The sequence below is a fragment of the Geotrypetes seraphini genome, chromosome 10, assembly GCF_902459505.1.
Source record: "Geotrypetes seraphini chromosome 10, aGeoSer1.1, whole genome shotgun sequence".
NCBI classification, from domain to species: Eukaryota; Metazoa; Chordata; class Amphibia; order Gymnophiona; family Dermophiidae; genus Geotrypetes; species Geotrypetes seraphini.
The window spans coordinates 136,159,355-136,231,443 of NC_047093.1; the positions used below are offsets into that span (position 1 = coordinate 136,159,355).

Consider the following 72,089-nt stretch of genomic DNA (forward strand, 5'->3'; position numbering starts at 1 on the left):
TTCAAAAAAAAAAGTGGGTGTTCAGCCTGGATTTGAATACCATCAGAGATGGAGCCAGACGTACGGCCATTTTCAAACATTTCTATCAACTCGCCGACGACTGTACGAGAGAGAACTTTGTCCCCATATTGAGTGCACATGCGGCGATGAATTTCTGCTCCCGGTGCACCTTCTGCCCACAAAAAAGCGATCGTTGTTCCTCGTTGGTGCATATTGTAAGTCTATTGGCCATCTTCACCACTGCCTGCATGGTGAGCCGGCTTGCCTGACTGGTCACGTGACTGCCCCATTTGCTGCCCCCCCCCCAAAAAAAAATGAAAATGCAGAAAATTGTGTTTGAAATTTAAACATATTTTTGAAAGAGCTTAACTTTGCTATTGGTGCAACATTTCATTGCTGGCAAGAATTGTTTTATCTCTGACTGTGATGATCACATCCTCAGAAACACATAAAGGAAGTTTGAGAGCAGAACCATAGGCGGAAGTGAGGCTTGAAACGCACACACAGACGCTATTGGATTGGCAAGATGAGGCGTGGCATGCACTGAGAAGGCTATTGGAGCACCAGGGAGAGGCGTGAATTACACTGAGTGGCTTCTATTGGAGCACGAGGACGAGGCTTGAAATCCACTGCGCGGTTTCTGTTGGAGGCTTAAGATCCCCGATTGGTGAACAACGCGTTGCCGACAAATCCGATTCGGGTTGGGTTTATGACGGTCAACCTGCTCTCAGGGCTCGACCGAAGTGACGCGAGGTTGCGCATGACGGGGTGACGCCGCGGAGCTCCGCCCCCCCCCCTTTACGGCCTCGGACGGCGGTGACGTCCCCGACGAGTCGGAAGCAGGAAGCGAAGAAAAGAGACAAGGAAGCAAAACAAAAGGAAGAAAGAGCGAGAGAAGGAGAAGAGAGAGAGAGAGAGAGAGGGGGGTAAGGCCTCGGGACTTAGGAGTGGAGGACGCGGAGGGACTGGAGATTTATGGGCGAGGAGGGGGAGTGGAAGAAGGTGGAGGGGAGGAAAGGGGAAGGAGGGGGATGGGGAAGGGGAAGGGAAGAAGGTGGAGGAAAGGGAAAGGAGGGGGAATGGGGAAGAGAAGAAGGTGGAGGGGAGGAAAGGGGGATGGGGAAGGGAAGAAGGTGGAGGAGAAGAAAGGGGAAGGAGGAGAAATGGGGAAGGGAAGAAGGTAGAGGGGAGGAAAGGGGAAGGAGGAGGAATGGGGAAGGGAAGAAGGTAGAGGGGAGGAAAGGGGAAGGAGGAGGAATGGGGAAGGGAAGAAGGTAGATGGGAGGAAAGGGGAAGGAGGGGATGGGGAAGGAAAGAAGGTGAAGGGGAGGAAAGGGGAAGGAGGGGGAATGGGGAAGGGAAGAAGGTGGAGGGGAGGAAAGGGGAAGGAGGGGGAACGGGGACGGGAAGAAGGTGGAGGGGAGGAAACAAGAAGGAGGGGGGGAAGGAGGGATGAAGGAGCGGGAACAAGGGTTAAGAGGGGTGGGGGAAGGGAGAAGAATGAGATCCAGGTTATGGTTACCAGATGTCTGGATTTACCCTGAGTTTTGACAAGCAGATCGCGTTGGGAGGGGCATCCGTGCATGCAATGCGGTGACATCATTGCATTGCATCTGCACATGTGCGGATGCCCTCCCGACCAAGACAAGCAGGCTGAGGGGCTGGGGCGTGGTGTGGGCACAACAGGGCAGGGATGGGTGAAACTGGGCTGGTCTATGGGTCCGGATTTTACATACGTAAATTCTGGTAACCCTAACTCAGGTGGAATTTAGTTTATGGCCCAGAAGCATCAAAGAAGAGACAAATTAATTTAATAATGCATTTTTTATGAGAATAACTAATGGGCAGACTGGATGGACTATTCAGGTCTTTATCTGCCGTCATTTATTATGTTACTATGTCTGAGGCTGTATTTATATATGTGTGTGTGTGCGTCCACCATCCTTGGGTAAGTAAATTTTTTTGAAGTATATATACTTTGTTTTATGTTTTCATTGATTTACCCCCCCCCCCCTCTTTTATAAAGCCGTACTTGCGTTTTTAGCACTGGTCGCCACAGTAACTGCTCAGACACTCAGAGGAATTTCAATAATTATCGGAGCTGTTACTGCGGCAGCCGGTGCTAAAAATGTTAGCACGGCTTTGTAAAGGCGGGGGTTAATTTCTTGTTAACCTGTTCCGAACTTCAATTGAGGGATAAAGTGGGATAGAAATACATATTATCATGATTATTGGTATCTCACAAAGGTGATGGTGCTTAAATGGAAAGGCATGAACGAAAGCAAAATAAATAATAATTGTAATATTAGACTGAGCTGCTCCTCTTTCCTCCTAAATCCTCTGCTCCTTCTCCTCTTCATTTCTCCATCTTGGTAAATAATACTGTCATTTTTCCAGTCTCCTTTGCTCGCAACCTTGGAGTGAATATCACCAAAATTCGCCCTTTACTCTCTGAGCACACTACCCAAACCCTTGCCCAAGCTCTTGTAACCTCATGCTTAGATTACTGTATCCCTCTCCCCCTTGCAATCTGTGCAAAACTCTACTGTGTGACTCATCTTCTACCAACTTCGTTACGCTCATGTCACCCCTCTCCTTAATTCACTTCATTGTCTCCCTATCTGCCATTGCATACAAGATCTTATTGCTGACTTACAAGTGTGTTCATTTTGCTGCCCCTCAATATCTGTCCTTGCTTCTCTCTCCTTATACACTTCTCAGAGAACCCCGTTCCTTAGATAAGTCACTCTTAGCTTTACCCTTCTCCTCCACTGCCAATTACAGACTTTGTTCCTTTCATCTAGCTGCTCCCTATGCAAGTTTCAAGTTTTATTCATTATTTGATGAATCGCCTATCAAAATTACTAAGCGATTTACATTTGCAGAAAATACATTATAAAAATGTTAACAATAATATAATAAAAATCAAAAATCATTTAAAAAAACAAAACTGGACAAATTTGGACAGGAAACATTAGGATGGAGGGGGAAGAACTACAATTTATAATAGGAAAGGAGGGACCGTTAAGGGAAAAAACACAAAAGGGCTGGGAAAACAAAATACATATTAGGAAATAGTATATATATATAGCTGACTGAGATGAAAAGGAGTTGTGAAGAGCAGTTGGCATTTCAATTAAATATTGAAAGCGTCTTTAAAAAGAAAACTCTTGAGTTGGCTTTTGAATTTATCAAGGTTTTTCTCCTCCCTTAAATAAAGTGGGAGAGAATTCCATGTTTGTGGTGCTGTGACAGAGAAGATATACTGTCTTCTGGTATTTATGATTTTGAGAGAGGGAATGACCAATAAAAGTTGTTGATTGGATCGTAAAGTTTTTTGAGAGGTGTATGGGATTAAAACTTTATATAAATGAAGGATGGAGTTTTGGATAATAACGATTTAACCCTAATGCCTGGAATAAATTACCCAAGTTTGTCTGTCAAGCCCCTTCCCTTGTTTAAAAGCAGACTGAAAACTCACCTTTTTGACATAGCCTTCAATCCTTAACCCTACTCCTCTGCCCACCAACCCAGCCAGCAGATTAACCGTTCCCCTTAAATGTATCCATGACATCCTGTTTGTCTGTCTTGGCTGTTTAGATTGTAAGCTCTTTCGAGCAAGGACTGTTTTCTCCTTCTAGTTATTCTTACCAGTGTGCATCACTTTGCATTCGTCCACATTAAATTTCATCTACCACTTTAATTCTTCTTTGTGGCTCTCTGCAGCGCTATGTGCATCTGGTAGCACTATAGAAATAATTAATAGCAGTAGTAATGGTCATTCCTCTTAGTCTTTGGATTGCTGGCTATGTTGACCAACTTTGTTTTGTTTTTGTTTCAGAAGTGGGGAAGGAAATCTTTGGTTGCCTTGAAGTGAGCAGGTAGGTCTTAAATCTAAACATTTAATTTTAAGAAAATATCGACCTTTCTATTCAGTAAAACGCATAAGGTAAATTACAAAACAAGTGTATTTACACCTCTGGATGACAGCAGAGGCAAGAAGTCACAATGCTAGTAGAATGGAAAATGTTTAAAGCCTTCCCCCCACTCAAAGGCACACAACGCAAGAAAATGTTTGACAACCTTCTGGCAACACAAGCAGCAAAAATCAACCATTCCATCTCCAATCTGATGACAATATCAGACAACTTCAAAACATTCAGAAAAGAAATCAAAACCCTGCTTTTCAAAAAATTCATCCAAATATCTTAACCCCTCCTCTTTTACCTCCAGAAGATTCACCGACCTTCAGATAACCTTCCCCCAAATGACCCACCTTAACCCCTTCCAATTAAACAAATACCATCAATAGATTGTAACCTACCCTCTCTAACTGCATTCCATATGTATTTTTCATACAGTTCTTCACTGTCAGTTTAATTTCCATCCTATAAGTTCACATAGAATTTTTCTTTTTTCAACCCTCTTTATTTTCTCTTCTTTATTAATTTCCAGGTACTTTAGTTAGATTGTGAGCCTTCGGGACAATAAGGGAATTTTTTTAAGTACCTTCTTACTTCTCATTTATAATCTTAATGTATATTTTCTTCAAACCGCTTAGAACCTAACGGATGTAGCGGTATATAAGAAATAAATTACATTACATTACATTTAAGAACTGTATTTGTCTGGCAAATAAGCCTTGAACACTTATGATTTCAAAGTGTTCAAGGCTCGTGCAGATGAGGACGTCGCTTGCGGATATGGGGAAAGGAGAGGGACAAAACTCGTGGGAACGGGATGGAGACAGATAACATTACATTACATTACATTAGGGATTTCTATTCCGCCATTACCTTGCGGTTCAAGGCAGATTACAAAAGGTTAATTAAAAAAGTAGAGTTACAATGATTAGCTAGAGAGGTAAGTTGTAGATCTTATAAACATTTAACGTGTTGTTGTGGGTGAGGTGGTTTGTAAAAGAATTAATAGGTGGTCACAGTGGAGGTTCTTTTGTTATTATTAGTGCGGTAATGGGTAGATCTAATGTCAGTTTTAGAGTTACTAGGAGGTCGTGATGTTATTGCTGCTTCAGGAATTTCTTGAAAAGTATGGTTTTTATTTCTTTTCTGAACGTCTTATAGTCTGGGGTGGTCATCAGAAGGTTGGAGATCTGGTTGTCCAGCCTTGCGGCTCGAGTGGCTAGGAGGCCGTCGTGTAGTTTTGTTCTTTTGACTTCCTTGATTGGGGGGGGTATGAATGGGGAGTGCGTTTTTCTGTGTCTGGTAGTGGGTGCTTGGATGAGGCGATTGTTCAAGTATGATGGGCTGTCTCCGTGTAGGGTTTTAAATAATATGCAGGGGATGGGGACAAATTTTGCCCCTGTATCATTCTCTACTGGCAAACTCATTTGGTGGTTGATTTTAGAAGATGTGCTCCTGTATCACAAACCGGGGTTCTTTGCAGTACCAAAAAACAACAGCTGAGGCTAGAATATTGTTGGTGTGCAATTTTATTCATCAAATCACAAAGTCTTGTGCGATGGCTCAACCAACTTTCAGGCACTGGGCTGAATAAAAACTTTAAAAAAAAACGTTGAAAAGGACAGTGAACATATTGTAACATATGTTAAATTTCTATAATAACCTATTAAGCCACATGAAAAGACACATAAAGCAAATAACATAACCAGAGTAAAAGTGTAAACTTGGCAGAAGGGCTTCGGGGTAAAATAACATTATTCGCCGATGACGCCAAACTAAGTAATGTAGTGGGCAAATGCACAATAGATGATGTTTCAATGCCCGACAACATGATGCACGACCTACTCCCACTGGAGCGCTGGTCTAGGTCCTGGCAACTCAGCTTCAATGCCAAAAAATGCAAAGTTATGCACCTGGGCAGCCAAAATCCATGCAAGACTTACACCCTAAATGGCGAGATCCTTACAAGAACTGAAGCAGAACGTGACCTAGGGGTGATCGTCAGTGAGGACATGAAGGCTGCCAATCAAGTGGAGCAAGCTTCATCCAAAGCAAGACAAGTCATGGGTTGCATACGCAGAGGCTTCGTCAGCCGAAAGCCGGAAGTCATTATGCCGCTGTATAGATCCATGGTGAGGCCCCACCTGGAATACTGTGTGCAATTCTGGAGGCCGCATTATCGCAAGGATGTGCCGAGACTGGAGTCGGTTCAGAGAATGGCCACTCGGATGGTCTCGGGACTCAAGGATCTCCCATACGAGGAACGGTTAAACAAATTGCAGCTATACTCACTCGAGGAGCGCAGAGAGAGGGGGGACATGATCGAGACGTTCAAGTATCTCTCGGGCCGCATAGAGACGGAGGAAGATATCTTCCTCTTCAAGGGTCCCACGACAACAAGAGGGCATCCGTGGAAAATTAGGGGAGGGAAACTACGAGCTGACACCAGGAAATTCTTTTCACAGAAAGGGTGGTTGATCGCTGGAATAGTCTTCCACTACATGTGATCGAGGCCAGCAGCGTGCCTGATTTTAAGGCCAGATGGGATCGTCACGTGGGATCTATTCACAGGGCAAAAGAAGAGGAGGGATCTATTCACAGGGCAATGGTAGGGGAGGGACATTAGGGTGGGCAGACTGGATGGGCCTTGGCCCTTATCTGCCGTCTATTTCTATGTTTCTATGTTTCTATATGCCATTAAAAAGTTCAAGAATTTGTGTGTAAATGTGCCACTGATTACAGTTATTATAACCAAACATATAGATACACTTAAAAGGATACATGACAACTAGAGGTTTGTAATTATGCTTAATAATGAATGGTACAATGGTCTAACACAGTATGTTAATGACCATAAAAGGAAATATAGCAAAGTTAAACAAGGTTGGAATATTCAAAAGTAAATGGTTTTTCTAAAATACCTCAGCCCCACCACTCCACCGCTATGTTAGCTTCAAAACAGCGGGAGATTTACGTGGCAACTCATCATAGGTATTAAATTTATCTAAATGCTGTGATAGTTTTACTAAATCATTATCATTTTTATAAACTGATATATTTTTATTGGTGTGTATACTTAGCTTTTAACCACACAGCTGGACCTGGGAGCCAGACCCGACATGTTTCGCACAAACAGTGCTGTTTCAAGGGTCTCCCGAGGCCGCCGTTGTCATCCGACTGTGAAAAGCTTTTCACAGAAGTTGCACTTGCGAGTCGGATGACAACGGCGGCCTCGGGAGACCCTTGAAACAGCACTGTTTGTGCGAAACATGTCGGGTCTGGCTCCCAGGTCCAGCTGTGTGGTTAAAAGCTAAGTATACACACCAATAAAAATATATCAGTTTATAAAAATGATAATGATTTAGTAAAACTATCACAGCATTTAGATAAATTTAATGCCTATGATGAGTTGCCACGTAAATCTCCCGCTGTTTTGAAGCTAACATAGCTATCATTTAAGAAGGGTTGGTGTTAGAACTAACAACTAACACACTGGTATTGCACTAAAGCATAAAAAGAAATATATCATTCAAAATAACGATATGTAACACAAATACTGAAAACAAAGGTTAAGAAACAGCAAAAACACGCATGGTATATTATAAGAATGCTCTAAGATCCAATTCAGCATTAAGTCCATTTGGTAAAACAGTATTGAAATTATATATAAAACGTTGTGTGTGTGTATGTATACACACAAGACTTTGTGATTTGAAGAATAAAATTGTACACCAACAATATTCTGGACCTCGGCGATTGTTTGTTGGTTCTTGACTTGTTTGCAGAGGTTCTTCTTCTGGGTTTGTCTTGCCATTCCTTGCAGTACTCCAGACTTAATCCAAACTGGTGCAAGGTTTTTGGGGGTTTTTTTTTGGTTTGATTACCTCTAAGGAAAGTCATCTTAAAAGAACCTGGCTATGTGTATGCTCCCTATTCCTCCTCCCCCCCATCCAATTAATTTTGAGTCCTTCATATAGTTTAATTTAATTTGAGCTACAGATGTTGGATCAGTGCTTTCCAATATTTTTGTGGCTCTGACTCAATAAAATTGTGTGACTCCCACCCCACCTAAGTTGTAATCCTGAAGGCAGATTTTGTGATCTCATTTGGTGGTTCTGATTACAGTTTGGGAAGCTGTATGTTAGAGCATCTTGTAAATAACTACCCACCCCCCACCTTCAAGGTTTTCCCATGTTTTCAGCACTCCAACGGTTAGTATCTTTATTTCTCTTTACTTCCTCTAGAGCAGTGTTCCTTAACTCTTGTCCAGGAGTTCCTCCCCCCCCCCGTGCCAGTCAGGTTTTCAGGATATCCACAATGAATATGCATGAAAGAAATTTGCATATAATGGAGGCAATGTATGCAGATCAAATTTACACAAAATTCAAAAAATGGAAGAACTAGAGTACATTCAAAATTACACACCATAAAATAACCCAGTCTTTTGTACGGTGTACAGTACCTACCTTATGTACTCGAATATAAGTCAATCTGATTATAAGCCGAGACCCCCATTTCCCCCCCCAAAAGGAGGAAAAATGGTTGACTCGAATATAAGACAGGTGCTTAATATTCAAGTGCCGTGCCATGCCCTGCTAGGCTCTGCACCCAATGCCCTCTCCCTCATGTCCTCCCCTGGCAGGCTCTATATTCAGCCCCCCTCCCTGCCAAGTTCTGCACCCAGCCCCCTTCCATCCCTGTCCTGCCAGGCTCTGAACTCAGCCCCCTTCCCTACCAGGTTCTAAACCCAGCCCCCTTTCCTCCCTGCCCTACCAGGCTATGCAGCCAGCCCCCCTCTCTGCCAGGCTCTGAACCCAGCCCCCTCACTCCTTGCCAGGCTCTGCACCCTGTTCCCTCTCCCTGCCAGGCTCTGCACCCTGTCCCACCTTCCTGCCCTGTATCCTCTTCTCCCTCTGGTGGTCTAGTGGTAGGCCAGGACAGGAGGGATCCCTCCCGTCCTGGCCGACACTAACAATTTTTTTACCCTCCTCCCCCCGTGTACCTTTTTTACATCCCTGATGGTCCAGTGGTGTATGAGCAGGAGCGAGCTTTCTGCGTTCCTGCCCCGCACTGAGCCCCTCCTTCCGATCTCGCGGCCAGTGACGCACCTGGCAAGCAGGAGCAAGCTTTTTGAGCTTCTGCCAGGCCCTGTACCGCTCCCTGATTGGCTGCCAGGCCGGGCGGGAGCTCGAAAAACTCGCTCCTGCATGCTGGGTGTGCTGCTGGCTGCGAGATTGGAAGGAGTTGCTCAGTGCGGGGCAGGAGCATGGAAAGCTCGCTCCTGCCCATACACTGCTGGACCACCAGGGATGTGGAAAAAGGTACATTGGTGGTGGTGGTGGGGGAAAATGTTAGTGTCGGCCGGGACAGGAGATGGTAGGGATCCCTCCTGTCCTGGCCTACCAGGTCATACAGCAGGCCGGCAGAGACCTGCAGCAAGTCCGGGAGGGGGGTCAGGTGGTCACTGGGTGATGATCCGAATGTAGGACAAAACCCCCCTTTTTTGGGCCATTTTTTTGGCACAAAAATCTCTTCCTATATTCAAGTATATACTATATTTGTTCCCTCTTCGTTAACTATGAAAGAAGGAAAAAGGCCTCAGAAGCTGCAGAGAACAGTGCAGCACTGGAGCTGTGAAGGGAAAAGCTGTACTTGCTTACTAGCTCTGATATAATTTTCAGTGTTGGCGTGAATAGTTTGGGCCAAATAATTAAAAGCCTTCAAATCAGTTTGCTATTGCAACTTTGAAAGGCGGCTTCCTTATTGTTCCACCAGACCATTACAGACACTTGGGTTATACTCTTCTGCCAGCAGGTGGAGACTGAGAACTAATAACTGTGATGTCATAATTTAAGAACTCTGTACAATCCTTTGGTTAGTCAAGATTTCTCAGTCTCAAGCAGGTGGTAAGTCAGAGCTCCCTGTGCAGCCTGGAGTGCTCTGGTAAGATCAAGCCTTATTTTGTTGTTTGTTTGATCGTTAAAATAATAACTAAATTGGTATGCTAAGTGGCTCAGATGGATCCTTGCCCAGAACGGATCTGCTGTGGCCTGGGGTGTTACATCTGGCCCCTCCCCCCCACCACACAGATTATTGAGTTCAAGTTTGATGTTTTTGCCTTGGCCACTGCTATATGTGAGCAGAAAGCTTTGAGCACTCAGGACAAAAAAAAAATTCTCCATAACAAACAGTTTTTAGCTCATATATTTATACATATGTGTATTTCTGCATTTACATTCTGTGGTACCTGTTTTGGGCTATTTTGTTCTGCCAAAGAGAGAAAACACTTCACCTTTATTGATTGAGTTTCATTGCTCTCTATATTATCAAGAGTGAAGTTTAAAATTGTGTTATTGACTTTTAGGGCTCCTTTTACGAAGCTGCGTTAGCGGTTTAACGTGCTAATTTGCCGGCTGTGCTAGCTGCTACCGCCTCCTCTTGAGCAGGCGGTAGTTTTTCGGCTAGCGCAGTGTAGGAATGATGCTGCATACACAAGGCTCAGAGTGGGATGAGGCGACCTAAATGGATGGTCTCTCCCCCTTTTATTGAGAATCATAGTTCCATTAATTACTTAGCTAATGCTCTACAAGGTTATAATGTCATAAAGCATTTACAGTGAGGATTAGACCAAAGCAATACATTGTTTACATATTTCATGTGATTCTCAAAGTTACTATCACAAGTGACATCTGAATACATATACAGTGGTACCTCGGTTTACAAGTGCACCGGTTTGCGAGTGTTTTGGCAAGACGAGCAAAACATTCGCAAACTTGGTGCCTCGTAAACTGAGCTTGCCTCGCTGTATGAGCGCCCCCCCCCCGCGAACCGGCACCTTCCCCCCGTGATCCGGCACCCCCCCGCTGCCATCAGGCACACCCCCCGCCGCCATCGGGCACCCCCCCGCCACGACCTGAGATCCCCAACCCACCCGAACCCTCTTCTTACTTCCAGTGTAGCTTCCGCATCGGCACCGGCACCAGCATGTCCTGTGCGTTTGTGCTGGTGCCCGAAAATCTGCTCCCTGTGCCGGGCCATGAGTATGCGCGCATGCTCAAGGCCCGGCACAGAAAGATTTTCGGGCACCGGCACCAACACACAGGACATGCCGGTGCCGATGCCGATGCGGAGGCTACACTGGAAGTAAGAGGGTTCGGGTGGGTTGGGGGATCTCAGGTCGCGGTGGGGAGGGGGTGCCCGATGGCAGCGGGGGGGTGCCGGATCGCGGGGGGGGGGAGAGTGCCGGTTCGCGGGGGGGCCTTCGGGGGGAGCAATGCCGGTTCTCGTGGGGGGGGGAGCAGCGCTGCTGGCCTCGGGGGGGAAGGTGGGGGGGGAACATATCAAAGCAAGTTTCCCTTATTTCCTATGGGGAAACTTGCTTTGATATACGAGCATTTTGGATTACGAGCATGCTCCTGGAACGGATTATGCTCGTAATCCAAGGTACCACTGTAATGGTTAATAATAAAGTGATTCCCAATGTGTACATTTCTGATATGTCTCAAATCTTACTATAGCATGTGACAGTCCAAAGGTTATAATGCATACTCCTTAAGCTTTCTTGATTAGCCTTAAGTCAATGCCTGCTCAGACAAAGTCTGATTGTTGCCCTTATAAGGGATGCTTAAACAAGATAAGGAAATAAGGGTAAATGTGTGTCAGGTTAATATGTGACAGGAAAGGAGGAGAAATGCATCAGCATTCTGTCACAAGGTGCAAACCTTGTCCTTGCTTAGAATGTATAGTGGCAGGAGGGAGAGGGAATGAGAAACAGGGCCTCAGATCCAAACACAGGTCTAGATCCGCACACAGGGCCTAGGTCAGTGTGCCGACCTGGCCTGTGTTCAGAACTGCCTGTGTGCTGACCCTGCCTGTGTTCTGATGCCCTGGATCAGAACTTATCAGATCTCCATCCCTACAGCGCGGGGGTTAGCGCACGCTAAAAAGGTGCGTGTGATAAAGCCGCTAATGCAGCTTCATAAAAGGAGCCCTTAATGTTTTGAAAAATTATAACCTCCAATATCTAAAGCCAAGATTGATTAGGCATCTTCCAAAACGTATTTAAAGGTCAAGTCAGGATTGTCTGTTGGAGGTTTCAACTATAAATGAGGTCAAAGGTGAGAAATATAGTTTGAGAATGTTCTCAGTTATGGTGCCTGAGGTATGGGGTCCAGTTTACCTAAGGAAATGAGACAGGAAAGAAAGGGTTAAACAGTTTAAAAAATAATGAAAACCTGGCTTCTACCAGCCCTTTACCAGTATGTTAGGCTGTAAATTTCTCAGAGGGCATATAGTTGGTTTTAAGAGTTTCATATTTTATTTTTGTGTTATGTAAAAATCATATGTAAACTGCTTTTATTAGACTTTATTATTTGTAAAGTAGAATATAAAAATTTTAATAAAGATCCGTGGGAAAGTTATACAAGCAAAATCTTTTTGTTTAAGTTGGGTTGTCTTTGCTATAAAGTTGTGAATGGCGCTGCTCCTTTCTATTTGACTGATAGATTTCTTAGAGCATATTACAAATATAGTAGAAGATCTCATACCCTGTTTATTTTTCCATCGGTTCAAGGTTGTAAAAGTAAGAAATTCTTGGATCATACATTAGCATTTCAGGCAGCTTCCTACGATAAAGAATTTCGACCACTATTATGTAGAGCTTGTTCCTACAAACATTTTAGAACTCAATTGAAAACCTACCTTTTCTCAAAGCATTTGGCCAAATAGTTCTAGGTGTCTTCTATGTTATCTTATTAATTTTTTGTTAACCGTGTTGAACTTCTGGTTATGCAGTTTATAAGCATGATGTTATGTTATGTAAAGTTGTTGTTTGATTGTTTGTTTTTTTTAATTTGGGTAACTTATGTTCAAAGACTTTAACTCCACCGTTTCCCTTTAGATTTCCCCAATCAGAATGGAGTTCCTATTTGGTCGCCGGAAGACCCCTGAGGAGATGCTGAGACAAAACCAGCGTGCTTTGAGTCGGGCCATGAGGGATCTGGATCGAGAGAGGCAGAAAACTTGAACAGCAGGAGAAGAAAATCATTGCGGATATCAAGAAAAATGGCAAAGCAGGGGCAAAATGGTGAGAGAGATGGGGAAGGCAGCAGATGCATAGACATGGGGAAGTATAGGTTGAATGTCAGAGATGGGATGAGGGGAAAAGTGAGAGTGTGACTGATGAAATTAAATAAATGAGATCAGAGGTTTCTTGAATGGTGGGAAGAGGCAAATGGCTAGAGGCAAGAAGAGAGCAAATTGGAGGCATGTAGGATTGAGGGTGGGGGAGGGGGGAGGGAGTTTGAGAACGAGGGAGAGATACTAGACTGCAGCCAGGGAGGAGAGGGGGAAACATGCTGGACCAGGGAGGGATGCCAGGCTTCAAGAGAGGTAGGGGGTCCAGGGCTCTTGAATGTGTATGAAGAGAGGTGCTCACCATGTGAGGTCAGTGAAGTGCATGTATCTTGGTATCTCTGTGAAGGAGGGGAGGAGGAAGAAGAAAGGGGACAAAGTAAAGAACAAATGGAGAGTAGCAGGGTAGGGGGAAGATAATAAGGGAGCAGAGTATTGGTTAAAAAAAATGAAGAGAGTAACAGTGGATGGTAAGAGGTGAGGTTACTGGGAGGAGTAGATATAGATTGGAGAGTGCATGGCAAGCAGCGGGTGCAAGCTGGAAATATGGAAAAATGCTTGTTGGTGATAGAGCATCAACAAATGGCGAAGGAGGTGTACGAAGAAGGCAAACCAGTGAGTGGGTATGAGAGGGATGCATGACAGATGAAAAGAGGGTTAGGAAGAGGGATTTTCAGGGAAGGAGGGCTCTTGGTCTGGGCGCAGACAAAGACTGCGATTCTGCTTCCCTTTCCCAGGATGCTGTGAAGATCATGGCCAAGGATCTGGTGCGCACCCGGCGTTATGTGAAGAAATTTATCATGATGAGGGCCAACATCCAGGCCGTTTCTCTAAAGATTCAGACGCTGAAGTCCAACAACTCAATGGCTCAGGCGATGAAGGGGGTCACCAAAGCCATGGCAACTATGAACAGACAAGTACGAAAGGGCAAGCTCTTTCCCTTTGCGGGATTTAACACATGCCACCCTGCCTAACCCTCCTCCTGTCCCAAATACACAGTGCTCACCCTGCTACAATTTTGCATGGTTTATGGTTTATTTAGTTATATTCCCCTTTAACAAGGTGGGTTACAATACCACATTCAAAATAAGCATTGCAAATAGCCATAAGGCAGACATGTTTAAGTTTCATCAACATGTCATACAATTTACCCAGTGAAAATGCTCAACATCCATGCTTCATTTCGCAAAAAAGATGCATGTTTAAAACTTTCTCCTACCTCCACACCCACCCATCCGGTCATTCTTCCTCTTTGCCCAGCCAATCATATTCACCTGCCATCCATCCCATTACCTTTACTAACCACTTTATATTCCAGCTGCTCACACATCTACCCATTTTTCCTTTCCTCTCCCCTGTGAAACACAAACATCCTAGTTACCAGCATTTTTATTGTCCATTGGTAATGGCGTCCTTCCTACCTGCTGGAGTAACCCCCCTTGGAAGTCAGGTTTCCACAAAGATATCCACAATGAATCTGCATAAACTTGATTTGCATACTCCACCTCCATTCTATGTAAATTTATTTCATGCATATTTACTGTAGATTTCCTGAAAACCTGACTGTCAAGGGGGGGGTGTACTCTGGGACCAAGTTGAGAAACACTGATCTACAGCAATGAATGCCAAAGTTCAAGTTCCAAGTTTATTAAAAATTTGATATTCCAGGAAGTCCTGGGAATCTTGAAACACCGCGAAAACGGTTTTTCGTGGGGGAGACTGGAGAGGGCAGCGGGAGAGGCAGGAGAGAGCAGCCGGAGCGCCGGCGAGTGAAGGAAATCGCTCGCTGTATGCTCTGATCGCGTGTCAAAGCAGCTCCTGATTGGTAAGGCCCGACTTTAGTGCAGGAAGAGGCGGTCGGAGCATACAGCGAGTGATTTCCTTCACTCGCCGGTGCTCCAGCTGCTCTCCAGCTGTCCTCTCCTGGTTGGCGGTTTGCGGTCGGAAAATACCGCGAACGACCAGGACCGCAAACCGCCGACTGCGAATGACCAGGGGAACACTGTAACCGCTTATCGGTGTACATAATTACAAAGCTAAAATTAAAAGGTAATCACAATAACGAAGACAAACTAACACAAAAGTAGGAACTACCCCATAGTGTTTTCGGGCTCACAGATGAATACTCACCATAACTCTGAAACGCATGGAGAGATTTCAACCAAACTTGGTACACATATGACTTACTATCTGGGGAAAAATATTGTGCAGGTGGGACGGGGTAAAATACTGTGGGGATGGGAAGGGGGTGATATGTTAAAATTATCAAAAGCGACAGATATTAATGTCCAGCCCATAGTTTTCGTCTCGCAGAGATGAATACCGACACTCCCGATGCCGTTTAAGTCTAAGTTCAGCCCCATAGAGAGGGACATTCCTTTGGGACATGTGGAGGGTAGGGGGTTGGGACATGGGGGTGGGGCATATGGGACATGTGGGGGGGGTAACGTGGGGGGTGGGACATGTAGGGGGTTGGACATTTTGGGATAAATAAATATCCGGGCAACGCCGGGTAATCAGCTAGTTCACTATAAATATGCATGAGCTAGATTTGCATCTCAAGGAGGCAGTGCATGCAAATCCATCTCGTACATATTCATTGTGGATATCCTGAAAACCTGACCTGGCTCTGGCTCTCGAGGACTGGAATTGCCTACCCCTGTTCTAGGATGATAAATTTCAAAAAATCCTTGTAAAACAACTGGGGAGACATGATACAAAATCTGATATGTAATTGAAAGAATCTTAAAGTGAACACTTTGCTGCACAGGTAACCAATGTGATGGAATTGGTAGTAAATTTTGATTGCTTGAGCATAGTGTATATGGAATGAGATATCTATTAATGAATCCCGGGGATTGTGCCATTCTAGTTTTAAAAGTTAGAAGTAAAATTTTGTATATCAGTCGATGAGATATGGGTAACCAATGTGCTTTGATTAGAAGGGGGGGTTACACGACCAAATTTTTTTTGCTTTGAATAAAAGTTTTACGGCAGTATTCTGAATTATTTGTAATCTGAAGTAGAAATCCAAGATTCAAGTTTCAAAAACTTTATTGTGGGGTAATCGCAGGCATTCATCTGCTCAAAAAGCCGCAGTGTAATCTGTTGCAAAAACAGTGCAGCTAATTACACGTCGACAATCTAACAAACACATGCAAATATACACCAACTTCGTATCATACTGGAGTAAACATTATTCTCTCTTGAAAAGCCTCTGTGGTCATCGTATGATAAAGTTGTTGAAACCTGAATCTTGGCTTCTCGATCCGCTTTATCTTTGGCTTCCTACCTACTGTCCTGTTATATTATCTCACTTAACTTTCCAGCTTGTTGTCTATCTGTATACCTAAGCTTCCTATTATCTGCCCATTCTCAGACTTGCTTCTTTTGTGTACTCATATCCATTCTCGAATCCCATCCTTCCCCTGAACCTTCTAATTTGACACACTTCCCTGATCCTCGAGCCCAGCGTTTCCCCCTTGCCAGTCAGATTTTCAGGATATCCACAATGAATATGCATTAAAGAGATTTGCATACAATAAAGGCCGATATGCATGTGGATATTTTGAAAACCAGATTAGCAACCGGGGGTGGGGGTGGGGGGTGGGGTGTACCCCTAGGACTGAATTGGGAAACATTGCTCTGGCCTCCACTCATTCAGTTTCTATATTGTTCTCCCAGAGGAGTTCAGAATGGTTTACATGAATTTATTCCTGTCTGTCCCGGTGGGCATTTCACAATCTTATCTAATGTACCTGGGTGACTTGCCCAGAGTCACAATGAGCAGCGTAGGCTTGAACCCAAAGCCTCAGGGTGCTGAGGCTGTAGCTTTAACCAGTGCACCACACTCTCTCCCCTTCATGAGTGCAAAGCTGCATTTGGTGGGGATTTAAATGTCTTCCAGTGATGAAATGTAGGGGGCAGCAGCGAGCAGCAGTTGACAGAGCTAAAGTTGAAGCAGCTGCCAGTTTCCCACTTGTCGTTAAGGAAGGGCTGATGACACCCAACTGTGCTTCTCTTCTAGCTCAAGCTGCCTCAGATCCAGAAGATTATGATGGAGTTTGAAAAACAGTCAGAGATCATGGACATGAAGGAGGAAATGATGAATGATGCCATTGACGATGCCATGGGAGATGAAGACGATGAAGAGGAAAGGTATTGATTTGCTTTGAATTTAGCACGTGGTCTGAGGCATCCAGAAGAAAGGAGATCCGCAAGATCTGAGAGTCTAATCTAATCTAATCCTTAGGTTTGTATACCGCATCATCTCCACGTTCGTAGAGCTCGACGCGGTTTACAGTTGGAGAAATAGGAAGGAACTACAACAGAGGGTTAGAGGACTTGGGATGCCAAGATATAAGAGTTTCCTTGATTCCTAAGTTGGAGGGAGACTTACATTTTTTGAGAAAACCCAGGTTTTCAGATGTTTGAGGAAAACTTGGAGAGAGCTCAAGTTCCGAAGAGGGGAGGTAAGGTTGTTCCAGAGCTCAGTGATTTTGAAGTGGAGGGAGGTCCCTAGCTTTCCTATGTGGGAAATGCCTTTTAGCGAGGGGAAGGATAGTTTTAATTTGTGGGAGGATCTGGTGGTATTAGGGTTTGAGGAATTCCAAGAAAGAGGAATAAAGGGAGGGAGGATACCATATAGGATTTTGAAAGTTAAAACAGGCGCATTTATAGTGGACCCTGGCAATTATCGGAAGCCAGTGGAGCTTGGCCAGGAGCGGGGAGACATGGTCAAATTTACTTTTAGCGAAGATGAGCTTGGCCGCGGCATTCTGAATCCGTTGGAGTCTGTGGAGGTTTTTCTAGTTAGGCTTAAGTAGATAGAGTTGCAATAGTCCAATCTGGAGAGGATGATGGATTGGACAAGGAGGGTAAAATGTTTTTGATGGAAGCAGGATCTAACTTTCCTCAGCATGTGAAGGCTGAAAAAGCATTTTTTACCAAGGATTGGAGGTGGTCATTGAAGGACAATGTGGAATCAATGATGATGCCCAAGACCTTGCTCGAAAACTCAAGCTGCAGAGAGAAGCCAGAGGGTAGTGGGATGGAGGTGGGTAGATGATCTAGAGTCCTCAGAGCAGGAGCCTTAATGATTTTACATTCAGGTCCTCAAGCATTTTTCCCTATCTGTCCTGGCGGGCTCACACTCTATCTAATATACCTGGGGCAATGGGGGGATTAAGTGACTTACCCAGGGTCCCAAGGAGCTGCGTGGGATTTGAACCCACAACCTCAGGGCGCTGAGGCTGTAGCTCTAACCACTGCGCCACGCACTCCCCACTAATATTGAATGCTCCACCTCCTAATTAGTGTGCAACCTCCTGAAAATTCCAGAAGGTTCTCCCAGCTGACCCCTGATTTAGAATCCAACTGACTGTTGTAGAACAGGGCAAAGGGCACGGACAGGTGATGCAGCTTGCAGTTGTGGGTGATCCTGTGAGCTCACCACTCTCCCTTCCTCTCTCTGCAGTGACGCCATTGTTTCTCAAGTGCTGGATGAGCTGGGGCTCACGCTGACCGACGAACTCTGCAGTAAGTGTTAATCCTTGCATGATCCTTGTTCTCCATTGGGGAAAAAAGAGTGCCTGTCCCTTGCAGGCACCGTTGAATAGAAGCCAGAACTTAACACCAGAACCCCCTCCATGTTCTTAACCACACCCCGATTTGTGGAGGGGGCTTGCCTTCCCACAAATCCCTGATATATATTTTTTTCCCCAACAAAGAAAGCATGAAGAACTGATATTTTCCCAAGTGGGAAGCAATCCAAATTAAACACAACTGTAATTTTTTCAAAGCTTTATGAGGTACTAAGGATGAGGAACAGTTCAATGGATGCTAAAAAAAAAAAAATCCCAAAGTAGCAAGGCGATTGTACTCTGTTGTAATCGATGTGCAGTGGAATACTACTTTTCCGAAATTGAAATAATTGATCGACCAGTCTTAGAGAATCTGGAAGTCCATTCCAAATTCTCACCAATTTCTCTTCCTAACTATCTGACAGATCATCCAGTAGAAAAGAAATGTAATAGTCTTGTAGGGAAACTGTACATTGGACCTTGAAGCAAATAAATTCCTTTATCTACTAATTGCCCTTCTTTGCCATGTCTCTCTTTCTTCCAGATCTGCCTTCCACCGGCGGTTCATTAAGCGTTGCAACGGGGAAGCAGGCAGAGGCATCGGCTGCCCTCGCCGACGCAGATGCCGATCTGGAGGCGCGGCTGAATAACCTCCGCAGAGACTAGAAGGGAGCATCTCTCTTGCCTCTTCCCCACTAAACCCCCCTGCCTTGGACTCTAGATTTCCATATGTTCAAGTTAATGAGGAGACGATCGGATTGGTGGGGAAGGGAAGGTGAAGACCTGCCAGAAGGCTGATCCCAAAATTAAAGCTGCAGATAAACCTGCCGCACGCCCACACTGGCCACCTGACACAGAGCCATTTGTCATTGTCACTTCCTCAGCGGCTACCTTTTGCTTGTCCGGCGATTGAGCTGTCTCTGCCATAATTAGACAAGTTGAGTTGGGGGTGGGGGGTTGCTCTCCTTGTCCTACAGCGTTCCTTGCTGCAGGTTTTACAGGATACAATGACTCCAGGTTCAGGCGGCTGTCACTGGCTGTCTTCGTTTCCTACATCCACAGGTTTCAGAGAGAGAGAGAGAGAGAGTGTGTGTGTGTGTGTGTGATATTATTTTTTTTTTTTGGTTTTTTTAAATTTTGCACAGAACAAACTCTTTGACACTATTAAAACATTATGGTTGCTGCCCCATGAGAAGATCCCTCTCTTTGGATAACCTCAGCTAGGCACCTGAAGCAGCAGCACTGCCTCCCTCCAACCTAAAAATATTAAACCAAGAGTTCTGAAATTGAACGTTCATCTTTGAGCCCCCTTTTCTTTCTGTCACTGAAAGAAGGGGGGCACCACGGTAGCTCTCGTTTGTTTTCTGCCCTCCCATCTCTCCTGTTCGCTTCACACCTGGCTTCTCCAAGCTGTTCAGGTAATGATTGTTCCTTTGGTTGAGACCCCAGAGGTTGTCCTGATGGGCCGGAGACCGCTGACCATTTACCATGATTGCCACTGCTGAACTCTGGGTGAATGCAAGTATCCTGTCTGCTAATATCTTCTGGGTATGACCTTAGCAAGTAGATCATCTGCTAATATCTTCTAGGTATGACCTTAGCAAGTAGATCATATCCCTGAGTACCCTCTGCCTGTGCAGGATTGACCATCTTAAGGTAACCGATTGCATCCTCCATGTTCACCTCAGGTTTTAAGACTGTCTAAATCCTCAGTAACCATGCGAGGAGGGTGTGTACCAGTAGGAGGCATTTAAAGACAGGAACGGAGAGTGGTGAGTCCTGGAATGGAGAGAAGTAGGGTAACACTCTTAGTTTATCCAGGTTTTAGACTGTTTCACTGACTGGTATTCTAGATCATTTATCAACAGACTCGCACACAGAGGGTTTCTAGCTGAATTTCATCTGGGCAGTCACGCCTTTTTATCCCTTGGTCCCCTGATAAAACCAGAGATTATAAATCTATAGGTGCAGCAAGGTTTGCCGCTCAAGAACAATTGGAGCACGCTGGTATCCTTATGCAACAAGCAGAGTGGAATTGTCCAAAAGAGACTGATCTATCGAAGCTCCATAGTACCGGAGCAGCCTGGGTGTTGCTTTTCTGGTGAGGTGGGGGTTATTTATTCTGCGGGACATTGGAGAAACCTGCTGGTTGTGTTTCTAGAGATGCATTACTGTTTCTACACTGCACCTGCTTTTTTGGGGGGTGGGGGGGTTGAGTGAGAGGAGGGAAGGGTTGCTATTGAAGTTTTACAGTATTGCAGAGGCCTGCTGTGTGTGTTCTTGGATAACTGAAGCAGTACAGCAGTGGCAGGACCTAGGACCTCACTGCTTTAATTCAGTGATGGTTGTGCAATAGAGGCTACAATCTTGACAAAGCCTGGTGGTAGCTTTGGGGGGGGGGTAATTAATAATGCACTGCACGTTTTCTGTACAGGTATCCTTACAGTAAAGCTTTATGTACAGCATATGAGGAAACGATCCTGTGCGTCTGATAGAAGAAGACTAAACAAAGAGAGAACTTTGAGCTGTTTCTATATCTGTAATTTAAAACTGTAATTCCTTTATCTGCTTTAATAAACCATGTAGATTTGTATTGATCTCTTATTCTGTCCCCTCTCCCTCATTCTCTAACCTGGTACCTTAAGATACACAAGAAGAAAAAGGGGTGGCTGACCACACAAAATTTAGAACCAAACAGGTTTCCAAGTTGTTTTTTTTTTATATATTTGATATATTGCATGAGTAATAACATCTATGCGGTTTACATGTTAAAATGAAGTAGGAAATAGAAATGCATTATCTGTAATAATAGATAAAGAATTTGAAGTAAGAATTGAGCTTAATTTCAGACTGGCCCCAACAAGGCCTGATCCGGCCAAAGTTATTAGTCGATCAACCGAAGGCATCCGTGAATTGGAATGTTTTTAGATAATTTTTAAATCGGTCAAGGTTAGATTCTGTTCGGCTATAATTTGGAAGGGCATTCCACCGTTGCGGACTGCTGACCAAAAAGATTCGATCTCGAATAGACATGTATGTGATACACTAAGTTTGGTGGTACCGTAAATTCTGTTGAAGAGAACAAAGAGTACGAGGATGTGAATAAGGGATTAAGTAATGTTCTGTGTAGGAAGTGAGCATGGGCATTGGACGCTTGCGCATTCATAAAGCTGCAGTTACCAATTAAGCTGCTAGCTTTCACTCAAGGTGTGAAAAATAACAAAAAACATGGAAAATGACGCTAACGCAAGATTTATTGTTTCTATTTTTCTATCATGGACATCAAAAGGCTAGTTGCGTTAGTGGGAGGTCGTTATAGTTGCCAAAATGCTGGCCTTCTAATAACGAACTCAATTCGATACTTCAAAACTCCACATTATATACCTTTGGCCCAGTGTGACATCATTGGCCATAGGCCAATAAAATAACAGAGGTGGTCTTAAAAGTTAGACAAAGAAAATTCCTCTACGTTTAAAAGTTTCAGAAATTACATTTGTTTTGTTTACATTCATTTCTGAATATACATTAACATTTTATTACATATCCAATCAATATTCTTTTTTTGTCCTTGCCAAAAAGAGAACCTGTATTTGTTATTTGTTAAGTGCTGAAATATTCTCAGCTTTATCCTGGAGGAGAAGTAGAAGGAGGGGCTGTCCTCCCCCCCTCTCCTTGAGCTGACAGCTTCAAATTTCACCTACTTAAACAGAAGCTTTTCTAACTTAACCATTTCCAGATGTTGTGTTCAGGCTTTTTTTTCATTAGTGTTCTTTTTATAAACCATTTAATTTTTAATACAAAATTCCTTCATCCATCCATACTTGGGCCCTACATTCATAATTTCATTCATAGCTCGGTCATTCATATTTAATGCATGTTATATCATATCTCAGTTTGGGATACGTATTCTCATATACTTTATCTAACCAGCTTAAGGCACATCTGATATCAATTAGAACCACGATGCTAGGAGCGGGAAACCTGCACAAAGAAAAGCAGAGAGAACAAAGAAGACAGAAAGACAGAACCCAAAATGGAGTTCTTAATACAAGATGGAGTTCTTAATCCCTCTAGAAGTATGTTACGCATTACCTGCTTTCCTTTATGATCTAGCCTAATAGCAAAGTACATAAAAAGAATATTATTATGCTTTTCCTTAATATTAATCTGTAGTGTGTTTTTCTGGCCTTGGCTACATCCATATTCAGTTTTTTATTCACCAATTTTTCGTACGCTTCTATTGGGCATGACCTTAACTAACACATATGCTTGTATCTGACTAGTTACCCAGAGTCATACGAAAAACCAGCACTTTTGTAGAAACATTCCACAAAAATACTGCACTATCTTGTCCTGACATCCATTCCATTACCGTCCCATAGACATCACCTCCTACTGGCCATGAGCCACTACTGCTCAGAAGGTGATCGGATAACTCGTGTTTTGAATACTAAGAGTAAGATCTTATATGTTATGCGGTGTTTGATAGGTAACCAGTATGCGGATTTTAATAATGGGGTTATATGGTCAACGTCAAAAGGGGTGATAAAAAAGCTACCATGCATTTGTTTGCTTGTGACACCACTTAAGATTTAGTGAGATGTAGGATGGATATTAGGATCCCTGAGGAAGGCGGGAGTCGCTGAAATACAGACTGTGCTGGGTCCTATATACATTAATTTAGATCTGGACTACATTTCTTTCTTTTTTAAATCAATAAACATTTTTATTGTTGATTCCTGGTTTCGTCTTGATACTTAGTGGCTTTTTTTCCCCTCATTTTTGATATTGTTTGTCCATAGACGCACACGTTAAGTTCTAGACTACGGATACGTGCTTGACCGTTGCAGTTATGTGCGTAAGGGCAAGTTGGATTCTAAGCAGTGTGCTCTAAGCACACAACTCGGTTAGCACATAAATGCAAGGGGTGTTTGTGGAAAAGGTATATGGGCCTTTCATAAGAACTGTCATACTGGGACAGACCGAAGGGCCATCAAGCCCAGTATCCTGTTTCTAAGAGTGGCCAACCCAGGTCCCAAGTACCAGGCAGAAACCCATAGAGTAGCAACATTGCAGAGCTGAGATTGTGATGTCATAATGCCTCATTCCACCAATGCCCAAGAGCCAACCTCATCAGTGATGTCAAAATGGCTCGATTATCCTATACTTGGCTCACATAAGAACATAAAAATTGCCGTACTGGGATAGACCGAAGGTCCATCAAGCTCAATATCCTGTTTCCAACAGAAGCCAATCTAGGTCCCAAGTACCAGGCAGAAACTCAAAGAGTAGCAACATTCCAGAGCTGAGATTGTGATGTCATAATGCTTCATTCTAGTTACAAATATGAAAGAATGAATGCTGAAATCCTAGGGTATAGTAATGCATTTAAATTGGTGTAGGTCTATTGGCATCTTTTATTACTTTGATACAGTTATTATTTCACTTTACTTTTTTGTTTGATTTTCTTACACATCCAAGAGGTGAGGGGGGGAAGCACTACTATTTATTATAATTAGATTATTGAAAGTATATATGCATTTATGTTTTGATTATTTAGGGGAGGGGGAGAAAAATAATTGTTTTTGAAATATTTGTATGTTTAAAGTGCTTTTCTTGATTTGTTTATGTTCATAGTCATTGTATTGCACTGTTATTTCTTGAAAATCAATAAAGAATTATAAAGGAAAGCAAAAAAACCCAAAAAACCACAAAACAAAATAGGGTACAATTAATATCAAAACCATAAGAAAAATCTCACTAATTATCAAAAAATATTAAGTGAAGTGCACCAGCCAAGCAAGCAGCAGTATAATTAAAACATCATTGCACCAGCCCAACCTAGCCAACCCAGTGGTCGAGGAAAAGAAAAAATATCAGCATATCAACCAAAAGATATTTCCAAAAAAAGAAAGAAACACTTATCTCAATTTAGATGCAGATTATACAGTTCTTTTTAGTTCTTTTCTGGTTAGTAGCAGCTAGTGAACGTTGTTGCTGAACTTGGCTTGCCAGTCCCCCAGTGAGAAAACGTGAACAAACTCAAATATCCAAAACAATGATCTTCCTTTCCGGTATACGACTTTGTGTTTCACTTTATAGCTTCTTCAGAAGGAAAGAACTTCTCCATGCAGGAGAGACCAAAGGACCCACAGTTGCCGAGTTGCCAATTGACGTGCTGGATCACCCAATTAAAACATACATTTACAATGAAAATACACATACAATCAGGTAAAACACATACAATAAATCAGTATCTACATGAGACAAATATAGTAGGAAACCCAGCCATAATCTCCTAACTTTACAAAGTACGAGTAACATAGCAAAATCTATTTCTATATGCTGTCATTTAGAAGTTTAAAATGGCTTACAGAGGACTAAAAAATTACAATAATGAGAAAAATAAGAAAATACAAGATTGATCCTAAATATAGTCCTGAAATAAAAGAAGTCTAAAGAAGATTTTGAAACCCAATAAAAGCATAAGAGGTCCATCTAGTCCAGTATCCTGTTTCCACTGTGGCCAGCACTCTCGAATCTCAAATTTGAAGGTAAAATATTCCACAAATTCACAGCACCAAATCCAGCTCTTTAGAAATAGATAAAATGACAGCTGAAGGCCATATGGCCCATCTAGTCTGCCCATCCATATGGCCTGTGGTCAGAGCCTTCAGGGGATTCACCCAACCCCATGAGGGCACTGCTGAATTTTATTGGTTGAGCAAGCAGAAGCTGTTCAACCAATCAAATTCAGATCAGTACTGTCGGGGTCTTCAGGGGGGTTGGGTGAATCCATAGCCCTAGAGCCCTGCTTTTTTTGTTTGTTTACTTTTTGCTTGCTGAACAACTCAAACTACATCAAGCAAAAAGTAAACCTAACAAACAAAAAAGCAGGGCTGTAGAGCTGGGGAGGGGAGTCACTGAATCCCCTGAAAGGCCTGACTGTAAGCCACTGCCCTATTTCTCCTCCCCTAAAAGATTCCACATGCCTATCCCACACTTTCTTGAATTCAGACACTCCTCGTCCCTGTATCGCTCCATGAACGCCTACTACGGAAACTGAAGAACCATGGGGTAGAAGGAGACGTTCATAGATGGATCAAAAATTGGTTGGCAGGTAGAAAGCAAAGGGTAGGAGTGAAGGGTCACTACTTGGACGGGAGGAGGGTCATGAGTGGAGTTCTGCAGGGGTCGGTGCTCGTACCGCTGTTGTTCAATGTATTTATAAATGATCTAGAAACAGGGATGAAGTGCGAAGTTATAAAATTCGCAGACAACACCAAACTATTTAGTAGAGTTAGGACTAAAGAGGTCTGCGAAGCTTTACAAAGGGACCTCAACAAACTGGGAGAGTGGGTGAATAAATGGCAGATGAACTTTAATGTAGAGAAATGTAAAGTCTTGCATGTAGGAAACAGAAACCTGATGTACAGCTATACGATGGGAGGGTTGGTAATGGGGGAAAGTAGCCTAGAGAAGGACTTAGGGGTACTGGTGGACAAAACAATGAAGCCGTTGGCACAGTGCGTAGCGGCCTCTAAAAAGGTGAACAGAATGCAAGGTATTATCAAGAAAGGTATTACAACCAGAACGAAGGTAGTTATCCTTCCATTGTATCGGGCGATGGTGCGCCCGCATCTGGAGTACTGCATCCAATATTGGTCGCTGTATCTTAAGAAGGATATGGTGATACTCGAGAGGGTACAGAAAAGGGCGACAAGATTGATAAAAGGTGTGGAAAACCTTTCATATGTGAAAGATTGGAGAAGCTGGGACTCTTTTCCCTGGAGAAGCGGAGGCTTAGAGGGGACATGATAAAGACTTACAAGATCATGAAGGGCATAGAGAAAGTGGAGAGGGACAGATTCTTCAAACTTTCGAAAACTACAAGAACGAGAGGGCATTCGGAAGAGTTGAGAGGGGACAGATTCAGAACCAATGCTAGGAAGTTCTTCACCCAAAGGATGGTGGACACCTGGAATGCGCTCCCAGAGGGTGTGATAGGACGACTCCGCCCACTATCCACCACCGGCTCTTGCTCCCCAAAGGGAGATTTTAACATACATTTTAAAAAACTATCCAACAAACTAAAAAAGAATATTACTCCAAACTCATTACTTCCACTCGTAATTCTTCCATTCTTTTTAGCATAGCTCAGTCACTTTCCAAATATTCTAAGGAAAAAAACCAACCTCCTTCTACCCAGCCTCATGCAGATGAACTTTCATTTTTCTTTGATACTAAAATCAAGAACATCAGATCACACCTTGGACCATTACACCTAGATTCCTCCTCTTCTCAAAACCCCAATGACTCTTTACACCTTTCATTCAGCACTCTCTCTAACTTTAAAATGCCCTCTCTAACAAATCTTCATCTTATTTTACAATCCCTAAACACTTCCAATAATCTCTTGGAAAGCATTCCCCCTTCCATTCTCAAAAAAGTTTTTTCCTTCTTCGGCCCATTCATTTCAGAAATTATATCTAAATCTCTCTCCGATTGTATCGTACCTACTGCCTGGAAAATTGCCCTTATTTTTCCAAAACTCAAACAACACAACTTAGATCCCTCTCTACCTAGTAATTACCACCCTATCGCTAATTTACCTATGATTTCAAAATTAACTGAAAAAATCATCCATTCCCAACTTACTGAGTTTATTGAAAAAACCCATGCATTACACCCATGCCAAACTGGATTCCGCTCTTCGCATTCAACAGAACTGTCACTATTAGGCCTTATTACGACTATTCAATATTACCATGACCATCAAAAATCTGTCGTTCTTATTTCTCTTGACTTAGCTGCAGCCTTTGATACCATTGATCATTCCCTTCTCATTAACAGACTCAAAGACTGTGGTATCAAAGGTGCAGCTCTCTCATGGTTCACATCCTTCTTTAACGAACGTTATAGTATAGTTCACGCTAACAATGTCACCTCCTCTGCTACGACACAACCATATGGTGTCCCTCAAGGTTCGATCCTTTCCCCACTACTATTTAATATCTTTCTTTCTCCTCTTCTTACACTGGCCCAATCTATCGGATTTACAATCTTCGCATACGCAGACGACATCCAACTGCTTCACCCAGTCAATACATCAAATACATCTGATATAAAAGACATAAATAACAAACTGGACATTATAAATGATTGGCTGTTCACAAATAAACTTTCCCTCAACCTAGATAAATCCCGAGGCCTCCTTCTTCCAATTAAAACCTCAGAATCCTTATTGGATAATATTTCAATCAAATCTACTCCAATCCAAATGGACACAAAAATAAAATTATTAGGCGTTACCATTGATAGGGATCTTACTTTCCACGACCATATAAGTACAGTCGCAAAAATCTGTTTTTTCAAACTACGTATCATCCGGTCCTTAATTTCTGTCCTAGAGACGGATTCAATCACTATTCTGACACATTCTTTAGTTATCTCCCATCTAGATTATTGCAACTCACTGCTCAATGGTCTCCCTCAAAAAGAAATTCGACGTCTACAATTAATACAAAACACTGCAATAAAACTTATTTATAAAATAGGCAAATACGACCATGTCACTCCTCTCCTAAAAAAAGCACACTGGCTCCCCATCTCTCACCGTATTACCTATAAAATTATTTTACTTTCCTTCAAAATAAAACTCTCTCATCAGCCTTCTTTCCTTGATAAACTTCTCATACCCCAATGCTCTCCACGCACCCTAAGATCAACTGATCAAAACCTTCTTTTTATTCCCTCCATTAAAGATTTTTATTATACACGAAAAGTAAATTTTGCAGTAACAGCTCCAACCTTATGGAACCTCCTTCCACAACAACTTCGCGATGAACAACGTTTAGATAAATTTAAGACAGGCCTAAAAACCTTCTTATTCTGCGATGCATTTCCTAGTGCTTAGACTTTTCATCCTTCCTTCTCATTCTAGCAACCAACTGCTTTAATAAAGCGACCCCACCCTGTATGTTTTATCCCAACCTCACTATCTCCTTTTTCCTCTTAAATGTGTAACTTTACCCCTCCTCTCCCATCTACCCCCACTTTCAAGTTTGTCTTGTTATTTATATTTATGTTCACACTATATATTTAATATACCAACTTATTTTATCTTTAATTTTTTAGTCTTCCTATCTTTTAAATTTTATTGTTAACTGGCCAGATATTTGTTTGATGGTCGGTATATTAAAACTAATAAACTTGAAACTTGACAGAGTATGGTATTGGGTTTCAAGAAGGGATTAGATGATTTCCTGAAGGAAAAGGGGATTGAAGGGTATAGATAGAGAATTACTATACAGGTCCTGGACCTGATGGGCTGCCGCATGAGCAGACTGCTGGGCGTGATGGACCTCTGGTCTGACCCAGCAGAGGCACTGCTTATGTTCTTATGTTCAATTCTGGTTTTATCTCAAGAAAGATATAGTGGCGCTAGGAAAGGTTCAAAGAAGAGTGACCAAGATGGTAAAGGGGATGGAACCAGGGCCGGATTAACCAATAAGCCCAGTAGGCACTTGCCTAGGGCCCAAAATGGTCAGGGGGGCCCGATGAAGGAGGGCATCAACATTGTTTTTTTTCCAAATGGTGATGGCCCCCCTCTTGATCGGCAATGCAGGCCCCCCCCCCCGATTGGCATCGTGGCCCCCCCATCGACGGAAAGTAATACAAATGAGCAACGCGGGTAAGAAAGGCAAGGGGAACTGTAATTTTGCAAGCGGTGCTGCTTGCCCAAAGCTTCCCTCTGACAAAGCTTCCTGTTTCCGCCTGGGCGTGTCGGAGGTAAGCTTTGGGCAAGCAGCACCGCTTGCAAAATTATAGTTCCCCTTGCCTTTCTTACCCATGTTGCTCATTTGTATTACTTTCCGTCAATGGGGGGCCCACGTTGCCGATCGATGCTTGGGGGGGGCGTCACCGTTCTAAAATAAAAAAATCGGACTGAAAGGTGAGTGAGATGGGCCTGGTGTGGAAGGAGAGAAAGAAGGAGGCAAGGCAGAGCAGGGCAGATGGATGTGGGAAGAAAGGGGCAAGGCAGGGCAGATGATGGAAGTGGGGAGAAGGGGGACTGAAGGGAGCAGGGCAGGTGATGGATGTGGGAAGAAAGGGGCAGGGCAGATGATGGAAGTGGGGAGAAGGGAGACCGAAGGGTGCAGGGCAGATAATGGAAGTGGGAAGAACTTGTGCCCAGCCCTCACCTCCTCACCACTGCTACTGCTTTCCCCACATGCTGGATTGGGGGAAGAAGATAGAGTTAGTGAGATAGTGGAGGGGTGAAGGAAAGGGGTGGCAAGCTGTGAGTAGACACAGTGAAAAGAGGGAAACTGAGGGCTGAATAGTAAGAAACAATTTAATTTACACAGAGGCAGAAAATAGAGAAGGAAGACCAGAGAAGGAAAGGAAAGGGAGAGAGGAGAGAGATGCCAAAGAGCGGGGAAGGACACAGATATCACATCCGAGTGAAGGAAATGAGAAGAGAGATGCTAAAAACCACAGGGGGGAGGGAAGGAGAGAAGGAAGGAGAGAAATGCCAGACTATGAGGGGAACAGAGGGAAGGTGATGGATGCCAGACCAAGGGAGGGGGGAGGGGGCAATAGCAGAGATGGCAGAGGGAGACAAACATTTTCTGGAAGGGGCAGACAGTGGATGGAAGGAAGAGAATGATGAGAAGATGAGGAAAGCAGAAACCAGACAAAGATAGAAAAAAATTTCTATTTATTTTTGCTTTAGAATAAGGTATTATTGTAGCTGTGTTGATAATCGTTTATTAATAGAAAATGGAAATAAGATGATAGTGTTTACTGAACTAATTTTAATACATTTTTTTTTACAAATTCAGAGACCATAACTCCTTTCCTCAGGTCAGGACACTGTAACAGCAGTATAGTTTACTGATCTGAAGAAAGAGGTTTTAACCTCTGAAAGCTAAGTAAGAAATGCATTAGTCCAATAAAATGATGGGCACTAAATTTTCTTCCCGCTATGCCCCATGCCTCCTACCCAAATGCAAAATATAAATTGGTGGGCTTCCCAAAGCCCTGCCAGCTGAAGATCTCTTCCTCTAGGAAGGAAGGGGGGATTTGTTCAGAGATGTTTGGAGGTTGCATAAGAGAAAAACTGTACACTGGCACTGGTATGGTAATCTTTGTTTGTTTTGAATTTTAAAATAAAAGAAATAAAGTGGAAATAAAGAAGTAAATACATAGGGGTGGGGCAGGGCAGGGCAGGGGGGCCCAGTGTACTTGTGTGCCTGGGGGCCCTCGACGAATTAATCCTGCCCTGGATGGAACTCCTCTCGTATGAGGAAAGACTAAAATGGTTAGGGCTCTTCAGTTTGGAAAAGAGATGGCTGAGGGGAGATATGATTGAAGTCTACAAAATCCTGAATGGAGTAGAATGGGTACAAGTGGATCAGTTTTTTGCTCCGTCAAAAATTACAAAGACTAGGGGACACTCGACAAAGTTACAGGGAAATACTTTTAAAACCAATAGGAGGAAATATTTTTTCACTCAGAGAATAGTTAAGTTCTGGAACGCGTTGCCAGAGGATGTGGTAAGAGCAGATAGCGTAGCTGGTTTTAAGAAATGTATGGACAAGTTCCTGGAGGAAAAGTCCATAGTCTGTTATTGAGAAAGACATGGGGGAAGCCACTGCTTGCCTTGTATTGCTACACCTTGGGTTTTGGCCAGGTACTAGTGTCCTGGATTGGTCACCATGAGAACAGGCTACTGGGCTTGATGGACCATTGGTATGACCCAGTAAGGCTATTCTTATGGTTCTTATCTCCACTGGGAGTTTGTTCCATGCATTTAACATCTTTTCTGTCAAGAAGTATTTCCTTAGCTGATATACCTAAGGGTGAGAACTTGGTCTCTGATAAAGACTTGCAAAATCTAACGGCAATATTAGAGGAATCGTCTATGGAAGTTAAAGAAAGAGGAACTTTAATTGTTAACTTTATCTTTGAACAAGATCTTAATGCAGTTATGAGGCTGTTCTTTAAAAAGTCTGGATCACTTTTTTGTGGTCAACGTTTATGGTTATATCATGATGGAACTAGAACAACCCAGGAAAGACGAAAAATGTTTTTGGGCATGAGAGAAGAGACAAGGAAGCTAGGTGCTACTTTTTTGCTAGCTTATCCATGCAAATGTGTTATTAAGTTTAGGGGTCTGAAATATACACCAGATCATCTACGTTCCTTTTTAGATCTCAAGGGTTTATCTAGTGGAGGGAGTGTAGCTTAAAGGAATTGCCGGGTTGTAGCGTTTAAGTCTTTACCTTTTTTTGTATTATTGTAATATTACTCCCTATTATATCTTTGGTTTTCTTTTTTCCTCCTCCTAATTGAGGTCTAAGGAAGAGTTAAGTTTCATAATAATATTTATTTTAAATATTGTAATGTTTAATGATGTTTTTCTTTTGGAACATGATTTTGTATTTCTAAACCAAGTAGTTATACTTGTAAAGTATGTTAAATTCAATAAAAATTAAAAGATTTAAAAAAAAAAAAAAAAAAGAAGTATTTCCTTAGATTACTTTTGAGTCTATTCGCCCTTCATCTTGAGCCCTCTCGTTCCAGATCTTTCGTTCTCTGGAGACAGCAGGGGATATGCATCCCTACTTGTTGGTGAAGTCTCTGACTGAGTCAATCGCGTCGGACTCTCCCCTAGATACACTAAGTTTTTGAGCTTACTGAGCATGTGAAGGATTGACCTGCTCCTTGAGCCCCCTCCCCTGCTGTCCCCTTCTCAGTGAAAAACATTAGAACAAGGCCTGTGGTGGCTCCACCACCTCTTGTCACATGGACTTTCTATGATCATGGAAGCCTGTGTAAGGAGATCATGGTCTGACCTGTCAGGACACAAAGGTTTTCAGGCCTTGTGCTGAGTTTTCTTGCTGGAGTTTTTACTGCAGAGCTGATGCTGCTCTAGAAAACGTTTAGCAACACAGCTCAGAGGAGAAGGAAGCATCTAATCACTGGGGATCCCCTCTATGTACCCTGTAACTATGCCCCTACTCTCCAATTGTAAGTAGCTAGTTCTTGGTCAAGATGCAAGAGGTGAAGTTGTGGACCTACAGAATAATTATTTGTATTCTTTAGATCCTAAAGGTGTGATTTGATCCTGGGTGATTTTCCCATTCCTTTCCTGAATCTTCTTGGTTGAAGAACAATCAAAGGTCTTTCCTTCCCCCCAGAAGATCTTGTTCCACTCTGGAATCTCCTCAGAGTAGCTCATTGGTCGTTTCCCCTTCCATCTGTGAATTCAGCAGAATAACCCTGTCACAGATACCACAGCTCTTTTCCCCGGTTAGAGCTTGGGCCACTTGCTCAGGAATTTGGGATCAGCTACCCTGTTCTCAAAGAAAAAATATGAAATAAGAGCTCAAGGAAGGGTTCTCAAAGAAGGGTATATATTTATTTAAAACATTTATTACCCACATTATCTAGGTGGAGTGCAAGTAAAATACACGTAAATTTACTTTTTCTTTTGCCCTGAACTTGGGAGGTGCTAAGGGCCGTGAGTTCATAATCCTGAACGTTGCTTGACACTGGGTAGCTTGACTCAGCAGAATCTCAGGCAGCTGGCAAACAGCACAGGGTGTGACGGTGCCCCACGACTGCCTGCTGCAGATAAGCTGGTACTTTCCTAAGACAGAGAGGGAGAAGAGAGGAGACAGGGGCATAGATCAGCGGCTAGGGCTCTTCAGCTTGGAGAAGAGACAGCTCAGGAATACTGAGTGGAGTAGAAAGGGTAGATAAGAATCGCTTGTTCACTCTTTCCAAAAATACTAGGGGGCATGCAATGAAGCTACTAAGTAGTAGATTTAAAACAAACTGGAGAAAATATTTCTTCACACAATGTGTAATTAAATTCTGCAATTTGTTGTCGGAGAATGTGGTGAAATCAGTTAGCATAGCAGGGTTTAGAAAATGTTTGGGTACTTTCCTAAAAGAGAAGTCCATAGGCCATTCCTGAGATGACTTGGAGGAAATTCACTGCTTATTTCTAGGATAAGTAGCATAAAATTTATTTTACTACTTGAGATCTAGCTAGGTACTTGGGACCTGGGTTGAACATTGTTGGACACAGGATACAGGGCTTGATGGACCTTTGGTCTATCCCAGTATGGCAACTCTTATGTTCTTATGTGAACCAAGCATAGGACAATCAAGTCATTGTGACATCACTGATGAGGTTAGCTCTTAGGCATTGGTGGAATGAGACATTATGACATCACAATCTCAGCTCTGGAATGTTGCTACTCTGGGTTTCTGCCAGGCACTTGTGACCTGGGTTGGCCATTATTGGAAATAAGATACTGGACTTCATGGACCTTTGGTGTGTCCCAGTATGCCAACACTTATGTTGGTAAAAGTGCTGATGATTCTTTGAGTTTGTGTGACCGCAACTTCTTTTTGTGGCCCCCCCTTAATGCCGCTGCCTTACGCGACTGCCTAATGGTTTGGCCAGCCCTGAGGGCAAGTATACCAAACAGCAGTATTTTGGGTAGCAGGATAATGGGGTAGAATTTTGTGTATATGATACAGAGGATTAGGCTGGATGTAGGGGTGTGTCGTACACTTCTCACAGAGCTGGAAACACATCTTCATAGCTGAGCCTTGTACCCATCCCCGACTATAATAAAGTCCCCACCCTCAGACCACAGCAAAGACACGGCATTTCACCTTTATCCCATGACAACAGTACCACGAAAGAGCAGGGGCTTTCTCGATTGGAGGTAATGGTATAGTGCTGGGTACAGTTAGTACTGCTACAGAAAAGTGCCGTGGCACAGATAAGTCAGATTTTCCTTCAATTCAGACCTGACTGGGATTCTTAAGGCAGTGTGCAACTGGCTTCTGGTCTTCCCTCGCCACCCCTGGTCCTGGTACTGATTCCTTCAAGGCCACACAGAGCTCCACCCTGACATCTGGTGCAGTTACTCAAGAAATAACATCAGAGAGAGTCCCGAAGCCCAAGGAATAAGTTGATGGCTGCTTGCACCAAAATTAAAAAGGTGGGAGGACTTCAGGAAACAGAGCCAACAGCTGCGCAACCTCAGGTACCTCTCTCCTGAGGACACAATATCAGCTTGTACACTCTTGTATATTCCATGTACTATATTCCTTATATATTCCTTGTATTATTCTCCTTGTTTATTCCTTGTATATTCCTACTGATGGTATTTTATGTCGACTTCATTGACCTGAACTCTCCAAAAAAATTGTTAAATTCCTGTGAACTTCAACGACATGTACATTCCAAAAAATTGTTAATTCCAAAGTTATTTTCATGTGTAATCTTATTAACTGCTGTGAACCGCCTAGAACTCTCTGGGTATGGCGGTATACAAAATAAAGTTATTATTATTATTATATGAACAGGTATTCCTCCAGGAGATGCATTAGGAACTATGTGCCCAGACAGCTCAGGCACCAGCTATATCACTCCCTGGACCTGGTGCAGGGGCTGGCTCTGCTTGAGTGGAAGTGGAAGAGGAAGAAGAGATGGAGGAGAGTGAAGAGGAAAAGGAGGAAGAAATACTCGCCAAAAGAAGGCTCAAGTCTATGAATAGACGTGGCAGAGGCTTATTGCTGATATACCTACACCTTATGGTGTGAATCCACTAGGATGTTTTCATGTTTTATCCCTGATGAATTTATCCAATCGGCACTCAATTTTTATATATAAATGTTCTTGTGAGGATCACCAATCAAACTCTCACAAGATATATACCAAGTTCAGTATATATCTCAAACTCCTCACCTCCAATATATAATCCCCAGAAGTACCATCTGGGCTCAAAAGTTTTCACAAAAGCTTTATGTACTACCTCCTCACTGGAGCCGCTATCAATTTTTACTAGCAAACTTTACTTTTAAATTTTTATTTAACAACCCTTCTAGCATATTTCAAGGGTACTTAGCTTTTAATTGTGGTCTTCTTTTCAGGGAAATAGGGTAATTACCCCTGATGAAGGTTGGATCCATGCTGGATTACATTGGATTATAGTTTGAGATTAAAGATTTTTTTTGAACACACCCACAAAAAAGAAATAACATCAATTTGCGGATACATGTACTTCTATGATAGCAGCTGAGAAAAACACATTGTAGCTTTGAAATAAACTTTCACTCTGCAGTAACAAACCCATGATCTGATCAGTGCTGAAAGTCACAGAGAAGAGCCCTGCCTAAAACCCTTTGCAGGCAAACTATTGACGTGTTTTAAAATCTTTATACAGGTGCAGAAATATAACCCATGGTAGCAGGGCAAATTACAGCAGATAAAGACCACACTGGCCTACCCAGACTACTGCGTTAAGATTCCTCTGACTTGCCTCTTTCTGCTAATGTTCACACGAAATGGGCCGCTTTTACAGATTACTTGGATTCTCTTTAACTCTCTTTTTCACCTTTCTTCATCTTTTCTTCCTTCTCTTCTCTTTGGCCTCTGGGGGATCTTTTTTCCTTCTTCCCTTTTTTCTTTCCCCTGATTTAAGATCCTCTTCCTCCCCTTCGGTTTTTTCTTTATCACTCTCTCCTCTCCCTTTCTTTCCTCTTCCCTTTTTTTATCACTTTCCTCCCCTTTATCATTTTGGTTATCACAAGAATCCAATGACAATATTATTGTTATATATATATATATATATATACATAATTTTTTTCTTTTATATATACTTCTGGAATTCTTTTGTCTTGATTATGGTAACCATTTATTGTTGATCTGTCATGTTTATTTTTTATTTCTGTATTTTTGAAAATCTTCAATAAATTTTCAAGGAAAAAAAAAGATTCCTCCATTTTTACCAGGCAAGCATATAAATTCTTACGAGGGCAGTCTGAACATGATAGATATGATAGAGACCTTCAAGATCATGAGGGGCATAGAGAGGGTGGATAGGGACAGATTCTTCAGACTGAAGGGGACAACAAGTACGAGGGGGCATTCGGAGAAACTGAAGGGAGACAGGTTCAAAACAAATGCAAGGAAATTTTTTTTCACCCAAAGGGTCGTGGACACTTGGAATGCGCTACCGGAGGAAGTGATCAGGCAGAGTACGGTACAGGGATTCAAGCAGGGATTGGATGGATTCCTGAGGGATAGAGGGATCGTGGGATACTGAGGGAGGAGCTGGGATGTAACACGGGTGTAGGAAGTTAACCAGGAAATGAGTAAACCAACCTGGTCGTGCATGTGTAGACCGGAGGGCTAGGACTTCGATAGGAAGGCAGGACTTAAATGGGAAACCAAGGTGGCAGGGGAGCCCCTTCTGATGATTCAGACAGGTCTTGACCTGTTTTTGGGCCGCCGCGGGAGCGGACTGCTGGGCAGGATGGACCTGTGGTCTGACCCGACAGAGGCACTGCTTATGTTCTTATGTTCTTATGTAAAACAACCCCAAATTAAGCAACTATTTTTTACAATTTGACAAAACCAATTTTTCCAACAAGATGGAGGAACTGGAAACACGATGGACGAAGGGGTCCTGTTCTTAAAGTGCGCTAACCGATTTAGCGCACGTAAAGATTATCTCGTGCTACATGCTAAGGCGCCCATAGGGATTTGATGGATGTCTTAACATTTAGCATGCGCTAAATCGGTTAGCGCACCTTAATAAAAGGACCCCTAAGTGTACATGCCGCGATGGAGACTACGCTGAGAAATATAGGGCTTCATTTATCAAGGCGTGCTACGGGGGGTTAGCGCGTCGGACATTTCATCACGCACTAACCCCCGTGGCAAGCCAAAAAACTAACGCCTCCTCAATGGACTAGCGCGGCAGGCGGTTGAACGCACGGTTTTCCACGTGTTAACCGCCTACCGCACCTTGATAAAAGGAGCCCATAGATTTATTTTTTAAAAATATTTTGTTTAATTTTTTTTTTTTTACTGAACATTTCAAATCACTCTCGTATGTTAAGCAACTCGATGCCAACATCCTCCTCCCCCTTGGGTTCCCCCCCCCCCCCCCGCCAGCTACTTCCATATCTATTCAAATCATTCCCAAAGGTCTAAACACCCTAGCCTTCAGGTAAGTCTTTTTTTCATTAGCACTTACATTGCCAGCACTTAGGGTTGGCGTTAGTTCAAGCTGCGTAGTGCGGGTTTAGCGCGCGCTAAAATTTCTGCGCGCACTAAAAACGCTAGCGCAGCTTAGTAAAAGGAGCCCTTAATCTAACATCCCTTTTTTAGCTACGAGGGCTCTTCAAAAGGTTTCTGCATTTTAATTTTTTTAACACAGTGAGCGTTGAAGCTGTTACCTCCACGGCAGGCGCTAAAAACTGCGCTATGTCAGCGTCCCCTCTCTCTGACGTCACGTCCGAACCCTGCGCTTAGGAAGTGACGTCAGAGGGTTAGCCAACACGACGCGGGCAGCATATTCGTGATCTTGCTCGTGCCTAAGTAAAGGGAAAGGGGCCCCAGTTGTGCCTAGCCCCGCCCCTCAACCTGTTCACTTCTTGGGAGGGCATCTGCGTATGCGCCGGTGTGGCACGATGATATCACGTGCATGCTTGCATGCGCGCGATATCACCGCGTTGCATCCATGCATGCCGTTCCATCCACGCGTGCACAGATGCCGTCCCGACATCGCTGCTAGCTGGAAGCTTTTCAAGAGCGGGACAAAGTGCCAGGTTTTGAAAAGCCTTCCAGACCCCTGGACATGTCTTCAAAAAGGAGGCCATGTTTGGAGAAATCCGGACGTCTGGTAACCCTACCAATGATTGATGCGTAGTTATAACAGCCACTAGAGGGAATCTGAGGACTTTTTTCCTCCTAGCTAGCATTGTTATGAGAAAGAACTGTTGAAGTCTGCAGACATATCTATACAAAAAAATAATATTAATTTTGAACATTTAAGAACATAAGAACATAAGAAATGCCTTCACCGGATCAGACCTTAGGTCCATCTTGTCCGGCGACCCGCACACGCGGAGGCCAAGCTAGGTGTTCCCTAATGGACACCTTGTTCACCCATATCCCTCAATGTGATTTGCAAGAAGGTGTGCATCCAACTTGCCCTTGAATCCCAGAATGGTGGTCTCCGTCACAACCTCCTCCGGGAGAGCGTTCAAAGCGTCCACCACTCGCTGTGTGAAGCAGAACTTCCTGACATTAGTCCTGAGTCTGCCGCCCTTCGGTTTCAGTCCACGACCTCTTGTTCGAGTCACTTTTGACAACGTAAATAACGAAGTTTCTTGCTCTATTTTGTCGAAACCTTTCAGTATTTTGAAAGTCTCTATCATATCCCCTCGCAGCCTTCTCTTCTGGAGGGTGAACAATCCCAATTTTTTGAGGCGTCCTTTGTAGCTCAAGTTCTCCATACCTTTTACTAGCTTCGTGGTTCGCCTCTGCACCCTCTCCAGTAGTTTTATATCCTTCTTTAGGTAGGGAGACCAGTGTTGGACACAGTATTCCAAGTGTGGTCTGACCATTGTTCTATAAAGCGGCATTATGACGTCCGCCAATCTACTCGTGATGCCCTTCTTTATCATGCCCAACATCCTGTTTGCTTTCTTTGCCGCCGCTTTTTTGTTTTTGGCTTTGGATGAGTGTGGGCAGTGGAATTTTTCTATGCCAAGTGGCGTAGCGAGGATGAGAGGCGCCCACCCTTGTCGCTGCCTCCCCACTCCTTCCCTGCTCCCCCCTTGCTGCACGCACTGCCCCACCCACTTTCTCTTCCCCCCTCCCCTGTACCTCTAGTTGACGTTGTTGCTTGTGGCGGTCAATCACGCACTCCTTGCGACTCCGTCGGCTATCCCTCTGATGCCTCTTCCTGTGCACGGCACCCGGAAGTGATGTCAGCAGGAGAGCCGATGGGGTCGCGAGCATGTTGTTGACTGCCGCGAGCAACAACTTCAATTAGAGGTACAGGTGGAGAGTAGGGGTGTGTGCATATGGTGAGGGGGAGGGAAGGAGTGGGAAGAGGTGGGGCAGGAGAGGAGGAGGGGTGTGAACCGCCCCCCCTTGCCTACCCCCATACTACGCAACTGTCTATACCCATAATTTCTTTTTCCGAACCAATATTGGACTGGGTTGTGAATAAGGTATGGGGTTTGTGGCAGTCTTTAGAAAGTGGTTACCACTGAAGTGACAATTTCCACCCCCCACCCTCTGATTTTCTAATGGAAAAAGCAGGAGTGGATCAGCCTGTCTGGTTGATCTGGGGTGAGGTGGAAACTTAGAATCACCGGACAGCTCACTGTATTTGTCTTAACCTGGAACCAGTTTGCTTTCGCCCCACGGCAAATGTACAATTTTTCATAGGAAAAAGGGGCAACAAGTCAGCCTCCGAAGTAGGCCAAAACGAAGATGACCTCAGGTGATTTGGAGCCATCTTGGACCAATAAATACAAAGAGATGGTAATAAAACTAGGTTTTATTTCAACACATGATTTAGACATCCTTGGAAGAGCATCCATAACTTTGGGTCCACGCTCATGAGGTGTCATCATTCACAGAAAGAAACATGGGCCAGAGTTCCTAAGGATGGCCTTCAGACCACTTATCGTGACTTCCCTCCTCATTCCTTGCAGTCTTCGACAGAAAATGGCCCAACCTGTAGAGGAGAGAAAAATAACGGGAAAGTGGTAAATCTGAAACAACCAACCAGTGATGACCAGACCTGGAAAAGAGAAAAACAGTCCACCAAGGAGCCAGAGACAACGAATGAATGGAGAGAACTTGTATAGCGGAGCATGAAAGTACCAGTTCCAGGCTCTAGTATTCTATAATGGAATTTGGACACCCAGATGCCATTATAGGATAGGGTTGTTGTGGCATGGCATTGGGACACATGAATGGAGCTTATCCCCTACATTCTATGAATGGAGCTCATAATTGTATGCACAATTTGAGTAATGAGTCAATTACCGACAATAGTTAGTTATTGACAATCAATTATTGGCATTACAAACATATAGAAGAATGAAGGCAGAAAAAGACCATATGGCCTATCTAACCATGCCATCTACTATTCCCTCCTCTCAACTAGAGATCCAACATAGTTGGCCCAAGCTTTCTTGAGTTCAGATACACTTTTTGTCTCCAGAAGGTTGTTTCAAGGATTCATCATTCTTCCCATAAAAAGTATTTTCTGAGGTTACATACAAGTCTCCCCTTTCTTCTTCATCCAATGGCCCCCCTCATTCCAGAGTTTCCTTTCAATTGAAAGAGACTCGCCTCATGCGCATTTGTGCCACACAGGTATTTAAATGTCTCTGTTGTACTAATCACCTTTGTTTTACTTCAAACTCTGATTACAACACAAGCTGATGTGGTTAAGTGAACACTCAGACCCGCAGCTGAGGTCCGGTGAAACAAGTTCGCGGAGCAGCTGTTAAGGAGACCATCATTGTTGTTCACAGTCTCCTCCACCAAACAAAGACTAAATAACCACACATAAACTTGAAGAAAATAAAATAATAAATTTAACAGCGACTTGACTTTGAATGGTGTGGATGGTACACATAACTGCTCCGGGCTCCTCCGTTTATTCACAATACCGACCCCCCCAACCTAGGTTTCACCCGCTGGCTTCTTCAGGAGGGGTACTACAATTACAAGATGACTCAAATCAGCACTACACCACACAGCTTGCTAACTTAATAAACACTACATTTTGAAATACTCAATATAAACACTCTCTCTGCAACTTACCGGCACAAACACTCCATACTACACACAAGCGCACTGCTGACAAGAGGAACTTCCCAGTAATATATTGTATTATTTGCCTTTGTAGGCTATATTATATAGGACATACTCGGCGTGCTATTAAAATTCGCATTGCTGAACTTATGAGCAACATAAGATGCAAACGTGTTACTGCCCCCCTAGTTAGCCATTGGATTGAACAACAGCACTCCATTGAGGAATTACAATATACTGTTCTTATGTGTGCTCATAAAAAATCCGGAAATATTACCCAACATCTTCTCTACTTAGAGCAGAAGTTTATATTCCAATGGCATACCTTGGCCCCGCAGGATTAAATAATGATATTGAATGGTTTCAACTTTAACCTTTCACTCATGATGTAAGGAGTGATGACATAGCAGGTAGCAAAAGGGGAGTGTATTTAAAGCTTGGCCTGCTGGGAAATTCCTCTTGTCAGCAGTGCGCGTGTGTGCAGTATGGAGTGTTTGTGCCGGTAAGTTGCAGAGAGAGTGTTTATATTGAGTATTTCAAAATGTAGTGTTTATTAAGTTAGCAAGCTGTGTGGTGTAGTGCTGATTTGAGTCATCTTGTAATTGTAGTACCCCTCCTGAAGAAGCCAGCGGGTGAAACCTAGGTTGGGGGGTCGGTATTGTGAATAAACGGAGGAGCCCGGAGCAGTTATGTGTACCATCCACACCATTCAAAGTTAAGTCGCCGTTAAATTTATTATTTTATTTTCTTCAAGTTTATGTGTGGTTATTTAGTCTTTGTTTGGTGGAGGAGACTGTGAACAACAATGATGGTCTCCTTAACAGCTGCTCCGTGAACTTGTTTCACCGGACCTCAGCTGCGGGTCTGAGTGTTCACTTAACCACATCAGCTTGTGTTGTAATCAGAGTTTGAAGTAAAACAAAGGTGATTAGTACAACAGTGATTTATAAGCATCACCTTGGATAAATATATTCCCTTGCTGTTTTTTGATTTAAATGTCTCTGCCATATTTCCCACCTTCTTTCCAAAGAATACATATTGAGATCTTTAAGGCTGTCCCTGTACAACTTATGATGAAGCAGTTATATTCTCTCGAGGAACGCAGAGAGAGGGGAGACATGATAGAGACGATCAAATATCTTACAGGCCGAGCTGAGGTGGAGGAAGATATCTTTTTCCTTACAGGTCCCACGGCAACAAGAGGGCATCCGCTCAAACTCAAGGGTGGGAGACTTCATGGCGACATCAGGAAGTACTTCTTCACCGAAAGGGTGGTTGATCGTTGGAATGGCCTTCCACATCAGGTAGTCGAAGCCAGCAACGTGCTCGACTTCAAGAGACGATGGGATAAACATGTGGGTTCGCTTAGGGGAGGGTTCTTTTAGGGGGAGGGTTCTTTGAGTGGGAAGACTTGTTGGGCCGTCGGCCCTTTTCTGCCATCATACTCTATGCATTCTATGAAGACCACTGACCATTTTAGTAGCCTTCCTCAGGACCAACTTCATTGTGTTTACAGTATATCTTTTTGAAGGTATGGCCTCCAGAATTGTACACAATATTCTAAATGAGGTCTCACCAGAGTCTTATACAGGGACATCAATACCTCATTTTTCCTACTGGCCACACATCTCCCTATTCACCCTACAGTAGCATCCTTCTAGCTTTTGCTGCTGCCTTTTCGACCTATTTGGCCACTTTAAGATCATCACATACTAAGTTACGCTCCTTTTTTTGTGTACAAAGGTCCTTCACCTCGTAAACTATATCGTTCCCCAGTGGCATTGCGAGGGTGGGAGGCACCTGGGGCGGTGGTGCTCCTTCGCTCTCTTCTCTGCCCCCTGCCACACGCACGTTCCTTCCCTTCCCTTCCCTTCCCCCATACCTGTTTAGCTTCCTCAGTGTGAGCAGCATCTCTAACTTGCTTCCCACACTGGTATTGGCTCTCCTTCTGATGCCAGTTCCTAGTTGCGAGACTGCATTGTAAGGTCATAGAATATTATTGTTATAAGCTAAGGCTCTTAACACTTGCATTGTGAGGTCATAGAGCTTTGTGGTTATATAAACATAGTACATATATATCTCAAGGGAGCAAAAATATTAATCTGTGATGCTCAATATAAATAAGGATATATCACAGCCACATATTTCTATATATTAATGCTTAAATAAATTAGTTCTCAGACCCACAATCTATTTTATGTTCAAGTGAAGTGAACCAAACATAGGCAGCCATTAGACCATCATAGCACCAACGATGTCTACACTACCACAATCTAAATCATTTTTATATAGCAGAAATAAAAATGTTTATTTATCTGCTGGTGGTGGCTAAAGTGGGCTGGTCATGTGCAAAAGTGTCAGTGCAACCATTAAAAACTCCTGTGACAGGGTTGATCCAGTCTTGGATTTCCCCCATTACATGGAGGGGACTTGTCTTGCTTTCTTTAGGAAAGGCCATGGGAAAATCAGAACTACGAGTCCCTGCATGTAATGGGGGTAAACCCAGGACTGGATCGTCCCTGTCAAGTGAATATGGATTTAGCTGGCAACCTTAAGGGGATGGGTTCCCCTTTCTCCCCAGAAACAGAAAAAATCAGAGCTGTGGAAGGAATGTGAGAATAAGAAAACAGCAAGGCGAGAGTCCACTAGATCCAATGTGGAAAGTAAAACAGAAGTACTGTACACCTTGATTAAAAAAAGCCACAGTGACATAGTAAGAGTGGGGGAAGGGGTAATGAACTGTCCCAGGTGCCATCTTAGTGAGGGTGCCAGCACCACTGTTCCCCCCCCATGCCACGCTCATGCCCTCCCTTCCCGGTAGCTCTTTAAATCTTTGCCAGCGCAAGCAATGTCTCCGACCTGCTGCTCGCGCCAGCCTGGCTCCCCTCTGAAATCATTTCCTGGTCGCGGGCCAGGAAGTGATGTCAGAAGAAAAGCCAACACTGGAGCGAGCAGCAGACCGGAGAAGCTGCTTGGGCTGGCAAAGATTTAATGAGGTACGGGGAAGGGGAAGGGAGGGCACAAATGTGTGGGGCGCGGGAGGAGCAGGGGAGGGGCATCACCACCCCGGACGACTCTCACCCTTGTTACGCCACTGAACAGCCATAGTCTTTATTATTACACAGTAAGTCCCAGGGATTAAAAACTGATGACCGACATGGCCATGTTTCACTGTACACAGGCCCCATCAGGGGAAATTAAACTAGGGTTACTAGATGTCCGGATTTCTCCGGACATGTCTGGAGGTCTGGATGGCTTTTCAAAACCCGGCACTTTATCCAGGTTTTGAAAAGCCTCCTCAAATTGCATCAGGCAAGAAGGAAATCCGCACATGCGCGGATTCCCTCCCTGCCCTAGAGCAGTCAGTGGGGGCGGGGCTAAGGCAGGACTAGGGGTGGGATTAGGGCATTAAGGGCGGGGATGGGTGGAACTGGGCAGCCTGGGGGCGGATCTAGGGGGGTCCCTAAATGAAACCAGCCGATATAAAACACAAGCATCACCAAATTGGCCCATAATGATCATTCTCATGGTTCAGTCTGTACAAATACTCTATAATAAAGATTACGGTTCTTGTAGGAACGTGAGAAATGTCTCAGGAAGCACAAGGAAGACCAACAGGCTCTGCTGAACTGTGCGAGAGATCCACATGGGGCTATCACAGGATGTCTCACCAAGGGAGGGGTCCCGTTGCTGTCACTCTTTGATCCTCAGAGATTTCAGACAGGCTTGGTAGGCTTTCACGACTTCCTGACAGCTCTTTTCACCTTTTTCTGTCACACTGGGGGGGGGGGGGGGGGGGGGGGGGGTAATCGGAGGGAAGAAAAAGACAAAATGAGCAGTGGAAATAAAACCCGGATATCTCAATCGGTAACCCTACTTAATAAATCTCCTTTGACTCAGGTACAAATTAGACTGTAAACACTCCAGGGAAAGGGAAATACGTACTTAGCATGCTTGAATGCAATTCACCTTTGAGCAATTACTGAACAAGGGTTAAGCTAAGTCCAAATGAATTAAAAAAAAAAAAAAAAGATCAGATCCCACTGCAAGGGTCACCAGCTGTATCATTCCAAAATACAGTAAAACCATGGTTTATGAGCATAATTTGTTCCGAAACCATGCTTGTAATCCAAAACACTCGTATATCAAAGTGAATTTCCCCATAAGAAATAATGGAAACTTAGACGATATGTTCCACAACCGAAAAACTTTAATACAAAATACTGTATGTACTTGTATTGCAAGACCTCGCTCATTTATAACAGTCACTACAATCCTGCAGCGTCAGAGAGAGAAGAACCATCATCTCAGTTGTGATGTGTGTAAACTGCATGTACTTGTATTGCAAGGCATCGCTTGTATGAGGTATGACGTATGAGGAGAGACTGGAAGCCCTGAACATGTCTACCCTAGAGGAAAGGAGAGACAGGGGAGATATGATTCAGACGTTCAAATACTTGAAGGGTATTAACGTAGAACAAAATCTTTTCCAGAGAAAGGAAAATGGTAAAACCAGAGGACATAATTTGAGGTTGAGGGGTGGTAGATTCAAGAGCAATGTAAGGAAATTCTACTTTACGGAGAGGGTGGTGGATGCCTGGAATGCGCTCCCGAGAGAGGTGGTGGAGAGGAAAACTGTGACTGAGTTCAAAGAAGCGTGGGATGAACACAGAAGATTTAGAATAAAGAAAATAATATTAAATATTGAACTAGGCCAGTTACTGGGCAGACTTGCACGGTCTGTGTCTGTGTATGGCCGTTTGGTGGAGGATGGGCAGGGGAGGGCTTCAATGGCTGGGAGGGTGTAGATGGGCTAGAGTAAGTCTTAACAGAGATTTCGGCAGTAGGAACCCAAGCACAGTACCGGGTAAAGCTTTGGATTCTTGCCCAGAAATAGCTAAGAAAAAAATTTAAAAAATTTAAATTGAATCAGGTTGGGCAGACTGGATGGACCATTCAGGTCTTTATCTGCCGTCATCTACTATGTTACTATGTTACTATGAAGTTAAAATTTGATAAAATGTTTTGCTTGTCTTGCAAAGCACTTGCAATCCAAGGTTTTACTGTACATCTGTTTTCTCCCAAGCAAAGTTGGAAGGTTGACCTGGGTTAGGGTCGCCAGATGTTACTCTAGTAAAATCCATGCCCCCCTAGCCCCGCCCCAGGCCTGCCCAGTTCCACCAATCCCCGTTCTGTTACGCCCCAGTCCTGCCTCTAATCCCACCCTAGCCCCGCCCCTGCTACCTGCTCTCATTGGGCAGGCATGACATCATCGCCTGGCATTCGCACATGCACCGATTTCCTCCTGCCTTACGCGATTTAGGGGAAGCTTTTCAAAACCTGGACATGTCTGGTAACCCTAACCTAGTGAGATGGTCATCCAGGTGGCCAGCTGGCTTCATGTTTTACGGGACTGATCATCTACTGAGCAGTGGACAGCTCTGTTACTCGGTTTTCTTGCATCTTGGAAAATGCCAGCCAGCTGCCAGCAGCGGTCGTTGGTTTTGTGGCTGCAGATTAGAAGGCTCCAAGCATATTTCAGCTATAGGACTAGGGTTATCAGACATCTGGGAAAACCCGAACATGTCCTCTTTTTAGAGGACTGTCCGGATGCTCGAAGGGATTTCCAACACCTTAACTATTCTCTGAGTGAAAAAATATTTCCTCCTATTGGTTTTAAAAGTAACTTCATTGAGTGCCCCCCTAGTCTTTGTAAATTTTGACAGAGAGAAAAATCGATCCACTTGTACCCGTTCTACTCCCATCCTCCTCTCTGCCCCTCAATCCTTCTCACTCTTCCCTCCGCCACAAGTGCGCCTTCACTCCTCTCCTCCCACCCTATCTCTAGCTCTTCGCTGGCATAAGCAGCAACTCCAACTTGCACCAGCGTTGTCTCTCCTTCCGATGCCACTTCCGGGTCCCGTGCCTAGGAAGTGATATCAAAGGTAGAGTTGATGCCAACTTGGGCAGCAAGTTGGTGATGCTGCTCGCGCCGGGAAAGTTAATGAGGTACAAGGAAGGGTAGGGGTGCGCATGGGGGTGGGGTAGTGGTGCCATTGTCCCGGGTGCCCCTCACCCCTGCTACACCACTGTCAGCAGCAGGTTTTTTGAGCTGATAACTGAGGTTGAAGTGACTGGGCAGGCTCTGGATCTACAGCTGGGGGAATCAGGGATCCAATCTTGCTGAGGTAATGTTAATTTTAACTTAGGATGGAGAAGAGACCAGATTGACTCCTTAATCAGAAAGAGTTTTTTCACTCTATGGATGCTTCGGTCCATTAGAGCATATTTTGACATGTCAGCATTTAGAATTCTGGTATAATCCCTCGTACTAAGTCAACTTGACTACTGTAATATCGCCTATTTGGCAATTGCCCCAAAAAATATGCGACGATTACAACTGGTGCAAAATGCAGTGATTAAACTGATTTTCGGACTGAAGAGGTTCGATCACGTAACACCTTGCTACCGACTACTGCATTGAGTGCCGATGGAGGCGTGTGTGAAGTTTAAGTTCGGCTGTTTTTGCTTTAAGGCACTATTCGGTCTAGCCCCTAAATATATAACCAACCTTTTCTCTTTCTCAGCCAACAGACATAAGAGAAGCTCACACTTGAACTTTGTTTCCCCTTCAGTTAGAGGATGTAAACTTAAAAGACATCATCAACACCTTCTCTCACATCAGGTAGCATTATGGGGTAAAGATCTAGAACAATTGCTTACGCCTACTACGTATGGGGAATTTAGGAAACGCCTAAAAACATATCTGTTCCTGAAGTATTTAGGCAGCTGGACCTGTACAATTCTTACTCCAAAATAACTGCTAATCAATAGTTGTTAATCACTAGCTCTTAACTCTGTTTATTCCACTCAAGTTGTGTCATCTTTTAATCATTGTAAACCGCATAGAACTTCACGGTCCTGCGGTATATAAACTGTTATTATTATTAATTAGAGAGAGGGAAGATGAGTGGGGCGCTTAGTGCCCATCACTTGTGCTGTTGGCCCTCTCAAACTGTTAGTTGTGGCTATGATATCACCTCTGTTATGGTTTATTTAATTTACTCTACTGAGAGGCTTATTTGTTTGAAGATACTCACAGTGATGAGTGTGGTGCAGAGGTTAAAGCTACAGCCTCAGCACCCTCAGGTTGTGAGTTCAAACCCACACTGCTCCTTATGACCCTGGGCATGTCACTTCAAGCTAGAGAATTGCGCGGGGACAGAAATCCCACCCATCCCCACCTGTCCCCGCTAGGATCCTCTCTGTCCCCACCCATCCCCGCCAGGATCCTCTCCGTCCCCACCAGGATCCTCTCTGTCCCCACCCGTCCCTGCCAGGATCCTCTCTGTCCCCACCTGTCCCCACAAGGAATTATCTCCATCCCCGCCCGTCCCCATAAAAAGCAGCAATTACTTCTGACAGGATCATCAATTCCAGTTTCTTTTGTGTTTGCGCTGCCGTTTTCCTTGTGGAATCTCTTTGGTGGAACCCTTTTTTTGTTTTCTGTTCAGGTAATTAACTTATAAACCCCCTCTTTTACTAAGGCTGACGTGTCCATTATATTATATGGACGAACCCTGCTTCCAAAGCCTTCCATCCCCGTGGGAGTCCCGTTGGCTAGAGGGGGGTCCCCGTGGGAGTCCCGTGGGCCAGAGGGGGGTCCCCGTGGGAGTCCCGTGGGTTAGAGGGGATTCCTGCGGGACTCCCGCGGGAACCGTGGGATTCCCGCAATCCCTGTTCCCGTGCAGACCTCTACTTCAAGCCCAGTATCCTGTTTCCAACAATGGCCAATCCAGGTCCTAAGAGCCCAGCTAGATCCCAAGTAGTAAAACAGTTTTTACGCTAGGAATAAGCAATGGATTTCCCCAAGCCATCTCAGTAATGCCCTATGGACTTCTCTTTTAAGAAAGTACCCAACCTTTTCTAAACCCTGCTAAGCTAACTGATTTCACCACATTCTCCAGCAACAAATTCCAGAGTTTAATTACATATTGTGTGAAGAAATATTTTCTCCAGCTTGTTTTAAATCTTCTGCTTAGTAGCTTCGTTGCATGTCCCCTAGTCCTAGTATTTTTGGAAAAAGTGAACAAGTAATTTAAATATACTCTTTCCACTCCACTCAGTATTTTATAGACCTCTATCATATCACCCCTGAGCCGCCTCTTCTCCAAGTTGAAGAGCCCTAGCTGCTTTAGCCTCTCCTCAAAGGGAAATCATCCCATCCCTTTTATCATTTTTGTTGCCCGTGAGTGGAGCACGGGAGTGTCGTTAAATGACATGTGGAACTTATAGAACAATTATTAGTTACTAAGGTCAACTTGGTGCATGTTGTCATGTTTATTGATACCTGCTGTTGACCTGGCATCAAAATTTGGGTGTGTTTGTGCCAACTTACACTTGGCAGATAGATGCCATCATAGAAGGGGTACCCAATGCTTGGCACCGGTGCATATAAATGGAGACACTGTTGTACAGAATTGTCTCCTATATGCTTTATTCAAGGCTGGTTCAACCTATGGACTAGGTGAGGCCCTGGCACAGGGCACCAGTGACGAAGGGCACCATAATACCAGTCCGGTCACCCTTCAAACTTCTAGAGCAATAAATGCTGGACTGAGATTGTGGAACCCTAAGCCAGTGCCTCATCTGGTCCAGCATAAGGGGAGATTTGTTAGAGAATGACATGGGGTCAAAGTTTGTCCCCATTCCCGTCTCTGCATGCTATGTCCTTTTCCCCACTGGCTCTGTTCCCGTCCCAGCCCCATGGTTCAGGTTTCAGATTTTATTAAAATTTGATAAAAATGCTAACAAAATAATTTCAAAGTGATATACAATGGAATAAAATAATCTTTGAGACATAAAACAAAAGACATTACTCATAGAGGATAGAGGGGAGAAGTAAAAATTTAGATAGGAAAGCACAAAAAAAGGAGAAAAAAAACAACAGGAGGGGATCAGCAATTACCTAGAAGCAATTGATGTTTAAAAATTGTCTGAACTATGATTGAAAAAATAGGATGGTTGGAAGTATTTGTTATCTTTCAAAGGCATCTGTGTAAAGATAGCATTTGGGAGAACCCTTAAATTTCTCCAGGGTAGATTCTTCTCTAAGGTAAAGTGGTCGATGGTTCCAGATTTGAGGAGCGGTGATCGAGAAAATTTCCGTACGTCTTGTGTATATTACCTTTAAAGAGGGGATGGATAAGAGATGCTGATTTGTGGATCTGAGAGACCTCGGAATTAAGTGTGGAATTATGAGCTTATCCAGGAAAGCTGGTAATTTTGATTGTTGAATTTTAAAGGTTAGTTGGGCTCTTTTATAGGTAATTCTGTGAGGAATTGGTAACCAGTGGGCATTTTTAAGTAATGGTGTGATATGATCGAATTTCCTTGAGTTTCTAATAATTCTTATTAAACTAAACTAAAGCTTAACTTTATATATCGGGTCGTCAATCTAAGGAAGCTCGACTCGGTTTACAACAATTAGATAAAAACTAAAGAAAGCTTACAATGATTAAATAAAAATTAAAGAAAGTAATAGCAAAAGTTTCAAAGAGATTAGTTTTCAAAATGTTTGGCAGAAAGAAAAGTTTTTAGAAGTTTGTGGAAAAATTGGAAAGAACTGGGGCTCCTCAGAATTAAGGGGAGTTCATTCCATAGTTGAGAAAGGTTAAAAGCCAGAGATTGACTGAAGATTTTAACTCCTTTAATTCTTTTTCTAGATGGAAGGGAGAGTTTGAATTGTTGGATGCCTCTCGCAAAGGAAAATCTGTAAGCATAATGCCATATAAAATTTTGAAAGAGATGCAGGCACATTTGAATTGAATTCTAAGATAAACTGGGAGCCAATGAAGTCTCAGGAGCAAAGGGGTCACATGGTCAAATTTACTTTTTCCAAAGATCAGCTTTGCAGCAGTATTCTGGATTAATTGTAATCTTTGGAGACAGATCTTTGTGATGCCAAGATAGATAGCGTTACAGTAATCTAGTCGAGATAATATGATTGATTGGACCAAGACAGAGAAATGTTGATGATGAAAAAGATGTCTAACCTTCCTCAAAATTCGTAAACTAAAAACGCATTTCTTGACCAGGGAATTTATTTGGTCCTTAAAGGTAAGAGAGGAATCAAAAAGGACTCCCAATATCTTAGATGAGAACTCAATCTGCAAAGAGGCCCCAGATTCCAAAGCTACTTTAGGAGGAAGACAGTCCAATTTTAGAAGTTTAGTTTTAGTTATATTAAGCTTCATCCGGACAGAAAGAGCACAGTCTTGAAGTTTGAAAATACAATGATTTACTCTGGAAACTAAATTGGTAATATCTGAATCGATCTCAATCAGTATAAAGATATCATCTGCATAGGTGAACAGCGTTTCCCAAGCTGACAGCTTAAAAGTATTCAATGTAGTCATATAGAGATTAAATAAAATTGGAGAAAGTGATATTTTGGATTATCTGGTTATTTGCGGGTACCCAAACCCATGTCATTCTCTAGGGGAGATACCAGATCACAGATGGGGGATAGGGAAGAGAGAGATACCAGATTGCAGGGGTGAAGGTGCGCCAATGAGCGTCAGAGCACATAGCGTCCCAGGCCAGGATAGAAACCTCGACCGCAGCTTAGTAAAAGAGGGCCTTAATTTTCCTTCTCCTTTAAATGTTCGACATCAACACTTAAATGAATCAGCTTTTGAATATCAAGGACCCAAAGTCTGGAATACTCAAACTGAGTCGCATTATCCGTTTAGGAAAATGTTAAAGATGTATCTATTTTTCAGTGAATCTTTCTTAACTATCTGCTAAACTTTGTGGGACTTAATTTTGAGGGGATCTATATTGTAAACCACATTGAATCCTTGTTGAAATTTTGTGGGATGTAAGAAATTGTATGGGATGGTATCTAACCACCACAGCTCTGTGCCGAAAGGTCTGATGGCATAAGAAAACTGGACCTGGTGCTGCTACAGTGTCCGGACATGGAGTATTCATAGCTAATATTTTGAAGGGGGTGGGAGAATCACTCACCATTTCTCCATGGCTGCTTTCATTTCTGCGCAGGGGGTCTCTGCCCCTGTTGAACCATGTCCTTTGCTGGCCTCTGTGGGCCCTTCAGTCGGGTTGTCAGGCATGGTATGTCCAACTGTCTGTCTCTGTAAGTATGTATCTCTCTGTTCCCCCCGTTCTCTTTCTTTTCCTGTCCCCCTCTGGTTGTGTGTCTTTCACATGCCTCCTGTCTGCTGGACTGAGAGAATTTGGCTGGAGGCACTGACAGACCTGCCCAGTCAGGGTGGGGGATCTCAGGCAGTTCAGAAAGTTATGCTAAATAGAGATAACACATCTTGGATGTGTTATAGCTTGTGTCAGAGCTTCTGCAGAAAGATAGGAGCTACTGAATTTAGCAGGAGAGGGAATATTTCCCCAAGACTATCACATCCCCCACACCAAAACAAATGTTCAATCACTCAGGGCGCCTTCCAATACCCTTCCTCAAGTCACTAAACCCAGCCTTCAACCTGAAGTAATCGTACTTTTTCAGCCAGTGCGGCCCAGGGAAGCCAAAAGGTTGGACACCCCTGCTTTAGAATTTCTTGATTAAATGAAAATGTTTTTTTTTTTTTCTTTGTTATTTCTGGGCCATAGACCTTAGAAGTCCACCCGGTACTGTGCTTAGGTTCCAACCACAGGAGTTGCCGTTGAAGCTCACTCCGGCCTGCCCAGGCCATCTCCTGTTTGGAATTGAGGTCGTGAAAGTTTGCTCACTCATATTCTAATCAGCGATCCTCTGTGTTCATCCCACACTTTTTTTGAATTCCGTCACTGTTTTCCTCTCCTGGGAGGGCATTCCAGGCATCCACCACCCTCTCCATGAAAAAAAATTTCCTAAATTTACTCTTAAGTCTACCACCCCTCAACCTCAATTTATGTCCTCTAGTTTTACCAAACCCTTTTCTGGAAAAGATTTGTTCCTATATTAATACCTTTCAAATATTTAAATACCTGTATCATAACACTCCCATCCCTCCTCTCCATAGAGGTCCTTTTACTAAGGCCCGTTAACCAATTTAGCGCATGCTAATCGATTACTGTGTACTAAAGATTAGTGCCCGCTCAATGCTATATTCTATGGGCGCCTTAGCATTTAGCATGCGCTGCTCTTTAGCTCATGCTAAATTGATTAATGCGCGCTAAATCGGTTAGCACACCTTAGAAAAAGGACCCCTTTGGTCCTGCGAGTTCCCAGTTTTTTTCCACGCTATTTTACCTACAATACAAAAAAAACTAGAAACTGGCTAGACTTAAGTGTATAGCCCTCGATGGAGACTATGTTGTTTAACTTGCTTTTTTATCAAACTTTTCAGACCACCCTTGTAGTTCCTATTTATTTGTACTTTAAAATTGTAAACCACCGTGATACCACGGAGTGTGAAGGATGTATAAGAAAAACAAGAAAATATATATATAAACTACTCTGATCCTAGGAGACTTCCTTTGTGTATAATGTCTTTGCCAGGGAATACTAATATATTAGGCTCCTGGGCCAACCGGAATCTTAGACTCCTCTCCCGGTGCATTCTGGGATATACTAGCAGTGGCCTAAGACTCCAATTGGCCAGATCCCTTAGGTCACTCCCATGGGGAATACTAATAAATTAGGCTCTTGGGCCAACCAGAATCTTAGACCTCTCTCCCAGTGCATTCTGGGATATATTAGGAGTGGCCTAAGACTCCAATTGGCCAGATTCCTTAAGCCTCCCCCATGGGGAATACTAATGAATTCTTCTGTGATGTGGATGACCAGGAATGTATCTTTCCCCATGCAGAACCACTTTTTAAGGAATTTATCAGTCACATATTTGAAAGTACAGACCATGAATTTGAATAAATAAAATCTTTTCCTTATGGGCAACCGATGCAGACTATGAAGCAAGGGAGAAATACATTATATATTGAATCCCTTAAATATGGCCACTATCTTGAAATAAAAAGGAAAATGAGAACAGGATACCTCGTATTTTAGAAAAGTATTTTTTTGATAATTGCTTTTAGATATTCACTTCTGGATTATATGTGGATAATTATTTATTGAATGACATCTAATTCCCTCTTATAGTTTTTCTTAAGGCCCCCACCACATCACTGTTCCTTAATGTATAGATGAGAGGGTTCAGCATGGGAGTGAAGACAAAGTAGACCAGGGAAATGATTTTGTCTTTCTCAGACATCAATGAACGAGGTTTCATGTACACCCCAATGCCAGTACCATAGAATAGAATGACGACCGTCAAGTGGGAAGAGCAGGTAGAGAAGGCTTTGCGTCTTCCGTCTGCTGATTGGATTTTCATGATATTGACGATGATGTAGATGTATGTAAAGATAATTACAGAAATAGGAGAGATAAGTAGTAGCAGGCCTGAAACAAAAATCAGTAATTCAATTGGGTAGATATCAATACATGCCAGTCTAACCATTGTAATAAATTCACACATGAAGTGGTTGACTCTGTTGTATCCACAGAAAGGCAAAGTCAATACCCAAACCATGGGTATCATTGATATCATGAAGCCAGTTATCCATGTACCGACTGCTAACTTCACACATACTAACTTGTTCATGATGGATGTGTAACTCAAGGGATAGCATATTGCAATATATCGGTCACATGCCATGACCATGAGAAGGATGCACTCCACCACTCCAAAGGAGAGACTGATATACATTTGTACCACACATCCACCAAATGAAATTGTCTTCTTTTCTGAGATGATGTCCTTAAGCATTCTGGGAATACTTGAGGAGGTGTAGCAGATGTCAAGGGAGGACAAATTACAGAGGAAGAAGTACATGGGTACATGGAGATTTGGGTTCATACAAATGACAATGATGATGAGTGCATTGGTAGAGAGGATGACCAAGTAGAGCAGCAAGACTACCAGAAAGAGAATGAGTGCTATATCTGGTCTGTCTGTGAGTCCCAGTAGGACGAATTCTGTTACCTTGGTTTGATTTTCACTTTCCATTTGATATCCGGCTGGGCAGAAAGGAGCTCTAAACAAGACCAAGAATTAAATAAGTACACTACCAAGGACAAGACAAAAAAACATGTCTTCTTATTCCTGTCGCACAACAAAAAACAAAAGAGAGACCCAGCAGTCCACAGTAAGATAAATCCAATGAGAAAAACAAACAAACAAAAAGACTGTGGATAAGATGTTCTGAAAATGATTTATTTCTAAGACCATAAGAACATAAGAAATGCCGCTGCTGGGTCAGACCAGTGGTCCATCCTGTCCAACAGTCCGCTCACATGGCGGCCCTCAGGTCAAAGACCAGTGTTCTAAATAAGTCCAGCCTCACCTGCTTATGTTCTAGTTTAGCAGGAACTTGTCCAATTTTGTCTTGAAACCCTGGAGGGTGTTTTCCCCTATAACAGACTCCGGAAGAGTGTTCCACCACTCTCTGGGTGAAGAAGAATTTCCTTACATTTGTACGGAATCTAACCTCTTTCTCTTCACAATAAAATCATAAAAATACAAATATAAATGTAATAGTGTCCAGTTGGACTATTACATTTGTATTTGTATTTTTATGATTTTATTGTGAAGAGAAATAAATCATTTTCAGAACATCTTATCCACAGTCTTTTTTTGGTTTTTCTTAATCCTGTCCTCATCAGTAACATCTGTTCATTGTTGACCAGGATTTTTCTGCCTGCTTCTCTCTCAAAGTACAGGCATATTTATCATAGGAAATGACGATAGAGATAGACCAATTTGCCTATCCAGACTGCTAGATCGAGACATTTCTTCTCTGGTGTTCTACTACCTTTGGTATATGAACACACATCTGTGTTTTGTCCATCTGTGTTTTGTCCATCGTTCCCCTCCCTGATTCTCACACATAATCACAGCATTGCTTAACTACTACCCTTCACAACTTTCCCAACTATGTCCTCTTTCATGTCTTCTGCAGTCATATCTCACTAGTCTTTGAAAAAATTATTTCATTAACTTGGCTGATGCTCAACTGCTCTCACTGGAAAAAAGTACAGTATATTTTGTTTTCTTTAAATCTTCTAATATGAAATATCACATCAAGACTCCTTGTTCTGGAATTTCTCTTCTACTGAAGATTTTGCTTTTGTATGCTCTAATGAAGTCTATCAAATATTTGAAAGAGTTTATCATTGTCTCGCTTTTGAGTCCTTTTCCCTCTCTGCAGATATCTATGGGTTTATTATCTACCTCCTCTTTCTCTTTAGTGGTTTCCACATCTGTTGATTGACTTGTTTTCCTCTATCTTCCTCTGTGGTTCTTTTAGCACTTACTGATTTTATCACCTCTCTTTATCTCCTGTCTACTCTATTCTACATTTCTATATCTCTGTTAGCATAGTACAGTGGTGCCTCACACAACGAACTTAATTGGTTCCAGGAGCAAGTTTGTTATGCGAAAAGTTCGTTATGTGAAACGCGTTTTCCCATAACAATACATGTTAAAAAAAATAATTCGTTCTGCAGCATAAAATATGCTAAGATGACATAAAAAAAGATAAATTTGTCAAAATGGTGAAAATGGTGGTCTTGCTGAGGCCAAACTCTTTGACGAGGTCACACTGTTTTACCCCACATTCACTCCTTCTAATTATTTCCCGTTTCATTTCAACAGAAATCACCTTCCTGCTTCATGATCTATAAAAAAGATTGAGTTTATCTTAAAAGGACGACTGTATACAGTGAGAGAGGGCAGTTAAGCGCAGTGACTAACGACTGCCTGCAGTGCCTGCGCGGAAGGATGCAATACATCGGCAGCTCGGGCGACTTCGTTGTGTGAAACGAAGTTCGTTGTGTGAAACGAAGTTCGTTGTGTGAAACGAAGTTCGTTGTGTGAAACAAAGTTCGTTGTGTGAAACGAAGTTCGTTGTGTGAAGTTCGTTGTGTGAAACGAAGTTCGTTGTGTGAAACGAAGTTCGTTGTGTGAAGTTCGTTGTGTGAAACGAAGTTCGTTGTGTGAAACGAAGTTCGTTGTGTGAAGTTCGTTGTGTGAAACGAAGTTCGTTGTGTGAAACAAAGTTCGTTGTGTGAAACGAAGTTCGTTGTGTGAAGTTCGTTGTGTGAAACGAAGTTCGTTGTGTGAAACGAAGTTCGTTGTGTGAAACGAAGTTCGTTGTGTGAAACAAAGTTCATTGTGTGAAACGAAGTTCGTTGTGTGAAGTTCGTTGTGTGAAACGAAGTTCGTTGTGTGAAACGAAGTTCGTTGTGTGAAGTTCGTTGTGTGAAACGAAGTTCGTTGTGTGAAACGAAGTTCGTTGTGTGAAGTTCGTTGTGTGAAACGAAGTTCGTTGTGTGAATCAAGACATGAAGTTCGTTGTGTGAGGCGTTCGTTATGCGAGGCACCACTGTACTATTGTTACATAGTCAATGAGAATGCATCAATTCCGATTTCTTTGGCTTCAGTTTAGTTATCCATCCGTTTATTCCAATGACGTTGCCCTAGCTATCTTGTCCTGACTATAGCGTTTATTTTAGAAGATCTGTTCATGTTTTGAACATCTGAAAACCAACATTTTGATGGAGGGGAGATGTAGCTTAATGTTTTTTTGCTAGGGTTACCAGTTGTCCGGGAAAACCTGGGCATGTCCTCTTTTTAGAGGACTGTCCGGGTGCCCATTTGGACATTCTAAAACCCAGCAGTTTGTCCGGGTTTTGGAAAGCCCTGATGAGCTACAGCCACATCTGGAGAGCCTCTGAGCATGCGCAGATGACATCACACACATCTGCGTATGCTCCAGGCCCTCCAGATATGCCTGGAGTTGGGGAAGAAGAGAGGAGGCTGGGTGTGGGCAGAATGGGGAAGGGCTGGAGGTAGAACTGGGTAGGGCAACATGTCTGGGGTTTTGCGGCCCAAAATCTGGTAACCCTAGTTGATGCAGCAGACTTTCATGCGAGAGAACTGAGTTCAATTCCCACTACAGTTCCCTATGACCCTGGGCAAATCATGCAACTCTTCATTGCCCCATAGAAATGAGTAGCATGGATGTCCATATTTTGATTTTATAATGTCAGGCTATGGATGTCTAAAACTGAAGTACATACATATGGCATATGGCATGGTCTAGGTATATTTGTGGTAGGACTAGGAAGGGGCCAAAAGATGGACATCCAACTTTGATTGCAGAAATGGAAGGGGAACCCACGTTCAAAAAGATGGATATCCATATTTAGACCTGGTACTTGGCACATCAGGTCACAAACAAAATGAGTGATACTCATTTAAAAATTACATGATTAGATTAACTTGTCTCTTCTTTGATATTTCTGGGCCGTAGACCGTAAAGTCTGGTATTGTTCTAGGTTCCAAATACTGAAGTTGTCGTCCAAGCTCAATCCAGCCTATCCAACCATCCCCTTGTTTGCAGGACATCTACCGTAAAGTCTGGCCGGTAACATCCTCGTGTTCAATTTTAGTGGAGTTCGCACTGATGCTCACCCAAGTGCTTTGACCGAATAGTTCTCCAGTGGATCGAATAAAAGAAGTCACCCATATCACTGCACAACAAAGTTTTTGCTTCCTGAACACTGCTGGGTGTTTCTTATAGAATTTTGGGTGCTGATCATGAATATTACATCAAAAATTACCCATCACGTACCATTTCAGAGAAATCTTCAATTTTGTCGTGATTTTTTCTTATATTTGGATGCAAACAATTTTTTCTCCCATAAGTGTCTTATCAACAACGGTTTGTGCCGCCTGGGTATGTCCATGCATAAAATCTAGCCAGGTTGGAAGCTGTTTTATGGAAGATGACATCCTGGGCATGTCTGGGCAGGTCTGAACGAGCTTGCGCTGTCTCACCATGCTATAATGGTGGCTTCCATACACCGATCCTGCTCATTTGGTTAATATAGATAGTCCGTGTGTGTATATAGTATCAGTATAGTAAAGTATAGTAGTATAGTAGCTGTAGCAATATAACAGTAAGTAAGCTTGATGCTATAGACGTTTTGGTGTCGGGCAATATGTCTCGTCGGTGTCGTAACAGCCGCGACACATTCTGCTATATCTGTGGGGAATATACACTTACGCCTCAGAGACGTTCGATGACTGCCCTTGTAAAGAAAGCCTATCATCTGTATTTTGGCTGCAAAATAGGTGATCAAGACAAGCAATGGGCGCCTCACATTTGCTGTGCGACATGTGCTGTTAGTCTGAGAGCCTGGCTCAGAGGTACTCGAAAGACGATGCCATTTGCTGTTCCGATGATATGGCGAGAACAGAAAGACCATGTGACGGACTGTTATTTCTGTTTGACTAATGTGTCTGGTTTCTCTGCCAAAAACAAGAAGTCAATTGAATATCCTAATCTGCCTTCAGCAATGAGACCCATGCCACATGATGACAGTCTTCCAGTTCCGAAACCACCAGAGGATTGGACCTTAGACGAACCAGATGAAGAAACTGCAGTGCAGGGTTCTAACAGTGACATTGACCCGGATTTTGAACCATCCTCATCAGGCGATCCACATCTGATAACACAGTCCGAATTGAACGATTTGGTCAGAGATTTGGGTCTGTCAAAAGCAAAAGCTGAGCTGCTAGGTTCGAGACTGCAGGAATGGTGTTTGCTATCACCAGGTACGAAAATTTATGTGTTTCGAGACCGGCATCATGATATAACCAAATTTTTTGCACAAGTCGACAGTCTCTGTTTCTGTTGTGACATTGAAGGATTGTTCTCGGTCTTTGGTTGTGATCACAACCCGGAAGAGTGGCGTCTTTTCATTGATTCGTCAATGTTAAGCCTGAAAGCTGTTCTGTTGCACAATGGCAACGTTTATCCTTCAGTACCTGTTGGCTATGCAGCACATATGAAAGAAACATATGAGAATATGGAAATGTTACTAAAGTATGTCCAGTATACCAGGTATAACTGGAATATCTGTGGAGACCTCAAAGTCGTTGCTCTGTTACTAGGACTGCAGCTTGGCTATACAAAGTACTGCTGTTTCATCTGCGAATGGGACAGCCGAGACAGAGAGTCGCACTATTCTAGAAAGAACTGGCCACTCCGTAAAAAGTTAGTTCCAGGACAGAAAAATGTAGCACATGAATCGCTTGTTGACCCGACAAAGATATTTTTGCCTCCTCTTCACATTAAACTGGGACTCATGAAGAATTTTGTGAAAGCAATGAACAAGGAAGGGGAAGGTTTTCGTTATTTAAGACAGATGTTCCCAAGAATAACTGATGCCAAGATCAAAGAGGGTATTTTTGTTGGCCCCCAGATCAGACATGTTATGAGTGACAAGCGATTTGAAGATCTGTTAGTTGGGCCGGAAAAAATTGGCTGGAAAGCCTTGAAAGACGTTGTTGACAATTTTCTGGGCAATTACAGAGCCCCAAACTACATTCAGCTGGCAGACAAACTTCTCAAAGCATACAAGAGAATGAAGTGCAATATGTCACTCAAGATTCATTTCCTCCATTCACACTTGGACTTCTTCCCCGCAAATCTCGGTGCTGTGAGTGACGAGCACGGTGAAAGGTTTCATCAAGACATAGCTACGATGGAGAAACGATACCAGGGCAATTGGAATCCGTCAATGCTTGCCGACTATTGTTGGATGCTACAACGTGATGCACCAGACACTGAATATAAAAGAAACTCGGGAGCAAAACACTTTTAATTCTGTTTCATTTAGTCGCTTGTGCGAAACGTAAACTTGACTATATATTTTATTGTCAGTAAACATAAAAATGTCTATTTCTCATAGTTCTTACGTGATGCAGTAAAACCAAAACCATATTTGAGCATACCAAGTTGGTACCTGTCATAATCACCAAAAACTTTTCAGGAATCAAGACTTAACCAAAAAATTGTTGTGCAGTGATTCAGCAGTACTTAATCAAGTACTGCCAATCAGTGATCCCCTAATTGACAAGGTTGGGAGGGCAGAGTTAGATCAGAGCGCCAACCAGCTAGGTAAACTCATAAAGTCGGGACAGCAAAAGAGATATCCTCGCTTTAGGCCTCTTCTATCAAGCTGCGGTAGAGGTTTTTAGCTTGAGCCAGTATGGTAAAGGCTCCCACGCTCATAGAATTCCTACAAGCATTGGAGCATTTACCTCGCCAACCCATGCTAAAATCCTCTAGCGCATTTTTGCTAAAAGGGGTCCTTTATACACTGAGTTAACCGGGTACCAGTTGGGCCATACCCGGATATTCAGTGCAGGGTGTGTGCATGTCCTGGCATTGAATATTTTATTTATTAATTGGAATTTATTAACCGCCTTTATGAAGAGATTCATCCAAGGTAATATACAGCAGGTATAATTCAACATAATCTAATCTAATCCTTTAAGTTTCAAGTTTATTCAAGTTTATTAGATTTTAATATACCGACCATCAAGCAAATATCTGGACGGTTTACATTAGATTTAAAATATTGACAGACAAGAGTAGAAACAATTGGAAAAAAAAAAAAAATTTAAATAATTTAAGTAATGTATAGTGAACATTAAAAACAATAACAAGACAGACTTGACAGTGAGGAGAGAGGGAATGGGTGGGTAAAGTTACATTGTAAGTAGAAAAAGGAGAAAGAGGGGTTAAGGAAAAAACATGTTGGATAGGGATAAGATACATTGAATGTTTATAAAAGAGCAAAATTAGATAGAAAAGAATTTAAGAGGATAGAAGTTAAGTGGAAAAGAATGTATACTTTATATACTGGGTCATTCCCATAAGGAACTCGAACCGGTTAACAAAATGTAAGATAAAATTCATTAATGGAACAGAAATAAAATTTAAAAAATTTTGTTAAAGGCATAACAGTAGTAAAAAGACCAAATATAAACATTAAATACAATGAATGAGGTAAAGTTAAAATCAGTAAATTGAAACTTAATGATAGGATGAAACAGTTTCAAAAATATACTTATTAACAGGACTGAAATTCAAATAAGACAGATATAATGCATATTAAAAGGGTGCTGAAAAGTTCTCAGCTCAGCGAAGAAGAGAATGACACGGATATGATTCAGTCAGTGATCTGAAACAATGTCAAAACATAGAATTTGGTTTCTGCAAATTGGCGCTTAACGAAATAAGATAACACTCGGAATTTAGGTAGTTGGTTGGTTGGGCTGAGAACTTTTCAGCACCACCTCGGGATACATATGAAGCATCTAATAAGCACAAATCAGAACATGATTTGCACCCAGATATGCACCATTAGGTCAACCTGTGGCTGGAAGCAACTTCCAAGCTGCTTACCACCACGGGCTAAATATTACCCTGGGAAATGATAACAAGATGACCGAATTAAGGACACTTTAAATTTTGTATTAATATTATATGAGATATACTTGTAATATTATATGAGATATACTTGTAATATTATATGAGATATACTTGTAATATTAATATTATATGAGATATACTTGTAATATTTTAATGTGTATGTCTCATAAGGTTGTCCGCGTAGTCTACAGTGGATTGCAAGGACCAAGATGCACGCACGGAGTTTTCCATACAAATTATACCCTCAGACACACACTCACACCCTGTTGCCCCCTCACACATATTACCCCCCTTCTCCCACATGCCCACCCCAAGCCATAACTGCCACAAACATATCTTATTTGCTTAGAAAAGAACATGCTCTCCGTTCCTCATCCCATAAACTTGTAATGCTCTAGAACATTTGAAGAGTGCCCAGTGACTGGTAAGGGACTTACCTTGATTGGAGGGACAGGCTGACACCAGGAAGCCGCTCCGCTTCAACGGTCCTTGGACTTCGATGCTCTGGGGCCGGGGAACTTTGGGTGAGAGGCTCAGGACTGCTGGCCACTGGCAGGCATTCTCATACGGCAATTTGATTTCGGAGTGGATGAGGCCCGTAGTCACTCAAGTCTGCAGCAGAGGTCAATTTGGAGGAGGTAATGACCCAGGGTCACAAGCGATTTGATGCACTAAAATTTTGACTCAACAAAAGAAGGATTTGGAAGTTTTGTAATGGAACAAGTTACCTAATTAGTACACTTTAATATTAAAATTTAACATTCTATAATTATATAGAAACATCCTATGGACTGGACCTGAGCATCCAATGAGCAGAGCGCCAGTTTAAGCTAAGTAGCCAGCCTCAGCAGCTAAGATCTGCTTGATTTCTCTGGGCTGCTTTATAAACCCTAACTACAAACTTGTCACAGGACAAGATTTAGTGGAGGCGTTTTATTTTGAAGTTTGCGCAGTGTTTATAATCTGTGGTGCGTGTACAAATGCGCACAGCTTGACGGGAATACTGGCTGCAACTACTGGCATCATGAAACGATGAAATCAGAGATACCCGATTCCTGGAACCAAAATTAAGATCTCTAAATTACTATCAGTACAAGAAAAATATTTCCGTCAGGAGTGGTAACAGACAGCAAACATTGCTGTGGTCTTAGCAATCAGATTTATAGCAAGACAGAGATATACATTGGCTGTCTTTCCATCCCTAAAGAATCATACAGTGATCCGAGACTCACAGAAATCACATCTGTGGTTGCTGGGAACTTATTAACTCGCTTAGAGGAAGCAGTGTGTGCCTGCAGCTTTTATCCACAGGCTTACTCCCTAATTGTTAATCGTTTGGGCTGTTGTGGCACCGTTAACTCCAGAGATGTGTCAGAAACAAGAGTTAGAAGGGGGACCCAAAGGAGTTTCGTATCCCTCTCAGTTCTTCAGAAAAGTTGTAGCCATCAACCCATCAATCTCATCGTTCTTCCATATTTCATCCCTAGCTGCCATGATAGATCTTAATCTGCCACACCAATTGTTCCTCTACAAATTAGTACAGCAGACTCTCAGATGCCGGATAACGGTAGTTTCTGGTTGCTTGAGAGTTACTATTAAAAATAGGCCTAACAAATACTATACTCCATACTATACCAAACAATAAACTGCTCCAGACAAACAACCGGACATGTGGTAAGCAAAGTGTGGGTGTACTCAGGTGTGGTGTGCCAAGTTTACACTTAAATTTCCACCACAAATTGATTTTATTTTCATTTAAAGCATTACAGTATTTCTTTTCTGATTGCAGATTAAAGTATGTGCTACTAGCAGTGGCGTAGTAAGGGTAGGAGGTGTCCGGGGTGGTGGCGCCCCCCCCCCACTCCCTCCTCTCCGTGCCCCACTCCTTTTGCGTAGGAATGCTTGCTTTTCTGTTGCTGCTCCTATCCCCATTTCACACTTGTTCTCTCCCTCCCCCCATACCTCTATAACTTCACCAGCATAAAAATATAAGAACATAAGAAGTTGCCTCCGCTGGGTCAGACCATAGGTCCATTGTGCCCAGCTGTCCGCTCCCTCAGCGGCCCATCAGGTCCATGACTTGTAAGGTGATCCTTTGCCTAAAACCCTTCAATCCCCTTTATCCCTTTATCTATACCCTTACATAATCCTATCTCTACCTCTATCTGTATCCCTCAATCCCCACATCCATCAGGAATTTATCCAATCCTTCTTTGAAACCCCGTAGTGTACTCTGTCCTATCACAACCTCCGGAAGCGCATTCCAAGTGCTCACCACCCTCTGAGTGAAAAAGAACTTCCTAGCATTGGTTCTAAACCTGTCCCCTTTCAATTTCTCCGAGTGCCCCCTTGTTCTTGTGGCTCCCGATAGGTTGAAGAATCTGCCCCTCTCCACTTTCTCTATGCCCTTTATGATCTTGTAAGTCTCTATCATGTCTCCTCTGAGTCTCCGCTTTTCCAGGGAGAAGAGCCCCAGCCTTTCTAACCTGTCTGCGTATGAAAGTTTTTCCATACCTTTTATCATTTTCGTCGCTCTTCTCTGAACCCTCTCAAGTATCGCCATGTCCTTCGTGCTAGCATTAGATTTTCCTCCGATGTCACTTCCTGGCCCCGTGACCCAGAAGTGATTCAGAGGGGATCCAAGCTGGTGCGAGGAACAGGCAGAATTTGTTCATGCTAGTGAGGATAATACAGAGGTATGGGGGAGGGGGGGTGGAGGGATGGCGTGAGCATGGGGGGCAGGGCAGAGAGGTGCCAGTGCCCCCTCTTACTCGGTCATGGAGTAGTCCGCACTCCCTTTACTACTCCTCTAGCTACTAGTTCTTTGACTTTGTGTGGCTACCAAGGCCTTTTGTTTTGCTTTGACTGCATCTGCTTTTTGATGCCTCCACAATTTCAACCTTGCTTTCTATATCAGAACCATTAACTTACCAGATAATTATAAATATCTACATTAAATTCTTATAAAACAGTTATTAAAGAACTTACTAATGATAACAATAAAAACAATTTTATCTAATTGGAAGGATTTTTCTAAATTGGAATATAATATGTGGTGGATCATGTTATGCTTGTATAGTAAGTATGAAAAAAATTTATGCAATGATGTGTGGCAGTCTGAAAAACTTTAGGAAAGTATGGGATTGCTTACTTACCCCCTCTTTTACTAACACGTAGTGCAGTTTTAGCGTTGGCAGCGGCAGTAACTGCTTTGATGCTCATAGCGATTCTATGAGTGTCGGAGCAGTTACCATCGCTGCCGGCACTTAAACCTGCCCTACATGTTAGTAAAAGAGGGGGGTAATTTCAAGGAATAAATGCTGCAACACCCTATGACTTTTCCCCCCCTAATATTGTGTTACTATTTTCTTTTGTTTGTGATGTTTTTTCTTTAAAATTTCAATAAAATATTTTGGGGAAAAAAATTAGCATATTCATTCTGTTATCATAGCAACGTACAGCATAAAGTCACAACAAAAATAAAACATACAATATATGCTATCCCCGACCTGAAAGTGATTCATTACAACTGAAGAAAATCATCTTTATTCTTTAAGATAAGTGAAAATATTGTTTGCAAATATTTATTAATTGAAACTGAAATTTAAAAATTGGATATATAAGTGAGATTGAGTGAGACCAATGATGATTAGATACGTGAATCTGGTTAATACCTTATGAAAAGTTTATTAAGAGGTATTTTCCAGGTTAACTGAGCAATAGAACACTTCCCTAGGGGTATTCTTGTTCTTCAGGGCTCAAAACCTCACACTGAAGGTTTCACACAAAATTTAAAATTCAATATTATTTGAAGGTGTTCATGGTGTTCCGTAGTTTTTTTGAGTTTTTTTTTAAATTTTGACTTGCTGTACAGATATCTGTTTTGTGGGAGGTTTCCAGTGAGATGACAAAATAGTAGGCTTTTAGTTGAGATGTGAAGTGTGCTGAAGATTGTTCAATCCTGAGATTAAAAGGGAGAAAATTCCAGAATAGGGGCAGCTACAGAAAAGCTAGTATTCCTTTGGATGTCTAGAAAGATGGGAATGCTCTAGAAGTTTTTTGTGAAGAGGGAAGGCTCCTCCATGTTGTGTAAGGAAGCAGAAACCTAACTAGAAAAGATGGTAGACCTGAAAAGAGGATTTGAAATTAAAGAAAACTTAAATGGAATCCTATATGTAATAGGGAGACTATGTTCCTGTTTTAAATATGGAGTGATGTGGTCACATTTAGACCAATGATAAAGAAGGTGAATTGCAGTGTTTTGAACAAGTTGAAGTCTGTGAAGTTGGCAGAGTGGAAGACCTATGAGATCGGAATTGCAATAGTCTAATTTTGAAAAAATTAACGAATGCAGGAGAATATGAAGACAGCTATAGTTGAGGTATTAATTAATAGAGAGTAATTGGTGGAGGGTAAGAAAACACGAAGAAACTACTCTTGATATATGGTAATGAAATGATAAAGAATTGTTGACTTTGATTCCAAGGATCCTTGTGAAACTGGACATAGCACTATGAATCATTGAAAGGTTTATGAGTGGGTAAAAGGGTTTAAAGCAGGAAGAACAGGTGTAACTGATGAAAATCATTCTGGTCACCCATCAGCATCGTGCATTCTGGTCACCCATCAGCATTGTGCATTGACAGGGCAGATGCCTTGATTAGAGAAGAGTGACTGATAACGATGTCTCAACTGGCTGCAAATTTGGATATTGGCTATGGATCTGCATTTGCCATAATGCATGATGACTTGGGATGCAGGAAAGTCAATGCACGATAGGTTCCCAAACAGCTTACTGATCTGCACAAGCAACAGTGTGTGGAGGTTGCAACTCTGGGTCTGAGATGGCATGAAGAAGATCCGAGTATTCTGGAGTGAATTATCATCAGCGATGAGACATGGGTGTATCACTGCAACCCAGAGAGCAAAAGACATAGCATGATGAAGTAAAGGAAGAGGTGCTCACCTGGCTTCGGGAGCAGCCCAAAAATTTCTTTTCTGCAAGAATGCAGAAGCTAGTTGAACGATACAAGAAATGTGTCATCTTGCATGGTCGTCTTGCATGGGGTCTATGTAGAAAAGTAATATGGGGTCTATGTAGAAAAGTAACACCAACATGATGCCCATGGGGTGAACCACCCCCTCACCCCCATTACTATTCCACTGTAACTGGGCACCTGCATTTGAGCTTCCTTGCGGCTCCGAAGTAGAAAGTGACACGGGGACAAATTTTTCCCTGTCTCTGCGGGAACTCATTATCCCGTCCAATCCCAGCGAGTTCTTTTGCTGTCCCTGCCCCATTCCTGCAAGCTCCGTCCTCATCTGCCCAAGCCTCAAACACTTTAAAATCATAAGTGTTCAACGCTTGTGCAATTGAGGCAGAGCTTACAGGAATGGGGCAGGGAGAGAAACAGCGACAAAACTCATGGGGAGGGGATGGGATGGGGAAATTGAGTTCCTGCAGGGACGGGGAAAAATATGGCCCTGTGTCACTCTCTACTTCAGAGCTGCAAAGAAGCTCAAAATGCAGGTGCCCAGTTACAGTGGAATAGTAATGGGGTGAGGGGGTGGTTCACCCCCTGGGCATCATGTTGGTGTGGTCGGTGGCACCCCTCCTCCTCTCTGCCCCCTCTGCCTCTTACCACTCCTCCCCTCACCACAGGCGCACCCCTTTCCCCTCTACCGTACCTCTAGTTGTTCACTGCCACAAGAAACAACTTCAATGTGTTCCTCGCAACTGCGTCAGCTCTCCCGTTGATGTCACTTCTAGGTGCCATGCATAGGAAGTGACAACAGAGTCACTACTTGCGGTAGTGAACAACTAGAGGTACGGGAAGGGAGGAGGGCATGCGTGGCAGGGGGGATCAGGGAAGGAGAAAGGGGGGCAGAGATGATGGTGGGGGAGGGGCACCTCTACCCTGGGTGCCTCTCATCCTTGCTACACCACTGCCCAGTTAGACTGTAGAACTGCTGTTTCTAAGAGTAGTAGTTCAAATCCCACTGTAGCACCTGCTGATCTTGGTTAAGTTACTTAACCCTCCATGGCTTCAAGGACAAACTCAGATTATGAGCCCTCCTGGGACAGAAAAGTATCTACCGACTGTACCTGAATGTACAAGGCTTCGGTAGATTTTGAGTTTTCAGGTGGTAGAAAATAAATTAAACGGATGACAGTAAAAACCCTTTTCCAAGGATTCTTGAACTGGTGACAACAGTATCTGTGGAACAGTTTTGCCTCCATTATTAATACGATGCTTTACCATATGTCGCCACCTTGTGGCTAATTTCTATAATTATGATCTCATCTGGTTCATTTCCATCTAGACTGTGAATGGACATGACCTTTTCCACCCTCCAACTCTCTGATAAACCACTTTCACAGACAAATGAGGCGTCAGACTGAAAGTCGGGGCAAGCATAATTGCAGAAACTATAAAGTGACCTTTCTTCTGACTGTGTGAGCTCACAGAGTGAAGAATAATAGAAGGGGAAAGAATTAAAATGATATCTATTACTGTAGTGGCATTTTACTGGTATGTTTTCCACCCTCTAAACTTCATTCCAGCTTTATTTCCCTTGGCATAACATCCCTGGGGCGCAACACAGCTTTCAGGTTTCACTGTTCATAAGAGTTTGGTGTCAACTCCTAGAGGAACATCTTCTAGATTCTATAAAGTTCTTTAAATGTCTACAATCCTTTCTGTATCCCAGAGTAGTTGGAATCTTCATATTGATAACCAACAATAAAGCCAAGATTCGTAGATCTCTTTTCTCGTGGGAGAGGGTGTGTGGAGTATAGCTGGATGCAGGCATTGCAGCCCCCTTGGGATTCAGTCAACCACCTGAAGACCTTTTCTCTCACACTGGAGGAACTTAGTTGATGTCTTAGAAATTTTAATTGACTTTGCATTTTCTTCGGGGGATGTAGACATAGCTCCAAAGACTTCCTGCTGCAATTGTCTAACGTCTATTGCTCATGTTTGACTTAATCTGGCTTTGTACTGCTGAGCGAATCCAAGTTTATTAAAAAATTGTTATACCACCAAATTAAACTTCTTAGTGGTTTACAAAACATTAAAAGGGGATAGCATAATGTGAGTAACAAGGCTAAAAACATAAAGTAAAACCAGCAAACTCATAACAAATCAAAACAAAATGACTAAACAGCAACAAAAGGAATTATGGTAGAACTACATTATTGATAGGAAAGAAAGACAGGAAAAGGGAAACAAAATTAGTAGGAGAGACATAAAGTCTTTCAGAAAAGAATCAGAATCTTTGTTGAATGGAAAAAGGGAGAAATCGTCCTTATGAGGATGGTTAGAGCCCAAAGGCACCTTTAAACAGGAACGATTTTAGATTAGATTTGAAATAATTTAAAGAGGAAGCTTCTCGTAAATGGTTAGGAGTAGAGTTCCACAGAGACGGAGCAGCGACAGAGAAAATATAAGCGCGTAAAGTGTTAATGTGTCTTAAAGATGGAATTACAAGTAAATTCTGAGAGACTGACCGAAGACATCTTTGTGGAGAATATGGAATCAGAAGTCTATTAATGAATTCGGGTTGGTTAGTTTCAAGGGTTTTAAAAGTTAACAGAAGTTTATATGTACAGTGTTCCCCTCGCAAATTCACGGTTCGCGAATCGCGGACTCACTCATTTGTGGTCTGCTCCAACCGCCTCTTCCTGTTTTTTTCGGACTTTTTTCAGACTCTCTTCACGTCACATAGTTGGCCCGAGAATCTAATTCACACAGGCATTTGTTTTACTCCTTTTTATTGCGGTGTATTTCACAACTTATCAACCATGGACCCCTGAAGAAGGCGTGTTCTCCAAAACACGGACCGTGTCGGGTCCCTTGGTTTGTACTGAGGTGGTATCATTAACTGCATTAAACATTTGGTATAATAAACATCGCCTGTATCTTGTACATACTAGTCTGCGGTTTGTTTTTTGTTTTTTTTTGCTTCTCGCTTGTTGTACCGCAGACCCTGTTGGACCCTTTTTGTTGTTTGTTCTTGTAAAGTCGGGCTACACCAATCAGGAGCTGTCTGTCAAAACAGCTCCTGATTGGTGTAGCCTGACTTTACTACAGGAAGAGGCGATCAGAGCAGACCGCAAGTGATTTTCTTCACCTTCTGGCGCTCCAGTTGCCTTCTCCTGCCTCTCCAGCGGCCCTCTCCTGCCTCCCCTTCTTTTTGACAGGCAAAAAAACCGCATTTGTGGTTTTTCAAAATTCACGGGGTTTCTGAAATGGAACCCCCATGAATTTCGGGGGAATACTGTGCTCAATGAATTCTGTGCTCGATGAATTCCTTCAAAAAGGCAGTAAATAAATCCTAATACATACATAAATAAACTTGATTTTATTTTTATTAAGGGCTCCTTTTTCAAAGCTGCATTAGGCTTTTTTTAAAAAAAAAATCGCTGGTCACGGCAGTATTAACTCGGATGCTCATAGAAATCCTATGAGAATCAGAACTAATACCGCTGCGGCCGGTGATAAAAAAGCCCAACACGGCTTTGATAAAGGGTGGGTAAATGACTCTATAAAGCAGGGGTAGGGAACTCCGGTCCTCGAGAGCCAAATTCCAGTCAGGTTTTCAGGATTTCCCCAATGAATATGCATGAGATCTATTTGCATGCACTGCCTTCAATGCATATTCATTGGGGAAATCCTGAAAACCCGACTGGAATACGGCTCTCGAGGACCGGAGTTCCCTACCCCTGCTATAAAGTGATAGCACGCATAAACTAACAGTATCATATAACTTTTAAAAAAAAAAAAAAAATCAAACTTATTTAAATATCATTCCACAAAATCTTCAGAAGTGCCAGTTGCTATCTGCTTTTTTTTTTTTTTTTTCCTTGGCTGAGCAACAATATCGGCATTGGCATCGTCATAAGACCTGCTTTGTTTTTTATTCTTTGACTTTGTCCATGTGCTCTGTGTTTTTTTTTCAGTGAATATAACTTATAATTTATAGCTAAAAAACGTATCTTTTTTCTTTATGCCTGTGATTGCTGACAAAAATAGATTTGATTGGGATGGTGTAGAATACAATAGAAGGGGGGACTTTTCTCGAAAAAGCCGTGAGGCGAAACATGTCGAATTAACAGGTCCCTTCCTGATACGGAAGAATCACCGGCGTAAAGAAAAAAGATATGTTTTTAGCTATATTCACTGAAAAAAAACCACAGAGCACGGTAAGACCTGGGTTAGCCTCATGACCTGGCTAGGAATTACTGTACATTTACAATGGTCTAAATTTGGGGTGTCCAACCTGCGGCCTGAGGGCCGCATGCGGCCCCGTGAAGTATTTTGTGTGGCCCTGGATGAGGGCGATGCAGTGTTTTCCTCTGCTGCCCCTGGGTGTTTACGGTCTTGCCGGCTCCCTCCTCTGTCTTGCTGCAGCGTTTGCGCGGCCCCAGAAACATTTTTTTTGGCCAATGCGGCCCAGGGAAGCCAAAAGGTTGGACAC

At 42.9% G+C, this 72,089-nt stretch overlaps 2 protein-coding genes and 1 long non-coding RNA gene across 3 annotated transcripts; 1 reads left to right on the forward strand and 2 right to left on the reverse strand.

The window, feature by feature from the left end:
* The first annotated feature begins 685 nt into the window (after positions 1-685).
* CHMP2A (charged multivesicular body protein 2A) lies at positions 686-21,241 on the forward strand. The gene is made up of 7 exons (XM_033961607.1): positions 686-926; positions 3,842-3,881; positions 12,823-13,008; positions 13,793-13,972; positions 17,083-17,213; positions 18,532-18,593; positions 19,182-21,241. The coding sequence occupies exons 3-7, from the start codon at positions 13,006-13,008 to the stop codon at positions 19,301-19,303; spliced, it is 498 nt and encodes a 165-aa protein (XP_033817498.1). The 5' UTR covers positions 686-926; positions 3,842-3,881; positions 12,823-13,005; the 3' UTR covers positions 19,304-21,241.
* An 18,773-nt stretch (positions 21,242-40,014) lies between these two features.
* Positions 40,015-52,565, reverse strand: LOC117367348. The gene is made up of 3 exons (XR_004540751.1): positions 52,335-52,565; positions 44,975-45,081; positions 40,015-40,212 (listed from the first exon to the last, which is right to left on the reverse strand). It is a non-coding gene; the product is annotated as an uncharacterized LOC117367348 (long non-coding RNA).
* A 1,838-nt stretch (positions 52,566-54,403) lies between these two features.
* On the reverse strand, positions 54,404-55,327 carry LOC117368623 (olfactory receptor 13C9-like). Its single transcript, XM_033962352.1, has one exon. The coding sequence runs from the start codon at positions 55,325-55,327 to the stop codon at positions 54,404-54,406; it is 924 nt and encodes a 307-aa protein (XP_033818243.1).
* Between the last annotated feature and the right edge of the window lie 16,762 nt (positions 55,328-72,089).

Excerpts from the sequence above, each read along its gene's own strand:
- LOC117368623 (XM_033962352.1), bottom strand. The coding sequence starts at position 55,327 with ATGGAAAGTGAAAATCAAACCAAGGTAACAGAATTCGTCCTACTGGGA.
- CHMP2A (XM_033961607.1), top strand. Across the intron at positions 17,214-18,531 it reads GAAGACGATGAAGAGGAAAG|TGACGCCATTGTTTCTCAAG; the intron begins GTATTGATTTGC and ends CTCTCTCTGCAG. Across the intron at positions 18,594-19,181 it reads GCTGACCGACGAACTCTGCA|ATCTGCCTTCCACCGGCGGT; the intron begins GTAAGTGTTAAT and ends TCTTTCTTCCAG.